The sequence below is a fragment of the Anarhichas minor genome, unplaced genomic scaffold (genome assembly GCF_050575085.1).
Source record: "Anarhichas minor isolate MPS153535 unplaced genomic scaffold, ASM5057508v1 ptg000136l, whole genome shotgun sequence".
NCBI classification, from domain to species: Eukaryota; Metazoa; Chordata; class Actinopteri; order Perciformes; family Anarhichadidae; genus Anarhichas; species Anarhichas minor.
In genome coordinates, this window is record NW_027466582.1 from 19379617 (window position 1) to 19451705 (window position 72089).

Here is a 72089-nt window from a genome sequence, read left to right on the forward strand (position 1 = left end):
TTTAGTTACATTTCACCACTGTGGACTCAAGCTGGTTCAGAGTAGATCCAGATGACTGCAGTGCAGTAACACCTTCTGACACACGTTTGTACAAACTATTGTTGGCTATGATGAATAACACGTAGCTAATGCTAGTGTTAATCTATTACATATTTAAATATTATATGATTTATCTGATGTCATCCACCAGCAGCAGAACTTCCTCCCTGCTCCACTATTTTCTATTATTTCATCTCTATTATTTATTGTAAATAAATTAGATTGTTGACGTGGGGTGAATCCAGCATTCTCAGGTTCAGGATAAATATTTAACTCTCATGTTTCTGGTGTGTCTTTGGTAGTTTATCTTTGTACCCTGGCAGCTTCTCATTTCTCATCTAGTTTGGTTTTGAGTGAGTTCAAACAGAACACAGCTGTATTAGAAGTTACAGATGTTATAATAACTGCAAACCAAAATAAAATGTCTCTGCAGAGTCACAATAAGGGTGCATTTCACCCAAAGAAATGTGTGTGTGTGTGTGTGTGTGTGTGTGTGTGTGTGTGTGTGTTCATGTTCTGCTTCTTTTCATGATAGACGCGTCTTCCTCAAAGTCCTGCTAAACACAAGGCTTGACGATAGCCCAGCACCATTAAGCCTGAGTGAAGAGAGGGGACGAGGAGGACAAACTAGGAGACCAGAGACATGTGCTTGTAGGACATCATTTAATAAACTGATAAAGAGACATTTTAGACTTATGTGAAAAATTCAAGAAAAATATTTTACTTTTATTACTTGTAAAAACCAACATTAACTTGAGAATTCCTCATCATGTCAAAATGCTTTTTCAGAGAACTTAGAAGCTCTTTCAAGCCTCATGTTGAAACAAACTATCGTTGGTCATGATGAATAATACGTTGGCTGAATCAATATGTAAAATTCATAAAAAGGGTATTTTTAGTGTATTATTTCCATTGATTTGAACCTTTAATCAGATATTTCACTACTTTATATTTTTGGCATTCTTCAGCAGTGCAAACACAAAGTGTGCTGATGGACCAGCACAGGACAAGAAGGAGAGAGAGAGAGGGAGACAGAGGGAGAAGAGAGAGAGAGCGAGAGAGGGAGAAGAGAGAGAGAGAGGCACACAGCTTGGATGCTCATGTGTTTGTGGGACAACAAACAAACAGGCTCAGAGAGATGCAGTGCTTTTCAGGACGTTTACTATGTTCTCGTCAGCAGGACAGACATTGACTTCAAGTGCTGGACTTATTTGGGTCTTTGAGACTGAGACTGGCCCGTGAGAAGGATAATGATTCAGGTTCAAGTTAACACAAGCAGTGAGACCCAAACATCACTGGCCGTGGACCAAGATAGCTTCAGGACTTATGGCAGAAAGTCAGAGGTTGAGTGTGAGAATGGAATCAAAGGTAACCAAGGTGTGTTTTATCTGTTTTGACACGGTATTTAGAAAAAAATAATTCTTAGGAATATGGCTCCTACAGGTAACGATTGCACAATGACTGAACTGCTGGAAGGTTAATGGCAAGACACATGATTCGTGGAACAAGTCATTTGTTGTGCTTGATTTGGCAAGAGTTTAGAGGTGGAGTTTGATGATATTAATTAAAGGTTATCAAGGTACCACTCTGTTTTCTGTTTTGTACTTTCTTTGGAATATGACTCATGACAGGAAAGACTTGCACAATGGGAAAGAGCATCTCTCTATATAAAGGCAGCTGACCTGCAGTGAGTACAACAGAATCCAGAGGACCAGCTGACTTCTTCCTGCCGCTCTATCACTGACTGTCAGCAGACACGTAAGTCTTCAAGAATGTCATGTTTTATGGTTGTGGAGCATAAAGTTTTCTATTAAGCAATTATATTCACTGTCAATAGTGTAAATGGTGGCAGTGTGCATGCACATTTAAAAATTAATTTATGTTAGATGTCATTATGGTGATCCATATTTCAGCACTGATATTTTAATTTGTAGTGATGATATTGGAGCTCACCTGAAGACGCACAATCATGCTGCTAACTGTTTACTCATGATGTGTCTTTCTTTAATGCAGTTACCCACCATGACCACCTACATCTCAGAACTTGATGTGTCCCAAAGTAGAGGAGATGAGCAAGTTCTCAAAGGCAAGGGCTTCAAGCAGCTCCCAGGTGATCTGAACAAAGGAACAGGTGGAAATTACATCTATCTTTGGTACAAAGAGGGGCCAAAAGCAATCACTAACCTTCAAGTTACATTCAACTTTGACATGGATACTGGATTGAGCAGTGCAGGGTACAAAAAGATCGATAAAGATCTCAATAGTGGAGCAGGAGGTAATTACGTCTACCTTTGGTCCTACCAAGTGTTGGGAACGTAGAGGAGCGTGTTTGGTTTATCAGCATCTAAGAAATTAAATTCTTGACATCAATAGAAATATTAATGTCAGTAACAATTATTAATGATTATTAATAACAACGGGGCACCACCCTGCGAACAGGGACCAATAACCAAACAATAAAACTAAGTCTCATAATTAGCGTTCACTCATAATGTCAATAGTCTGAGTACTATTACACAGTCAGAGTGAAAGTGAAGGTTTAAGTTCGAGCACAGGCCACTACATCCAGTTATTATTACACACATATGCACAAGTAATCACAGACGACTGCTCTTTAAAATATAACAGAGTTTATTAAATCAAAACAATAAATGATCAAATCAAGTACTATCAAAATCAACAAACACTATCATACAATTATATATCTAATACCTAAAGTCAAATGAATAAAGTGGGGTAAGGATATGTGTATCAATATATGCACATGTAGGTGTGTGTGTGTGTGTGCGTGTGTGTGTGTGTGTGTGTGTAAAGAAAGGGGGAGGGGGGAGCCTACTCAACAGTGATGGTGGTTAATCTCAATAGGGCGTGTGAGCCTACAGGCCAAGATGGTGAGTCTAGAGACCGGCGACCAAAATGGCGGAGAGGTGGCTGCTAGAACCACGTGGGACGGTGTACCATGTGGGTAGGGGTCAGAGATTAAGTAATCACGAGTCTGAGAGGTTCACCCAAAATCAGTAGCTCTAACTACGTGTGTGTGCGGGTTAGTAGAGAGAGAGAGAGAGAGAGAGAAAATCGAGCTCTGAGCGCGGTGCTCTGCGCAGTAGTGAGGCAGTGAGGAACAGCACGCTTTTGCGGTGATAGTTGCGGTTCTAGATCTCACTCGCAGAGCCGATTTAAAGAGGAGAGAATAAAACCAAAAACAAAATAAAAGAATCCCCAAAACAAACAGATCTTTGTCACTGCGGTGAAACGCGAGTTTGTCTCCCTATCACCCCGAAACTCGGTCGGCCAGACGAGAGTCGGCCACCGTAGTTTTAGTTTTAAAGTGATAGAATCACAAGCTCCACATCCACTAACAGCGACGGATCAAATGCGAACGGTTACAGCAGAAAATACACAATATAACGGGACTCCGTGGTCCGCGATGCTGGCGTAATAACACGTTATAACACGACCGTAACTTAACGTAACAAGATACAGGAATAACAACGACATAACGAATAGGCTAAATTAAGCTAATGCTATGCTAAGCTAAGCTAGGCCCAGATACCAGTAACTCTTACTTGTAGAAGCTTTGTTCGGTGGGGTACGTTTCCCGTGGTGGGGATCACTCGGTCCTCGAGTAGCCGCTGGCTCTCGGTGGCGCGGCCTCGGGGCTGGCTGGCGCAGACTCGGCCTCCTCGCTGCAGAGAGGGGCTTTTTAACTTCGGCTGAGGGACGAGGTTTGGGTCGTCCTTCCCGGAAATCTTCGGCGAGGAACGATTGTTACCTTCTGCCGGCGGTGTGTACACAAAAAGGGTGGGAGAACGGGGCATAGAAGTTATCCGTTCTCGCACTACAGGATCCAAAACTCAAACTAAAACACAGTCTGTTCGACCAGCGAATGTTGCATGTGACCTGATAGGATTTGATGAGGCCGCGGTTCCTCGTGGATCTTCTTGTCCCCTGGACGAGTCCGGAGTGAAGAGGCCTTGTGGACCTCCTGACACCAGCGCGTGTCCGGGGTGAAGAGAGCCTTGTGGATCTCCTTACACCAGCGGTGTCTGGACGGAAGAGAAAGAATTCTAGCTGTGCTCAGGCTTATAAACCAGGTGGCACAACCAGTGGGGGGCCCTTTCTTGGCCAATGAGGGACCAGCATCAGGTTTCTGCTGTGCTGGGAGGTGTAGTCATTCATCTTGGAGTTTTCCATCAGACGTTGTATGACAGGAAGGAGCATGGGTGCTTCTAGACTAGGGCCAGATCCCAACATCCCCCCTTTGGTCTGAAGAGCGGGGTGCTGGCCACGGTCTTTTGAGCAAACCAAGGGCTGGCACGTGCATCCATGTGGTATCACACTGTCCATGTATTCCGGGAACCTGAAGAGCTTAGACAGTCCAAGTATTCCGGGAACCAAAAGCAGTGGTTAAAACAGTCAGTGTTCAGTGTTCATAGAGTTCATGGAGTTCAGAGTTCAGAGTTCATTGGAGTTCAGAGTTCATTGGAATTCAGAGTTCATTGGTATCTGGGCTGATGACTAGGGTGGCATCTGGGCAGATGACTTTAACTACCTCTACCTACATCTACTATCATACACAATTCAAATCATAGGTGAGCAAAAACATTATTCCCAAATAATTCAATCGCTAATCATGATTTTGTGATAATCCTAGCATTGCGGTATAGTGTCAAAGAAAGTAACAACCCAAATAAAACAAAACAAAACACAAAAGAGAGAAGAGTAGAAAGAATAGAAGCAGGTGAGGGGGGAAACAGTGGTTACTGGTTCTACTCCTAGTCGGGACTGGAGTCCGTCGGCGGAGCCGTCGCAGTTTGGTTAAAAGGTGGGGTTACGAATAGGAGGGAATCCAGTCTGGTCTGTAGCTTCTGGATGTATTTGTACATAATATGTGCATTTATCTCTCTCTGATCGGTACAATTAGAGCGAGTTCTATGTCTAAGTTTTAGGATCTATCGCTATTGGAATTGCGCTGCCAAGACTATGGGCCAGAGGTACCTGTGAGGGTTGCATAACAGTAGTGGTAGCAGATTTAAGGATTTTGTTAACACGGTCGAGGGTGACCAGCTAGGCTGGGGTTTTCCGCTGTTGGCTGTTAACGGATGAGCTTTTCTCTGATGAGGTCCTGCTTTAAATCTGACTGCTACTGCGTAGGTTATGTCTTCTTTGGTCACTGCTGGTAGAGTCTCTAAAGCATGCAAAGGGTTATTTATGAGAGTGGAGCGTAAGTTTACAGTAACAATGAAAGTTTTTCAGGTCTTGTAAATGTTCTGGTTGAAGTTGGATTTGTTAGCGGTTAGTGCATGCCTACAGGGCGAGTTGAAGCATGCAGTTAAACGTTAGTAGTCAATGGTAAGCCGGATTTTCTGGTTGGTTTCAACACTGGCTAGATTGGCGAGTTGCACTCCCTGCGAAGTGCATCTCTCTAAGTTTCTGTTGTCAGAGCCCTCACCCCTCGAGCTGTTCAAGTGGCGAGGGCTCATATCACCACGTCACCGCCAGCACTCAGGGACGCGTCGCGAACGGCTTCATTCTGTAGTGTGTCGTGGCGGGCAATGGTGACATTTCCCCCGCCCCTCCCCCCTAATTAGAGATGGAGACAGGTCCCCCGCGCAAATCAAGTTCAGTTCCCTAAAGCGGGGCAGGAGCTGGAAGAAAAACCTCGTGCACTAGGCATCTTCTGTCCCCTGCGGCACTGGCGACTTGACACGCCCGGGCGATGACTCGGCTGAAAGAAGGCGGTGGCTTCGTTGAACAAACTGGAGGTGGATCACGCTGACAGAGCAGGATAAACAAGGCTTAGCTGACAAAGGATTTTCCGAACTAGGGTGCTGGAAGGGCCTCTAAGGTTGTGGTACCCTAGAGGTGTATGCGAAAGGTGGGGGGGGACACATTAGGTTCGTTTCTGACCTGGAATCGAGTAGAGCAAGTGTGTTATGGCCCCCCAGTATGACTGAAATATATATATACACAACGGGCATTGTCTTTGTGAACAAGGTCGCCCAAGAAGGTTAAAGAACAGGGGGGGGCGCGCAATTGGGAGTGGTCGTTTCAGGGAGTGTGCCGAGTTCTCTTCCCCACCCTACTAAGTAGACTTGAGCAGCAGAGGGGAAGGTCACTTGGCTTAGTCAGGTGGGCTGCGAGTCGGTGTCGGGTTTTCTGACGAGTGCGGTGGCATTACCTGATTTGGACCCTGAGACAGTCATCAATACTCGAGTAGCGAATATTTGGATCGAAGCGCTCTACGTCCTTCGTGCGGGACTCTATGTGATAGGTGCGCAGGCCCTGCGCGCGGAGAGGGCCTAAGCCGTCTGAATCGCCATAATTATTAAAATCAAGGGGAGGGTGATCTACCTCTCCCCGCGTGGGAGAGGGCGTTCGTTCTAGGCGTACACTTGACATATGCGGAATGTCTCGCTCGCCTGTGGAAGTGGGCTCGGACCCACTTAGGTCACTCAGGACCTGGGAGTACTCCCCCCTTCTCCTGTCATCAGAGAGGGAGAGTTTGAGGAGACCAGCAGCTGCATCTTGTGGTGCAGGGTTGTCTGGCTCCTGGTGAGCTTCTGCTCCTAACCTGTACGGTTTTTGACTGCCCATTTTACTTCTTTGTAAATGGCAACAGTGGTTAGAATTCCCTACTGTTAGTAAGAAAAACGGTTAGTGTTTACGGTTAATGCAGGCGCACAGTGAAATGCCTAGTTCTGTGACTTACAATTTCTACTGTTGGACGTCAATTACTGCTCTGAGGTGCACAGTGAAATGCCTAGTTCTATGACTTATAATTTCTACTGTTGCTCTGAGGTATTAACTACTGCTTTTCAACTCAAAGGTAGAAAATGCTAATGTAGTTTCAGCACTTCTGGCCTGTGACAGCTGTGTGTAACTTTTCTTTGAGGGATTAAGAAAAACAAAACAAAGTGTTGGTTTTACAAATAAACGATCAAATCTACTAAACACAGCTGACTGTTAGTTTAGGAAATGTAACGAATGATCTAACCTGGAAAGGAAAAGAAGTAACAAATTTCAGAAAGGAAATTAAAATTGAAAATTGAATTAAAATTAAGATTAAAATCAAAATTAAAACTAAATTAAAATAGGAAAATGTTTGAATATCAAAAATCAAACTATTTTGGAAAATAATATTCAGAAATTTGGATTATTCAAAAAAAAATTAATAATTAAACTTTCTAAGGAAAATTAATTATTCAAAATGATTCGAAGGTATACTATGGATTAGTGTGAATACATACTGCAATAAAACTGGAATAACGTAGCCTCACACGGGGCACCATTATGTTGGGAACGTAGAGGAGCGTGTTTGGTTTATCAGCATCTAAGAAATTAAATTCTTGACATCAATAGAAATATTAATGTCAGTAACAATTATTAATGATTATTAATAACAACGGGGCACCACCCTGCGAACAGGGACCAATAACCAAACAATAAAACTAAGTCTCATAATTAGCGTTCACTCATAATGTCAATAGTCTGAGTACTATTACACAGTCAGAGTGAAAGTGAAGGTTTAAGTTCGAGCACAGGCCACTACATCCAGTTATTATTACACACATATGCACAAGTAATCACAGACGACTGCTCTTTAAAATATAACAGAGTTTATTAAATCAAAACAATAAATGATCAAATCAAGTACTATCAAAATCAACAAACACTATCATACAATTATATATCTAATACCTAAAGTCAAATGAATAAAGTGGGGTAAGGATATGTGTATCAATATATGCACATGTAGGTGTGTGTGTGTGTGTGCGTGTGTGTGTGTGTGTGTGTGTAAAGAAAGGGGGAGGGGGGAGCCTACTCAACAGTGATGGTGGTTAATCTCAATAGGGCGTGTGAGCCTACAGGCCAAGATGGTGAGTCTAGAGACCGGCGACCAAAATGGCGGAGAGGTGGCTGCTAGAACCACGTGGGACGGTGTACCATGTGGGTAGGGGTCAGAGATTAAGTAATCACGAGTCTGAGAGGTTCACCCAAAATCAGTAGCTCTAACTACGTGTGTGTGCGGGTTAGTAGAGAGAGAGAGAGAGAGAGAGAAAATCGAGCTCTGAGCGCGGTGCTCTGCGCAGTAGTGAGGCAGTGAGGAACAGCACGCTTTTGCGGTGATAGTTGCGGTTCTAGATCTCACTCGCAGAGCCGATTTAAAGAGGAGAGAATAAAACCAAAAACAAAATAAAAGAATCCCCAAAACAAACAGATCTTTGTCACTGCGGTGAAACGCGAGTTTGTCTCCCTATCACCCCGAAACTCGGTCGGCCAGACGAGAGTCGGCCACCGTAGTTTTAGTTTTAAAGTGATAGAATCACAAGCTCCACATCCACTAACAGCGACGGATCAAATGCGAACGGTTACAGCAGAAAATACACAATATAACGGGACTCCGTGGTCCGCGATGCTGGCGTAATAACACGTTATAACACGACCGTAACTTAACGTAACAAGATACAGGAATAACAACGACATAACGAATAGGCTAAATTAAGCTAATGCTATGCTAAGCTAAGCTAGGCCCAGATACCAGTAACTCTTACTTGTAGAAGCTTTGTTCGGTGGGGTACGTTTCCCGTGGTGGGGATCACTCGGTCCTCGAGTAGCCGCTGGCTCTCGGTGGCGCGGCCTCGGGGCTGGCTGGCGCAGACTCGGCCTCCTCGCTGCAGAGAGGGGCTTTTTAACTTCGGCTGAGGGACGAGGTTTGGGTCGTCCTTCCCGGAAATCTTCGGCGAGGAACGATTGTTACCTTCTGCCGGCGGTGTGTACACAAAAAGGGTGGGAGAACGGGGCATAGAAGTTATCCGTTCTCGCACTACAGGATCCAAAACTCAAAATAAAACACAGTCTGTTCGACCAGCGAATGTTGCATGTGACCTGATAGGATTTGATGAGGCCGCGGTTCCTCGTGGATCTTCTTGTCCCCTGGACGAGTCCGGAGTGAAGAGGCCTTGTGGACCTCCTGACACCAGCGCGTGTCCGGGGTGAAGAGAGCCTTGTGGATCTCCTTACACCAGCGGTGTCTGGACGGAAGAGAAAGAATTCTAGCTGTGCTCAGGCTTATAAACCAGGTGGCACAACCAGTGGGGGGCCCTTTCTTGGCCAATGAGGGACCAGCATCAGGTTTCTGCTGTGCTGGGAGGTGTAGTCATTCATCTTGGAGTTTTCCATCAGACGTTGTATGACAGGAAGGAGCATGGGTGCTTCTAGACTAGGGCCAGATCCCAACACAAGGGTCTGGAGAGTTTGATACTCCCATAGTGGACATTGATGTCACTACAGATGCAAAAGATGAAGCTGGAAAGTTTGGCCCCTGCTGGGAGAGACTGGCCTGTAATCTGAACCGCAAGGCTGGAGGGGCCTTGATCCACATTTGGGTGAAGAGAGAGAAACAAACCTACATCTGCGACATCACTGCCACCGATTCCTACAAATCAGATGCTGGCCTGTTTGGAAACCGTTACATCCGTGTGGATGAAAATACCAAGAGGGGAACTGTAGGATCCAAGGTCTTCATCTGGTACCGTCAGACCACCGACCCCAAGCGTGCCCTCGCTGATCTGAAAGTCTCCATCAGTGACAAGGAGGCTCGTGAATATCAGCAGCAACAATACATCAAAGTGAATGTCAACCTCAACGATGGAACCGGTGGTAACCAAGTGTACCTGTGGTACAAGAAGGAGGAATCCAGCGATCCCATTAAGACCATCGCCCTGCTTCTCAACACAGCTTTGGTTAATAAGTACAGGAAGGCTGGTCTCACTGTAATCGAGAAAGATCTCAACGCAGGCAATGATGGCAACATTGAGCACCTGTGTGAGTATCAGTGAAAGCAAAAAGCCCTCTTCATGGTAGCAGAGCTGAGAATTCCCAACACTCACTGAAGTGGAAAGAAAAGTCCAGCAATGCAGTTAAATCTTTTTGGTGATGGACTCTTTCAATTTTTTTTCTCTTTTTCGATGTAAAAATGATGATTCATTATATTACAGTCACTCAATAGTATCACAAAGTATCAAAGGTTTATGGTTTAATGTTAAACTTGCTGATTAGATCAAAGAGTCCTGTTTTATTAGAGAGGACAGGATGGAATAGAAGGTGAAGGAGATCAGACTGATGTGAAAAGGCTCAATACAACAATGATGTTAAATCATTTTAATGATGGATTCTTTCACTTTTTTATCTTTTTCACTATAAAACAATGTGATTATTATATTACTGTAATACTACTGGTAATATCAGAAAGTATCAATAGGATATGATTTCTACTGTTAAACCTGATGTCAATGAAATGAATCAAACTATTTCACATTGTTTTTTAACACTGTTAATGAATGATGAATATTAAGTCTCTGTATCACTTTATTCTGCACATTTCCTGCTTTTCAATAAAGACAACTTTGCATATGAAGTGTGTTTGCTTCAGACTCTATAGAAACTTCACTTTGAGTGTTTTCATGTGTTTTCATCACCTTTCATCACCTACTCAGATCTCTGACTCTAGTCAAGTCAAAGGTGCAGCACCACAGTATATAAATACAAGTTAAAGTCCTACATTACTTATTATTGGATTATAATAATGCATGAATATGTACATTGCTTTAATGATGCAGTTTCTTACTGTATTTACTGCCATGTAGCAAGGGATCAATAAAGTCTACATCGTCCGTTATTTGTTGATTATATTTATTTTTAGTACTCTGAATCTGTAAAGTAACTAAATGTATCAAATAAGTGTAGAAGAGTAAAAAGTACAACATTAGCCTCTGAAATGTAGTAAAGTAGTACAAGAAAGTAAAGTATAGGAACCTCAACATTGTACAGAAGTACTTGACTGAATGTATTTAGTTACATTTCACCACTGTGGACTCAAGCTGCTCTATTGGACAAAGTCATTATTAGTGTTTTCTGATAACAGAGACTTCACACAATGTCAGTCATCTCATGTCAATCACTTATATTTCTGCAGAGTAAGAGTAACATTGCAAGATTTTAATTTTTTTTTAAGAATAAACAATTTGGCAGAGGTAGGGCAAATCCTTGTCTCTGATTGGCTCTCGGCATACATGTGATCACGTGACACACACACACACACACACACACACACACACACACACACATGAACTAACATTCTTCATTCCTCAGTGTCCCATGTTAGTGAACTGTCTTCTCCACAGGGAGCAGCTAACTACAGTACAGCTACTCTAACTGCAGTAACAACAGATTGATACTGGATATGCATTCATGCATCATCCTCTTCAACAGCACTCTCTCATAAATAACCATAAACTGATGCAACACCATGTATGTGATGTTTCCCCAGAAGCTGAAGCAGACTCGGTCACACTGAAGCTGCATTCTCCAGGACAATAAAGAAGTTCCTCCAGCACTTGAACTGAGATCATGAGCTAAATGATTGCTGTATGTTTTATTTATTTATATATCTGTTGTTTATTGGTTGAATAAATAGCTCTGGATAGATGACTATTTATTGTGTGATAGTCTAAATAGCATAATATTAAAGGTGCAAGATAAGGGATTGGCAGCAGATCGATTGCCTCTCAACAGATCTCAACATGAGACGGCAAGTCTGCATGAACATGGACTGAAAGCATGCAGGGCGGCCCGGCTATGTCCACAAAACAAGGAGAAGCCCGGATACCAACACACATACAGAGGGAGAGCGGCTTCATTCTCAATAGTTGTTTACTGCTCCATTAATGTTCAGAATATCATAAAGAGAACCTTTAAACAAACACTCTGCTCTTTGTTTGCTGTATTTCTTGTGTTACAATGAAAAACACAGATATAGATTATAGGCGTCTGCTGCTATATTAGTAGGGGTGGGAATCACCAGAGGTCCCGCGATACTGCGATATTATCACGATACTGCGATATTATCACGATACTGCGATGTTCTGAGTATTGCGATAACATAGGCCTATATTGCGATTTATTACTTTTTTCAACTTCAAATTATGTCCCCAAAGGAAAACTGTGTCAACATGTTTTATCTAATAAGATAAAGTTTTCAGTCTGTTCATCTCACTTCAATCATTTTTATTGCAGCAAAATAGGATTGTCAAGCAGACAGACTGACCAACAATGTCATAAATGTTGTACCTGACAAACTGAACTGTTTGTATTAGTCCAACTTAACTGAATGCAAACATGTCTATAACTTATATAAGTAGGACATAAGAGTTATATAACTCAGTATAACTTGCGATGCGTGGACGTCAAGGCAGAGAGCCAGTTATGCGCTGCACTCTCCCCATGAGCCTGGCTACTGTTGGCAGATTTAACCCCGTTGTGAGGCCAGATTGAGCGTGTGAGCGAAACACTTCACATGCAGGAATCCCGCTAACTGACCGGCAACGCCCACGTTAGAAGCGTTGTTACAACCACCAGGTTTTTGTCGGCAATCCCACATTCTTGTGCTGCATTTAGCAGGAGGTCTGTAATATTTGCCCCGGTGTGACTTACGTGTACTGCTCTAGTTTGGAGAACGTGAGACAGCAGTCGGCAGTCCTCTGTGAGATATTGTGCTGTTAAAGTCACATAGGAATCCACTGCGCTTGACGTCCACGCATCGCAAGTTAATGCAACTCTTTCTGCTGTACTCAAAGACTCCTCAACTTGAAGCTTCACTTCTCTGTAGAGCTTGGGCACGGCTGTGTCGGTGAAAAAACGCTGCGACGGCGTCATATTCATGTGTCATATCAATGTGTCACATCCATGTCCTTCTTCCCTTCCTTGTTAAAAAATCCAAAATGAGTCCAGACGTCTGATTAAAACGCGGAAGGTGCATTTCTGATTTCTTTCTCTTTGTTTTGACCAACTTCCTACCAATCACGCTGACCCGGGACCTTTGCTGACCTCACCAGAAAACAACTCAGCACCATCTAGTGGACTGAAAAAGCAATTGATTTGATTTTTCTAGTAATTATTTATTTATTTATTTTTTATAGTTTATATAATAAAAGATCGATACTTGGCGTCCGTGTACAATATCGCCACGCAAAATATCGCGATAATATGCTGTATTGAGTTTTTCCCCCACCCCTATATATTAGTCCACACATATCACATGCAGCACTTTAAAGCTACTATAAGAAGAAGAAGAATCATATAATAATAATAATCATAATAAGTGGGATAATGATGTACAAAAGGTTTAGATGCTAACATTTGGCGTTTAACCACAAGCTACATTTTATTTTTATTTAGGTTAATATCCACAGCAGGTATGTGTGAGCCTTACCTTAATGTAGTATATTTACAAGTATGAATAGTATATAAAAACAACATAAACATAAAAAATACAGCAACAATCAAACTAGTAAACTGCCGATATGACAATACTACTCATTGTCTACAGGTGGCGGTGCATTAAAAATATCATATATTACTTTCCATTTCCAAGAATTTGAGAACACTGTTGTGGGAGGAGCAATCTTAATTATTACAGTACTTCTTTTTTCAGACCTGATCCTTTTGTTTCTGATCAAACAGTTTAGTTTTGGCTCAGAAAGGCCGAGACTTGAGAAAACTCCAGGGCTTAGAGAAAGCATCAGTGAAAACTAGTGCTGCAAAATGTCAAAGTTTCTCTGTCCGTGGTTCATCCGTCATTCAGCAGGATAACAAAAATACCCTTGAAGGAGACCAGAGGGGTAGTACAGGACCACTATGGACTGTTCTGGTTTCTGGAGAGACTCTAATACATCCTGCCACATCGTCTCACATTGCCTTTGCTTCATTGTGTAGTTTGCTGCTTATACATCCATCCCCCTTCTTTTTATTCTGAAAGTACAGAAGTTAATGGGCCAAGACCTTGACCTAAGATGGACACGGATATGCAGGCAGTCAGCTGCATGGATCACAAGTTACATGATGCAAGCTTATGATAGCTTGTTGCAGAAACAAGTTATAAAACAGTTTACTTATAAGAATATAAAATACTTATAAGAATATCATATTTCCATTACCCAACAGCAAGATGCATTTGAGCATGTATGTTAACACAAAGGGTGAAGGTGTACTGAGTTCAGAGCAAAAGTACAAGTGCTTAAGCATTTACACAATATACTAAGACCGTGGCACATGAGGTAGAGAGGGTTGTCCGGTAACCGCAAGGTTGTAAGTGTCCCTGAGCAAGACACTGAACCTCTAACTGCTCCCCGGTTGCTTCTCAGGGGCAGCCCACTGCTCCCTATATACTAGGGATGGGTCAAATGCCCCTTATTAGTCACTGCAGGACTAATAAGGGATTGTTTCATCTTTAAAATATATACTAAGTAGAAATGTATCATTACAGACCTCACCCGCTGAATGTCTGTCCACAATGTTCAAAAGAATGACTGCCTTCTGGTTGTTTGCTTCCAACAACCAGTAATGTTGCAATTTAGAAATTATCATAATTATGCAAATTAATTATTGAGTTATGGTCAAAAAGGTGTGTTGTGAGGTCACAGTGACCTTTGACCTTCAGTTCATCCTTGAGGTGGAAGGTCAACATCTCACTTTGAAACAGTTGAAAACACCTTCTGAAGCATCCTAAACAATCTCTCCTGTGGAAAAAGGTTCATGCTCAACTTCAGGTGGACTCATGAAGAAGGGATGCAGGCTACCCAGAGTCAATCAACGCAGTCAATAACAATTCATATGACTTTATTATTCTTCTGTGCAAATTCAAAGGATAAGACTGGTCTCAATAAGAGACGTGTGTCCAGGGCCCTCTCAGGACCAGGATCCGGCCCTGCTGGCTCGTCTCTTACATTCATCAATAAGAAAAACATAGACGATACCGCTGACAGGGGATCAGTCCAGCAGCTAAACGACGAGTATTTTATCACGTTTAGTGTTTTTCTTACATTTCAAGTACACATTTGCATGGCGACTGAGATTCTTGTTGAGAAAACCAACCTCGCTTATTCTCACAAATACATAATCAATAATTAGCGGGCAAGATTTGTCAGCTGTTTAACGAGATGTAGAGATCCAGAGACCATCAGTGGGTGACGACCAGTGTGTTCAGGTCTTCTGATCCTGGTTCTGTTCCCAGCTTTGACCCCTCAGATGAATTCTATAGTTATATCACTAAAACAAGTAAACCGACAAACACAAGGTGCAGGGTTCATGGGTCTTACAGTCACACTCACTGTAAAAAGTGCAAACACACACACACTGGGCGACCTTTACAGTGGCTACTGTTGAAGGTGGAGAGGGAAGCTACCAATGTTGTTAGTGCATCATAGTATACTTTACCCTCTATACATGATAGCTCTACAGGCTCCTTCAGAGGGCCACTGGATGCCGGTCCTGGCATCCTTCTTCCTGTTACTAATTCATGGGGAGAGAAACCCGTACTGCTGTTTATTAATGATCTAATGCTCATTAGTACATGTGGTAATGCCTCGACCCAATTGAGGCCGGTTTCTCTGCAGGCTTTTGACAATTTGTCCTTGAGAGTTCAGTTTGCTCTCTCCACCTTCCCCTGGGACTGCGGGTGATACACTGAATCGTAAGAGTGCGTTATGTTTAACACAGCCTCTACCTTTTTTAGGTCCTTGCTTGAAAAATGTGTACCATTATCTGATCTTATCCTCATAGGGAGTCCATGCCTAGAGATATGTTGATTTACCAAATATTTTATCACTGACGCGGCGTCCTCTTTTTTAGTGGGGACTGCCTCCACCCACTTTGAGGCTATTACTAACATGAACCTGTGACCTCCAACTCGTTGTTCTTGTCCCATGTCTGTATAATCGATCATTATTTCTTGCCATGGCGCTGTAGGAACTGGATAGCTGCCCATGGTTGGTTTCACTGTTGGTTTAGCATTATGTTCATTACATATTTTGCACTGTAGTACATTAGTACGTCTCTAACCCCCTCTTTTTTCTGGAATAAGGCAGCATTGACAATGCCTGCTTTTTCAGAAACATCCAAATAGAAAGGCAATGTGTAGTCTGGCACAAAGAGTGAGACTGCTTCTGACAACGATTGTTTGAGTGAAATGAACTGTGCTTCAGCGTTAGCGGTCCAAGTCAGCTGCGCTGTGAGGTTGCGATGACCTACAGCGGCGACAAGGGCACATAGGCCTAGAAAAGAGAGCATGTCTTTTACTGTGGTAGGTTTTGAGTGGTGCAGGATTGATGTTTTATGAGCACTAGAGAGGCCAGAAGAGTTTTGAGCAACTTCTCGGCCTAAGAAGGCAACAACCTCTCTGCAGAGTTGAACCTTAGTTTTGCTTACTTTAAACCCGCATTCAGCCAATCGTGCGAGCACCTGGTGGCTTGCACTCATGCATGTCTCTGCTGACGGTGCAGCAATCAGTAAGTCGTCCACATATTGGATTAACAATACGTCCTCAGGAAGTTCAAGAGTTGACAAGTCATGTTTCAAATGTTGGTTAAACAGTCCTGGCGAGAGAACCAAGCCTTGTGGCAGTCTGGTGTAGGTGTACTGCTGTCCCTGGAAAGTAAATGCAAAAACCTCTTGTAAGGCTGGGTCAAGTGGAAGACAGAAAAACGCATTTGCGAGGTCAACGACAGTGAAATGCGAGTGAGCAGGAGACAATGATGAGAGAGCAGTGTGAGGGTTGGGCACGGACATAGAATGTGTGGTGATTATTTTGTTAATCAACCTTAAGTCATGAACCATTCTGTATTTATCAGTGTTAGGTTTTGGGACAGGGAGAATCGGTGTGTTCCACGGTGAATGGCAAGGAACCAAAACACCTGCTTTCAAAAGGCCATCAATCGTGTCTTTAATACCTGCTTCTGCTTCAGGTTTAAGAGGATATTGTCTCCTCCAAATAGGCTGCATATTCGCCTCGAGTGCAAACGAAACCGATGTGTGTGTGCAGTGGCCCACATCCGCAGGGGAGGTGGACCAAAGAGAATCAGGGAGTGTAGCAAACATGGTGTCGGTGTGTGGGTGGTTTGTTCTCTCGCGACCATGAAACCGATCCAATGTGATTTGTTGCAAAACAACTGTGTCACGTGTGTGATGCGTAATCTTCTAGCTGTTATCTGAAGGTGAAAACATGATGGCAGGGCACTGAGTAGGCTGCCAATCTGTCAACTGAGACATTCTTTTAGTCATTGGGCCCAATTGCCTGGCTTCATGCCTGGCATGCAGAGCCAGAGAGACGTGAGGAGAGCTGTCTTCTGATAATTCATACCATTTTAGCTGCTCTTCTGCAACTGTAACTGCAGCAACAACACCCTCTCTTCCCACAAACAAAAAGGTGATGCTATGTGCCAAACACCTCCTGCAAGTTCAGATTCAAAAGCCTCTGTGTACAAATCGTCAGGCTCGCGTAAGTAATTCAGGGTGACATGGAGGGGATCAGCTGGAGGAGCATATGGAGCAAGCTGTGCAATCCAGGGCTTCCAAAGCTGGAAAAGGGAGAAAATGCCTCCTTTTTCAGGTGTTTCAGGCTGTAACAGGCCCCAAAACATTTCTGCTGCAAAGGTGGGAGGCTGCTGGTCAGACTGCAGCAACATGTTCTTTGAGCTGTACATAACATGTTCATTGCAGTGGAGGATTGTACCGTCTCTCAATGTCACTTGTAGTCCAAGAGGACCACACAGGATCACAGCACCCATTGTCTGTAACATGTCTCTCCCCATTAAGTTTACAGGACATGCTGGTGAGTAGAGGTACTGCTGGCGAAAAGTCTGAGTGCCCACCTGGGTCAAGAGAGGCGATGTGAATGGTAAACGTTCGGTTTTTCCCGAGAAACCCGATACTGCTGTAGATTCAGTGGACATTGTCATTTTTGGCAAAGTCTTTGTCATCGTAGAGTATCTCGCCCCACAATCAACCATCATGTCAACAGGTGTGTGTAAAACAGTACACCTTAACATGGGGTCGCTCAACCCACTTTGTGGAGCGTTGGGGTTGCTTGGGCACCCCTAGTGGTTGCTCTGCCAGGCCTGAGTCGGCACCGGCCCTGGATGAGGCAGGCTGGACTGCTGGTGAACAGGTGGTGAGGGACCTCCCCCTCTGGGTGGGCCCAGTGTGGCACTCACGAGACCAATGGCCTGGGTCTCCACAGATGTAACACCCCTGACCTCCTGGGTCTCCTGGTCTTGGTCTTCCCCCTTGCTGCTTTGACATATATCTTCCCCTGCCTCTCCCTCTAAAGCCCTGAGATGGTCTTTGATAGCCCCTCTGAGGCTGCCGCCATTGCTGTGCTTGTGCTGGCGGCGGAGAATACTGTTGCTGTTGTGATTGTGGGAAGGGGAAAGTTTGTGGCTCAGCTTGCTGAACAGGCATTTGTTTAGCATTAGCTGATTTTTTCTTTTCATTTTGTGCTGAATCAGCATCATGGATCTGCACCTTTAAGAGACGGACTTGAAGTAGTTTAAACTCCTCCTCTGTCTCCTTTTTCCGCGCCTGAACATGGGACATCCAGGGATGTCAAAAAGCTGGTCTGATTCAACCAGGTCGTCCATTTTAGCTTTTACACTAGGATCAGCACCTCTCAGTACAGCTGCTTTAAACATCATGCGCGTACCTGGATTGTTATCAGGAGCGGTACCAGTCGTGTCGGTCCACTCGATTTCGCGGGCCACATAAAATGATGTGGCGGGCCGGATTCTGCCCGCGGGAGTAGAAGGCGACTGCCTCTAGCCGCAACCAACTTGCATACCGCCACCCACTGTACCGGAGTGTGCAGTTTCAGGGTAACCTTTTCTTCACTGTTCTGATGATACAAGAAATACAATATATATATATATATATATATATATATATATATATATATATATATATATATATATATATAAACCTAAACCTACTACCAACTAAATCTTACGGTCTAATCCCGTTTCTTTAAGAAATCGCAACAGTGTCCTGCAGCACTCTCGCCATTCTCCGTCCACTGCCAGAACTCCCTCCAACTCCACTTCCGTCCCAACTGACATATTTTTTGCCTCACGATGTACCTGTCTGAGTTGTATCTTTGACATTTCAGGATAACCTGCTCCACGTCTTCAGTAACATTACAAATAGTGCACTTATCTGAGTCCATTTTTGCCATTAAATACAGAGTTGCGTTAAGTCCTGTATGTCCGAATCTTAACCTTGATATTATGACCTCCTCTCTTCTATACTTCCCTTTGTATGTCTTCACAATTATGGATTTCTGAATGTTGTAATAATGTCTTCCTTTGTTGTCGTCGTCGTCCCACTTCTTCTGCCATAACTCCCGTCCTGCCTCTCTGCGGAAGTACTCTGCTGAGTATGAGAGCAGAAAAGGTGGGGGCTCACCATATATGGGTAGCCAGCGTTTCCTGCTTCCAGCAGCTCGCTCTGCTGTCGAGGGGCAGCAGAGGTTTGGGTTGTCAGTGTTTTCATATCCTGACCTGCGCAGCCGTCAACAATGTGAACTCAACTGTTTAATCTGTATACTGATTACATTTATACTTTTACAGTTTCACTCATTTATTATATCTTGCTTTAGTTTGCTAATGCTTCTTGTTATTGCACAATCTCCTTTTCTGCTGCAACATTGCAAATGTATTATCTTAGCTTATCATATAAGGCATTGATTAATCTCCTAAGAGCACACAGTCAAATGTGTACAGCATTGTTATCAGCCTCAGACAGCTGTAAAGGCATAAACATTATGTGGCATTTTAAGATTTACATGAATGTGTTGTGGATGTGACTGATAGAGCTGTCAAGCATTAACGCAGTGTGCTGCCCTCTACAGGCCAGCCTCGGAGGTCACGTGCGTCTCATGCTGACAGGAGCTGCTCCCATCCCTCCTACTGTCCTCACCTTGCTCAGAGCTGCAATAGGCTGTCAGGTAACACACACACACACACACACACACACACACACACAGGCCCTTGTTTCAAATGTTATCTTGATATCTATGTCTCTTTCTATCACCTGTCCTGAAAATCTGCAGTGCAACAGGTAATTTAAACAAAAAAGTAGAAATGCTCCTTCTCTGTCCCCAATAGGTTCTATGTTGCATAATCCTGTGTTTGTAGCAGCAGCAGTAGTCATGATAATACTAATAATCATGTTTTTTCTTTGTCTCAGTTCTATGAAGGTTATGGAACACAGAGTGTACTGCTGGATGCACCATGACCATGCCCGGAGACTGGAAAGCAGGTAATAAATAAGAACGACTTACTCAAGTGTTACATCTCTCAATGCTCTGAGTTATAAAGAAAAAGTTGAGTGAATGCTCTGAACTTGACCTCATGCCCGCAGGTCACGTTGCAGCTCCTCTGCCCTGTAACTCACTTAAACTGGTGGATGTGCCCGAGATGAACTACCTGGCTGTAAACGGGGAGGGAGAGGTGAAACACAAAGACAAGCAGACATCTTCACAGAAGCTCTGTCTTTTACCATAATATTACGTCACTCATACGTGTGTGTGTTGGTGTCTAGGTGTGTGTGAAGGGCCTTAACGTGTTCCAGGGCTACCTGAAGGACCCCGAGAAGACTGCGGAGGCCATCGATGCAGATGGATGGCTTCACACAGGAGACATTGGAAAATGGCTTCCTGTAGGTGAAGTAGTGCCGTTTTGACTTATGTTTGAATCAACCTCGCTTCATTCATCTCAGCTTCACAATAGCTATTTTGAGATAATATTTTCATTAAGGATGTTTTTAAAAGGGAAATATCAAAGTGCAGCTCTGTAGGAAAGAAGGCTGTTTGAAAGAAGGCTTCTTGAAAGAAGGCTTGTTCCCAGGGGACGATGCCACAGATTACAACATGGACATGTGGAATAAACTGTATGAACAGTCAAAAGAGCGCACATAGAAGGCAGAAAAAGACCACAAAGACAATCAATGCGTAGTAAAACATAAAACAAAGAAGGCTCTGGCCGATGCACAAAATAAACACCGGATTTTTGTCAGAGGACTGAATTCGTTCAACACAGCTCATGAGAATCACAAAGCTAGAAAAAAACAGGAGGCAAGAAAGAAAAAAGAGAGAGTGGAGGCAACACTGGCCCCACCTCTCCGCCTCATTTGTATCCAGTTGCAGAGTTACAGCTGCTCGACAGACCTCCGTACACACACACACCCATACAAGCTCCACAGCTCAAGTTCAGGGGGCAGGTAGAATACGAGGAAGTGTCAGGAGAAAAGGGTGAGGGTCATCCGAGACCATGACCAGGGTCAGACAGAAAGAAGCCTTTAAGGGACAGGAGAAGAAGTGATAGGTGGAAGGCAAAGAAAGATCTACAGAGACAGCTAAAACAGGTAGAACAGGAAAACGACTCAGATGCTCCACAGAGAGCAAAATCGCTGCGAGGCAAGCTCAAGGTGCTAGAACAAGACACAGACACAGAGTATGACGAGGAAGAACTCTCCTCCACCAGAGGGTCAGACAGATGACGCTTCGACCCCCGCTCATCAGTGAAACATCACTCAGTGAACATGGTAGGGGAAATGTATTCGGGTCATATACTCTCTGACAGTGATTCGTCCGATACATCAATACCGCCCTTCCCGTTGACCCCGCTGCCACCATATGACCCAGGACAGACAAGATCAGGCAGGCCTTATCAGTCCCAACCAGCTAAAAAACACAAACAAAAAGAGGTGCCTAGTTTCCACTGATTCAGAGGCCTACAGGGGTAAGACCACACTACCAACCTTGGGGAATGGCAGACATGCAGATGTTGGAGCAAAAGTTACCAGAACTAACATGTGGGGCAGTGCATGGATTAGGGCCTTTGAGGGACGCACAACAGGTTACAATTTGGCATCAGGAGATTTGAGGGCCATTTTTGCCGCGTGTATTTCTCCACGAGTGATGCATGACATTGACAGAGGGGCAGCCACTATGGGTCTCCCTGACGAGACATTGTTCGCTACATGTCGCACTATGTGGTGGCAGCAAGTAAGAGACTTGTATCTGGTCAAAATGGGGTCTACCGCTCTCCTGAAATTTCAATGTGCACCAGGAGAAACTCCTAACCAATTCTGCAGCAGAATTGTAACCGAGTGGACCGACACAACCGGTACCGCTTCTGATAATAACCCAGGCACTCGCATGATTTTTAAAGCAGCTGTACTGAGAGGGGCCAATCCTAGTGTAAAGGTTAAAATGGACGACCTGGTTGAATCAGACCAGCTTTTTGTCCCTCCCTGGTTGGCACATGTTAGACATCACATGTCCCGTGTTCAGGAGCAGACAAAGGAGACAAAGGAAGAGCTTAAGCTACTTCAAGTTGTCTCTTAAAGGCGCAGATACGAGATGTTGACTCAGCACAGAATGAAAAGAAAAAGACTGTTAATGCTAAACAACTTCCTGTTCAGGAAGCTCAGCCACAGACCACCTTTCCCCAACCACAACAGCAACACCATTATCCGCCGCCAGCACAAGCACAGCAATGGCGCCAGCCTCAGAGGGGCTACCAAAGACCATCACAGGGTTTTAGAGGGCGAGGCAGGGGGAGATATATGTCAAATCAGCAAAGGGGAGGACCAGGAGGTCAGGGATGTTACATCTGTGGAGACCCAGGCCATTGGGCCCGTGACTGTCCACAAGGCTCCTCCCAACAGCAGTTTGGTCCAGTGCCACACTGGGGACCGCCCAGAGGGGGAGGTCCACCGCCATCAGCTCACCAGCAGTCCAGCCTGCCCAATCCAGGGGTGGTGCCGACTCAGGCCTGGCAGAGCAACCACTAGGGGTGCCCAAGCAACCCCAACGCCCCACAACGAGGGTTGAGCGACCCCATGTTGAGGTGTGCTGTTTTACACACACCTGTCGATATGTTGGTCGACTGTGGGGCGAGATACTCTACGATGACAAAGACTTTGCCAAAAATGACAATGTCCACTGAATCTACAGCAGTATCGGGTTTCTTGGGAAAAACAGAACGTTTACCATTCACATCGCCTCTCTTGACCCAGGTGGGCACTCAGACTTTTCGCCAGCAGTACCTCTACTCACCAGCATGTCCTGTAAACTTAATCGGGAGAGACATGTTACAGACAATGGGTGCTGTGATCCTGTGTGGTCCTCTTGGACTACAAGTGACATTGAAAGACGGTACAATCCTCCACTGCAATGAACATGTTATGTACAGCTCAAAGAACATGTTGCTGCAGTCTGAACAGCAGCCTCCCACCTTCTCAGCAGAAATCTTTTGGGGCCTGTTACAGCCTGAAACACCTGAAAAAGGAGGCATTTTTTCCTTATTCCAACTCTGGAAGCCCTGGATTGCACAGCTTGCTCCATATGCTCCTCCAGCTGATCCCCTCCATGTCACCCTGAATTACTTACGCGAGCCTGACAATTTGTACACAGAGGCTTTTGAATCTGAACTTGCAGGAGGTGTTTGGCACATAGCATCACCTTTTTGTTTGTGGGAAGAGAGGGTGTTGTTGCTGCAGTTACAGTTGCAGAAGAGCAGCTAAAATGGTATGAATTATCAGAAGACAGCTCTCCTCACGTCTCTCTGGCTCTGCATGCCAGGCATGAAGCCAGGCAATTGGGCCCAATGACTAAAAGAATGTCTCAGTTAACGGATTGGCAGCCTACTCAGTGCCCTGCCATCATGTTTTCACCTTCAGATAACAGCTGGAAAATAACACATCACACACGTGACACAGTTGTTTTGCAACAAATCACATTGGATCGGTTTCATGGTCGCCAAAGAACAAACCACCCACACACCGACACCATGTTTGCTACACTCCCTGATTCTCTTTGGTCCACCTCCCCTGCGGATGTGGGCCACTGCACACACACATCGGTTTCGTTTGTACTCGAGGCGAATATGCAGCCTATTTGGAGGAGACAATATCCTCTTAAACCTGAAGCAGAAGCAGGAATTAAAGACACGATTGATGGCCTATTGAAAGCAGGTGTTTTGGTTCCTTGCCATTCACCGTGGAACACACCGATTCTCCCTGTCCCAAAACCTAACACTGATAAATACAGAATGGTTCATGACTTAAGGTTGATTAACAAAATAATCACCACACATTCTATGTCCGTGCCCAACCCTCACACTGCTCTCTCATCATTGTCTCCTGCTCACTCGCATTTCACTGTCGTTGACCTTGCAAATGCATTTTTCTGTCTTCCACTTGACCCAGCCTTACAAGAGGTTTTTGCATTTACTTTCCAGGGACAGCAGTACACCTACACCAGACTGCCACAAGGCTTGGTTCTCTCGCCAGGACTGTTTAACCAACATTTGAAACATGACTTGTCAACTCTAGAACTTCCTGCGGATGTATTGTTAATCCAATATGTGGACGACTTACTGATTGCTGCTCCATCAGCAGAGACATGCATGAGTGCAAGCCACCAGGTGCTCGCACGATTGGCTGAATGCGGGTTTAAAGTAAGCAAAGCTAAGGTTCAACTCTGCAGAGAGGTTGTTGCCTTCTTAGGCCGAGAAGTTGCTCAAAACTCTTCTGGCCTCTCTAGTGCTCATAAAACATCAATCCTGCACCACTCAAAACCTACCACAGTAAAAGACATGCTCTCTTTTCTAGGCCTATGTGCCCTTGTCGCCGCTGTAGGTCATCGCAACCTCACAGCGCAGCTGACTTGGACCGCTAACGCTGAAGCACAGTTCATTTCACTCAAACAATCGTTGTCAGAAGCAGTCTCACTCTCTGTGCCAGACTGCACATTGCCTTTCTATTTGGATGTTTCTGAAAAAGCAGGCATTGTCAATGCCACCTTATTCCAGAAAAAAGAGGGGGTTAGAGACGTACTAATGTACTACAGTGCAAAAAAGAGGACGCCGCATCAGTAATAAAGTATTTAATAAATCAACATATCTCTAGGCATGGACTCCCTATGAGGATAAGATCAGATAATGGTACGCATTTTTTCAAGCAAGGACCTAAAAAAGGTAGAGGCTGTGTTAAACATAACGCACTCTTACGGTTCAGTGTATCACCCGCAGTCTCAGGGGAAGGTGGAGAGAGCAAACAGAACTCTCAAGGACAAATTGTCAAAAGCCTGCAGAGAAACCGGCCTCAATTGGGTAGAGGCATTACCACATGTACTAATGAGCATTAGATCATTAATAAACAGCAGTACGGGTTTTTCTCCCCATGAATTAGTAAAAGGAAGAAGGATGCCAGGACCGGCATCCAGTGGCCCTCTGAAGGAGCCTGTCGAGCTATCAAGTATAGAGGGTAAAGTATACTATGATGCACTAACAACATTGGTAGCTTCCCTCTCTCAACAGGCGCAGAATCAGCAGAGACAGGCCAAGGACCGGCCTCCCCCAACAGTGGCCGATTTTTGGCGAAAAAATACGTGATATTGTGGTAAATCTTCTAGATATCTTATAGAAATGATATTAGTTCATGTATAATTGTGTTTGCGGTGTTTAAAATGACTGGTATGATGATCTCAGAACTTGATGTGTCCCAAAGTAGAGGAGATGAGCAAGATCTCAAAGGCAAGGGCTTCAAGCAGCTCCCAGGTGATCTGAACAAAGGAGCAGGTGGAAATTGCATCTATCTTTGGTACAAAGAGGGGCCAAAAGCAATCACTAAGCTTCAAGTTACATTCAACGATGACATGACTGCTGGATTGATCAGTGCAGGGTACAAAAAGATCTATAAAGATCTCAATGCTGGAACAGGAGGTGATAGCATCTACCTTTGGTCCTACCAAGGGTCTGGAGAGTTTGATACTCACATAGTGGACATTGATGTCACTACAGATGCAAAAGATGAAGCTGCAAAGTTTGGCTTCGGCTGGGAGAGACTGGCCTGTAATCTGAACCGCAAGGCCGGAGGGGCCTGGATCCACATCTGGGTGAAGAGAGAGAAACAAAACTACATCTGCGACATCACTGCCACTGATTCCTACGGATCAGACGCCGATCTGTTTGGAAACCGTTACATCCGTGTGGATGAAGATACTAACAGGGGAACAGGAGGATCCAAGGTCTTCATCTGGTACCGTCAGACCACCGACCCCAAGCGTGCCCTCGCTGATCTGAAAGTGTCCATCAGTCACAAGGAGTCTTTTGAATATCAGGACCAAAATTACAGTATTGTGAATGTCAACCTCAACGATGAATCTGGTGGTAGCCAAGTGTACCTGTGGTACAAGAAGGAGGAATCCAGCGATCCCATTAAGGCCATCGCCCTGCTTTGGTTGGAAACAGCTCTGGTTAATAAGTACAGGAAGGCTGGTCTCACTGTAATCGAGAAAGATCTCAACACAGGTGATTGTTGCCACACTCAGTACCTGTGTGTGTATCAGTGAAAGCAAAAAGCCCTCTTCATGGTAGCAGAGCTGAGAATTCCCAACACTCACTGAAGTGGAAAGAAAAGTCCAGCAATGCAGTTAAATCTTTTTGGTGATGGACTCTAACTTTCTTTTCTCTTTTTCGATGTAAAAATGATGATTCATTATATTACAGTCACTCAATAGTATCACAAAGTATCAAAGGTTTATGGGTTTAATGTTAAACTTGCTGATTAGATCAAAGAGTCCTGTTTTATTAGAGAGGACAGGATGGAATAGAAGGTGAAGGAGATCAGACTGATGTGAAAAGGCTCAATACAACAATGCAGTTAAATGAGTGAGTAAATGAATGGGTGAATGACGACATGTAGTGTGAAAGAGTAAAAGTACTAACATCAAACTATATATAGTACTAAAAGTAAAAGAAGACATGATACAGAAGGGCCCATTTGAGATCAATAATAATTATATTATTGAATTATAATTATTAAAGCATCAATATGTACATTGCTTTAATGTTGCAGTACTTTACTTTATATACTGCCGGGTAGCAAAGGATCAATAAAGTCTACATCATCATTAATCTGTTGATCGTATATTTTTATTACTCTGAATCTGTAAAGTAACTAAAGATATCCAATAAGTGTAGGAAAATACAATATTAGCCTCTGAAATGTAGCAGAGTAGTACAAGATGTATAAAGTACAGCAACCTCAACATTGTACAGAAGTACTTGACTCAATGTATTTAGTTACATTTCACCACTGTGGACTCAAGCTGGTTCAGAGTAGATCCAGATGACTGCAGTGCAGTAACACCTTCTGACACACGTTTGTACAAACTATTGTTGGCTATGATGAATAACACGTAGCTAATGCTAGTGTTAATCTATTACATATTTAAATATTATATGATTTATCTGATGTCATCCACCAGCAGCAGAACTTCCTCCCTGCTACACTATTTTCTATTATTTCATCTCTATTATTTATTGTAAATAAATTAGATTGTTGACGTGGGGTGAATCCAGCATTCTCAGGTTCAGGATAAATATTTAACTCTCATTTTTCTGGTGTGTCTTTGGTAGTTTATCTTTGTACCCTGGCAGCTTCTCATTTCTCATCTAGTTTGGTTTTGAGTGAGTTCAAACAGAACACAGCTGTATTAGAAGTTACAGATGTTATAATAACTGCAAACCAAATGTTAAAATGTGTCTGCAGAGTCACAATAAGGGCGCATTTCACCCAAAGAAGTGTGTGTGTGTGTGTGTGTGTGTGTGTGTGTGTTCATGTTCTGCTTCTTTTCATGATAGACGCGTCTTCCTCAAACTCCTGCTAAACACAAGGCTTGAAGATAGCCCAGCACCATTAAGCCTGAGTGAAGAGAGAGGACGAGGAGGACAAACTAGGAGACCAGAGACATGTGCTTGTAGGACATCATTTAATAAACTGATAAAGAGACATTTTAGACTTATGTGAAAAATTAAAGAAAAATATTTTACTTTTATTACTTGTAAAAACCAACATTAACTTGAGAATTCCTTATGATGTCAAAATGCTTTTTCAGAGAACTTAGAAGCTCTTTCAAGCCTCATGTTGAAACAAACTATCGTTGGTCATGATGAATAATATGTTGGCTGAATCAATATGTAAAATTAATAAAAAGGGTATTTTTAGTGTATTATTTCCATTGATTTGAACCTTTAATCAGATATTTCACTACTTTATATTTTTGGCATTCTTCAGCAGTGCAAACACAAAGTGTGCTGATGGACCAGCACAGGACAAGAAGGAGAGAGAGAGAGGGAGACAGAGGGAGAAGAGAGAGAGAGGGAGACAGAGGGAGAAGAGAGAGAGAGAGAGACAGAGGGAGAAGAGAGAGAGAGAGAGGGAGAAGAGAGAGAGAGGGAGACAGAGGGAGAAGAGAGAGAGAGAGGGAGAAGAGAGAGAGAGACAGAGGGAGAAGAGAGAGAGAGGGAGACAGAGGGAGAAGAGAGAGAGAGAGGGAGAAGAGAGAGAGAGACAGAGGGAGAAGAGAGAGAGAGGGAGACAGAGGGAGAAGAGAGAGAGAGAGAGGGAGAAGAGAGAGACAGAGGGAGAAGAGAGAGAGAGGGAGACAGAGGGAGAAGAGAGAGAGGGAGACAGAGGGAGAGAGAGAGAGGGAGACAGAGGGAGAAGAGAGAGAGGGAGACAGAGGGAGAAGAGAGAGAGAGACAGAGGGAGAAGAGAGAGAGAGACAGAGGGAGAAGAGAGAGAGAGAGAGACAGAGGGAGAAGAGAGAGAGAGGGAGACAGAGGGAGAAGAGAGAGAGAGAGACACACAGCTTGGATGCTCATGTGTTTGTGGGACAACAAACAAACACAGGCTCAGAGAGATGCAGTGCTTTTCAGGACGTTTGTTCTCGTCAGCAGGACAGACATTGACTTCAAGTGCTGGACTTATTTGGGTCTTTGAGACTGAGACTGGCCCGTGAGAAGGATAATGATTCAGGTTCAAGTTAACACAAGCAGTGAGACCCAAACATCACTGGCCGTGGACCAAGATAGCTTCAGGACTTATGGCAGAAAGTCAGAGGCTGAGTGTGGGAATGGAATTGAAGGTAACCAAGGTGTGTTTTATCTGTTGTGACACAGTATTTAGAAAATAACAATTCTTTGGAATATGGCTCCTACAGGTAATGACTGCACAATGACTTATACAGGGTATAATTGCATTACTGGCAACAGATAAGAGGCCTGAAGTAATCAAAGAAAAAGCAAATAACTGAAGGTTAGGACCAAAAGATGAGTTTCAAATTGGGATTTAAAGGCCTCAACTGCTGATGTGAGCAGAAAGGTCATTCCAGAGGAAGGGGATGTGATAGGAAAATGTTTATGAATGATTGAATGTTACGTCTCTGTATCACTTTATTCTGCACATTTCAATAAAGACAACTTTGTAAAAAGTGTAATAAATACAAGTGAAAATCCTTTACCCAGTCTTTTAACTTAAGAAGTTCCTCATGATGTAAACATGCTTTTTAAGAGAGCTCAGACTTCTTTCAAGCTGCACGTTTGAACAAACTATCATTAGTCATGATGATTAACACGTTAGCTGAATGCAAACAACAAGAATAAAGCTGATTCTGGCCCAACAAGAAAACAGTTGTTAACTTTCTCCCGTGAGAAGCAGGTGTGACTTACACAGAACTGGACCAAACACTTGATAAGAACACAAAGCGTTCTGATGGACCAGCACAGGACAAGAAGGAGAACCTATGATCTCGTCAGCAGGACAGACATTGACTTTAAGAGCTCGACTCATTAGGTTCATTGAGACTGAGACTGACCCGTCAGAAGGGTAACAGCAGCACAGAGAGGGCCCAACACTGTAGAGAGCTTTAGACAGCCGAGGTCACAGACAAGAAGTTTGAAACATGACGTTAGAAGAGAGCGTTGGTGAATAAACACTTTTGCCTTCAGACGTCTTCAAATAACTGGCTGTGTGTTTACCAGCAGCCCCGCTGAGGACGTGTCCAACAGACACAGGGTCACCCATGTGTCCCATTGTACATGGAAGGTTGGACTGGTTCATATGAACACATATCAATAAACACACAATAAACACATGAGCATTGGAGCAAGGTAGCTTTGGTGATTGTTTTGGAAAGAATTCAGAGGTTGAGTTTGATGATATTTACTGAAAGGTAATCAAGATATCAATAGTTTGATAAGATATTATATACTTTAGAATATGACTCCTCACAGATAATAACTAAACAATGAGCTATAGCATCTCTGTTGTAGAAGTACTAGTAAAAGTACTGCATTCAAAAGTGTACTTACAAGGGTGATTGTGGCTCAGTGGAGAGCAGGGTCGTCGTTCAATCAGAGAATCGGCGGTTCTTTGGAACATGACCTCTAAAGGTAATGATTGCACAATGACTGAGCTGCTGGAAGGATATAGACCACAGGTACGAGGCCTGAAGGGATCAAAGAAATCAGGCACAAATCATCAATCATAAAAACATAGTCTAAAGTGATGTGTAGTTGTTGTGCCTCCACCATTATTTTAGTCTTAATATGATGTGTGAAAAGTGTTCAAATTACCTGAAGAAAACAGGAAAAAGAATGAGACATGTAGCATGCAGTATTCTTGCTCAGGTTTTTTGGATCAATATCTGAGTGTGTTTAGGTTCCTGTGGCAAAATAAAAAGGCAACATGATGCATGCACTACCATGATTACCTTCTTTCAGTGGCATTACTAATTTACTTGGTAATCATTTGCAAAATAATGTTCAATAGTGAAAGTAAACCTATTATCGACGATCTCAATGCGATACAGTGATCATAGGCTACAACGGAGCAGGTTAGTCGTGCAGCATAAGTTACCATGGAGATCTAGCATGGTTAAAAGAAAGCCACCCTCCTGAAATTTAAAACTTCAGCTTTAGGCTCAACTTAGCTCACTACCCCATCAATCTCGCCTCATAGTTCACTCCTCTGGAAGAAGAAAGACTACAGAAACACACAAGAGGCAAAACTCAAGCGCACCATTCACACAGATAGGAGAAAGGAAACAAACAAGGAGGGAGATCCAAACATCACCAAGATGGCTCTAAATCTTGTTGTGGCAGAAAGTCAGAGGTTGAGTGTGAGAATGGAATCAAAGGTAACCAAGGTGTGTTTTATCTGTTTTGACACGGTATTTAGAAAAAAACAATTCTTAGGAATATGGCTCCTACAGGTAACGATTGCACAATGACTGAACTGCTGGAAGGTTAATGGCAAGACACATGATCCGTGGAACAAGTCATTTGTTGTGCTTGATTTGGCAAGAGTTTAGAGGTGGAGTTTGATGATATTAATTAAAGGTTATCAAGGTACCACTCTGTTTTCTGTTTTGTACTTTCTTTGGAATATGACTCATGACAGGAAAGACTTGCACAATGGGAAAGAGCATCTCTCTATATAAAGGGAGCTGACCTGCAGTGAGTACAACAGAATCCAGAGGACCAGCTGACTTCTTCCTGCCGCTCTATCACTGACTGTCAGCAGACACGTAAGTCTTCAAGAATGTCATGTTTTATGGTTGTGGAACATAAAGTTTTCTATTAATCAATTATATTCACTGTGATTAGTGTAAATGGTGACAGTATGCATGCACATTTAAAAATTAATTTATGTTAGATGTCATTATGGTGATCCATATTTCAGCACTGATATTTTAATTTGTAGTGATGATATTGGAGCTCACCTGAAGACGCACAGTCATGCTGCTAACTGTTTACTCATGATGTGTCTTTCTTTAATGCAGTTACCCACCATGCCCACCTACATCTCAGAACTTGATGTGTCCCAAAGTAGAGGAGATGAGCAAGTTCTCAAAGGCAAGGGCTTCAAGCAGCTCCCAGGTGATCTGAACAAAGGAACAGGTGGAAATTACATCTATCTTTGGTACAAAGAGGGGCCAAAAGCAATCACTAAGCTTCAAGTTACATTCAACTTTGACATGGATACTGGATTGATCAGTGCAGGGTACAAAAAGATCGATAAAGATCTCAATAGTGGAGCAGGAGGTAATTACGTCTACCTTTGGTCCTACCAAGGGTCTGGAGAGTTTGATACTCCCATAGTGGACATTGATGTCACTACAGATGCAAAAGATGAAGCTGGAAAGTTTGGCCCCTGCTGGGAGAGACTGGCCTGTAATCTGAACCGCGAGGCCGGAGGGGCCTTGATCCACATTTGGGTGAAGAGAGAGAAACAAACCTACATCTGCGACATCACTGCCACCGATTCCTACGGATCAGACGCCGACCTGTTTGGAAACCATTACATCCGTGTGGATGAAAATACCAAGAGGGGAACTGGAGGATCCAAGGTCTTCATCTGGTACCGTCAGACCACCGACCCCAAGCGTGCCCTCACTGATCTGAAAGTCTCCATCAGTGACAAGGAGTCTCGTGAATATCAGCAGCAACAATACATCAAAGTGAATGTCAACCTCAACGATGGAACCGGTGGTAACCAAGTGTACCTGTGGTACAAGAAGGAGGAATCCAGCGATCCCATTAAGGCCATCGCCCTGCTTCTCAACACAGCTTTGGTTAATAAGTACAGGAAGGCTGGTCTCACTGTAATCGAGAAAGATCTCAACGCAGGCAATGATGGCAACATTGAGCACCTGTGTGTGTATCAGTGAAAGCAAAAAGCCCTCTTCATGGTAGCAGAGCTGAGAATTCCCAACACTCACTGAAGTGGAAAAAAAAGTCCAGCAATGCAGTTAAATCTTTTTGGTGATGGACTCTTTCACTTTTTTTTCTCTTTTTCGATGTAAAAATGATGATTCATTATATTACAGTCACTCAATAGTATCACAAAGTATCAAAGGTTTATGGGTTTAATGTTAAACTTGCTGATTAGATCAAAGAGTCCTGTTTTATTAGAGAGGACAGGATGGAATAGAAGGTGAAGGAGATCAGACTGATGTGAAAAGGCTCAATACAACAATGCAGTTAAATCATTTTAATGATGGATTCTTTCACTTTTTTATCTTTTTCACTATAAAACAATGTGATTATCATATTACTGTAATACTACTGGTAATATCAGAAAGTATCAATAGTATATGATTTCTACTGTTAAACCTGATGTCAATGAAATGAATCAAACTATTTCACATTGTTTTTTAACAGTTAATGAATGATGAATATTAAGTCTCTGTATCACTTTATTCTGCACATTTCCTGCTTTTCAATAAAGACAACTTTGCATATGAAGTGTGTTTGCTTCAGACTCTATAGAAACTTCACTTTGAGTGTTTTCATGTGTTTTCATCACCTTTCATCACCTACTCAGATCTCTGACTCCAGTCAAGTCAAAGGTGCAGCACCACAGTATATAAATACAAGTTAAAGTCCTACATTACTTATTATTGGATTATAATAACGCATCAATATGTACATTGCTTTAATGATGCAGTTTCTTACTGTATTTACTGCCATGTAGCAAGGGATCAATAAAGTCTACATCGTCCGTTATTTGTTGATTATATTTATTTTTAGTACTCTGAATCTGTAAAGTAACTGAATATCAAATAAGTGTCGAAGAGTAAAAAGTACAATATTAGCCTCTGAAATGTAGTAAAGTAGTACAAGAAAGTAAAGTATAGGAACCTCAACATTGTACAGAAGTACTTGACTGAATGTATTTAGTTACATTTCACCACTGTGGACTCAAGCTGCTCTATTGGACAAAGTCATTATTAGTGTTTTCTGATAACAGAGACTTCACACAATGTCAGTCATGTCATGTCAATCACTTATATTTCTGCAGAGTAAGAGTAACATTGCAAGATTTAAATTTTTTTTTAAGAATAAACAATTTGGCAGAGGTAGGGCAAATCCTTGTCTCTGATTGGCTCTCGGCATACATGTGATCACGTGACACACACACACACACACTAACATTCTTCATTCCTCAGTGTCCCATGTTAGTGAACTGTCTTCTCCACAGGGAGCAGCTAACTACAGTACAGCTACTCTAACTGCAGTAACAACAGATTGATACTGGATATGCATTCATGCATCATCCTCTTCAACAGCACTCTCTCATAAATAACCATAAACTGATGCAACACCATGTATGTGATGTTTCCCCAGAAGCTGAAGCAGACTCGGTCACACTGAAGCTGCATTCTCCAGGACAATAAAGAAGTTCCTCCAGCACTTGAACTGAGATCATGAGCTAAATGATTGCTGTATGTTTTATTTATTTATATATCTGTTGTTTATTGGTTGAATAAATAGCTCTGGATAGATGACTATTTATTGTGTGATAGTCTAAATAGCATAATATTAAAGGTGCAAGATAAGGGATTGGCAGCAGATCGATTGCCTCTCAACAGATCTCAACATGACGACGGCAAGTCTGCATGAACATGGACTGAAAGCATGCAGGGCGGCCCGGCTATGTCCACAAAACAAGGAGAAGCCCGGATACCAACACACATACAGAGGGAGAGCGGCTTCATTCTCAATAGTTGTTTACTGCTCCATTAATGTTCAGAATATCATAAAGAGAACCTTTAAACAAACACTCTGCTCTTTGTTTGCTGTATTTCTTGTGTTACAATGAAAAACACAGATATAGATTATAGGCGTCTGCTGCTATATTAGTGCACACATATCACATGCAGCACTTTAAAGCTAATATAAGAAGAAGAAGAAGAATCATATAATAATAATAATAATCATAATAAGTGGGATAATGATTTACAAAAGGTTTAGATGCTAACATTTGGCGTTTAACCACAAGCTACATTTTATTTTTATTTAGGTTAATATCCACAGCAGGTATGTGTGAGCCTTACCTTAATGTAGTATATTTACAAGTATGAATAGTATATAAAAACAACATAAACATAAAAAATACAGCAACAATCAAACTAGTAAACTGCCGATATGACAATACTACTCATTGTCTACAGGTGGCGGTGCATTAAAAATATCATATATTACTTTCCATTTCCAAGAATTTGAGAACACTGTTGTGGGAGGAGCAATCTTAATTATTACAGTATTTCTTTTTTCAGACCTGATCCTTTTGTTTCTGATCAAACAGTTTAGTTTTGGCTCAGAAAGGCCGAGACTTGAGAAAACTCCAGGGCTTAGAGAAAGCATCAGTGAAAACTAGTGCTGCAAAATGTCAAAGTTTCTCTGTCCGTGGTTCATCCGTCATTCAGCAGGATAACAAAAATACCCTTGAAGGAGACCAGAGGGGTAGTACAGGACCACTATGGACTGTTCTGGTTTCTGGAGAGACTCTAATACATCCTGCCACATCGTCTCACATTGCCTTTGCTTCATTGTGTAGTTTGCTGCTTATACATCCATCCCCCTTCTTTTTATTCTGAAAGCACAGAAGTTAATGGGCCAAGACCTTGACCTAAGATGGACACGGATATGCAGGCAGTCAGCTGCATGGATCACAAGTTACATGATGCAAGCTTATGATAGCTTGTTGCAGAAACAAGTTATAAAACAGTTTACTTATAAGAATATAAAATACTTATAAGAATATCATATTTCCATTACCCAACAGCAAGATACATTTGAGCATGTATGTTAACACAAAGGGTGAAGGTGTACTGAGTTCAGAGCAAAAGTACAAGTGCTTAAGCATTTACACAATATACTAAGACCGTGGCACATGAGGTAGAGAGGGTTGTCCGGTAACCGCAAGGTTGGGAGTTCGATCCTCAGTTATGACAAGTGTCCCTGAGCAAGACACTGAACCTCTAACTGCTCCCCGGGTGCTTCTCAGGGGCAGCCCACTGCTCCCTATATACTAGGGATGGGTCAAATGGCCCTTATTAGTCACTGCAGGACTAATAAGGGATTTTTAATCTTTAAAATATATACTAAGTAGAAATGTATCATTACAGACCTTCAGTTCATCTTTGAGGTGGAAGGTCAACATCTCACTTTGAAACAGTTGAAAACACCTTCTGAAGCATCCTAAACAATCTCTCCTGTGGAGAGACTTCAGGTGGACGTATGAAGAAGGGATGCAGGCTACCCAGAGTCAATCAACGCAGTCAATAACAATTCATATGACTTTATTATTATTCTGTGCAAATTCAAAGGATAAGACTGGTCTCAATAAGAGACGTGTGTCCAGGGCCCTCTCAGGACCAGGATCCGGCCCTGCTGTCTCGTCTCTTACGTTCATCAATAAGAAAAACACAGACGATACCGCTGACAGGGGATCAGTCCAGCAGCTAAACAGCAACGACGAGTATTTTAAATCACGTTTAGTGTTTTTCTTACATTTCAAGTATAAATTTGCATGGCGACTGAGATTCTTGTTGAGAAAACCAACCTCGCTTATTCTCACAAATACATAATCAATAATTAGCGGGCAAGATTTGTCAGCTGTTTAACGAGATGTAGAGATCCAGAGACCATCAGTGGGTGACGACCAGTGTGTTCAGGTCTTCTGATCCTGGTTCTGTTCCCAGCTTTGACCCCTCAGATGAATTCTATAGTTATATCACTAAAACAAGTAAACCGACAAACACAAGTTACAGGGTTCATGGGTCTTACAGTCACACTGACTGTAAAAAGTGCGCACACACACACACACACACACACACACACACACACACACACACACACACACACACACACACACACACACACACACACACACACACACACACACACTCCACCTGATAGAGCTGTTAATAATTCAAACGGTGCTCTCTCTCCCAGGTATCACCTCCCATGTGAGCGTGCCTTAGCACATCCGCTTTCTCCACTGCATGTTCAAAGTGGATAGTGATCGTGCTAGAACAGGGAGGGAGGGAGTGCTGCAGGTGTGCATCTACTGCACACCTGCAGACTACAGGTGTGTGTTGTATTGTTATCAGGGGTTCAGTGCTGTGCTGCAGTAATAGTCTCTCTCTGTCACTGGTATTTATTTTCACTTGATCTGGGTCTCAGTCAGAGACTTGTTGTGAAATAGGCAGTGACGTTGGGTTCCGTGACTTTGCACCACTAGACGCTCACTAGAACTCATTCGATGTGTAGAAATGAGCTGAGTTGGCGACCCGAAAGTCGCAGCATTGTGGTGATGTAGAGCTACAGCTGTGGGCAGAGAGTGTTCTGATTAGAATCACTGACTCCACCTTTCAAAGGGCTACTGGTAGTTCCTGACTGAGAACTTGATGCTGTGCTTGTGGAGGCGGTCAAGGAGACTGGTTTTATGGGATGCAGCTCCTGGAGTGTACACCCCTCCTCTGTCAATCACAACAGAGAGAGAATGAGGGATGATGCTTGAAGAGAGGAGGAAGGCAGATATAGATGAGACAGAAGGTTTTCACCAAATCTCCCCGTTTATGAAGAGAAAACGGACTAAACTGACCTCCTGGGCAGAGAGTGCAGCTCATTCAGCAAGGTTACGGCTGCTTGTACCAGAGCAGAGACTGTAGCGACATAACCAGGCTCTGTAAACCAGAACAAAAACACAAACAAGATAAAAACAGCTCCTGAAATAGTCAACGTTCATTTTTTTTTACTATTTCTTTTGTTTATTAGCGGTTTTCAAATGACAACAAAGACCAAAGTGAATTGAAGTGTTTAATCTAGATTTAAGTAAATGACTCTGACAGGAGTTTAGCCCACAAAACTGCTGTCCAGGATAATTGAAATGCTCGCTTGCGCTTCAGATCATCAACTTTGTCTTTTCTCGCGAGTGCCCGATCGCTACTGAGCATGAGCAACTCTCAACAGAGACGAGAAGGAAGCGTGACGGCTCTCTCCTTAGCTACTTCCATCATCAGCTCTGGAAAAACAACATGTGTTTGATTCTTTTTACCAGATCGAACAAGGGAATTGCTAGATGTACCATCAACCCCGCTTACACCGTCCTGCTGCTCTTAATACTCCCTCGGGCACCAAATGTGGATGAATCCACCGCAGGATGTAGTCCCCAACAAATGCACGATTTACTCCTGTTTGTGTAAGATTCTCTAAAAACGACACGGAGCCTTTTGATACAGAACACCAGCCTGATCCTTTAACTGCTAACTGCTAAAGCTGAATGGGCCTTTTTCACAGCACTACTTGTACTACTACACAGCAGGAGAAGCACAGGTGTTACTCACAACCCCTGATGAAATAATCATGAATTGTATAATGATATATGTTTCCATTAAACACAACTAGAAGCCTATGTGTACTGTACTTTACCTGCTCCTATGACCTGAGTGCAGATCTTTGCGTTGGGTCGGCCCTGCGTGGGATCTGAACCCTCTGAGCAGCCCTCCCCAAAAAGTGTCACGCTGAAACACGTGTCTTCTATCTGAGGGAAGAGAAAGAACCGAATGAGCGGACAAATCCATGAAACTACTGCACAACAAAGTGAGCAGCTAAACACAGTGTAGGAAAGAGACATCTGGTATATCTTCTTATATTAGGGTGTTTTTGTATCCCTCCTAGTAGCTCATAGTTGACCACTCACATTTAATTTGACACGACATTAAAGCACCTAAAAAACAAGATTTTCTCAAAAACATTTCTCTGTCATCCCACTTTGATGCTCTAAATCCATACTTACCCCGACCAATCAGGGACAGAAACACAAATAACCAAAACTGTTGCTAATTCTGTTGGACCCCATCACTCAATATGAGAACATGGTTAAGAAAATAGGTTTTCAGGGCCTCTAACAACACAAACTTAATGTTGCTGGCTTTCCTTTCACTTGGTTACTGCGGCCGATGTTTAGCAGCCATTTCACAGGCTTTCAATTCATCTCAGAGTCCCACAATGATACAAAGAGCACTAGTACAGTATTTATGTCACCTGCTCCAAGGTTGGACCAGATTTGGTGAACAAGCCAAAGGAGAAGAGTGATGGGAACTTTAGGAAAGACAAAGAACAAATATATCAATCATATCAATATATCAATACATATACTGTATATGTAAATGTCACAAAATGGTGCTTACAGCAGAATGATATGCTAAGTCTGTAAGGACCATTTACTGACTCCATTGACTCTCCATGACTTGCAGTGCTGACAAATGAAGCATTAAAACTGTATAATTCATGTTGGTTAGAGACATTTCTACACTCACAAGCATCAAGTAGTACAACAGTAGTACAACAGAAGTACAACAGTAGTACAACAGTAGTATAACAGTTGCTGCATTTAACGTGAGTAGCTTTGGGTAAGCCTTTCAGCTAAATACCCTCACCTAACTGTGACATTCATCAGCGTTTAAATGCCTGGAATAATCCTAAAGCTGGAGTTTGGGAAATGTTTAACTTTAACTACCACCACTGAAATAAATAATATTAAATAATAATAAAACACAGCGCGAGTCCTTGTGTTGATTTTATCTTACTGGCGACCGGTGTTCCTCCTCGTAGAGGAAACTGTCACGATCAGACTTTTCCTTCTGTGTTCTGTGTGTGTCTTTGTATAGCTCCACCCTCCTCACTCTACCTGTCAGCCACTCCCTCAGCACCAGTCTAACTCCCTTCACCTGCCTCTGATCACTAATCAAGCACTCCCTCATCAGCACAACTCTCCTCACCTGTTCTAGCCACTATTTAAACCCCTGCCTCTCAGTCACTCACTGCCAGATCATTGCCATGTCTACCCGCCCGTTTGGCTTGTCCTGTTCCCCACGTCTGCCTGCCCTGCCTCGTCCTGCCGGATTTCCCCCCTTCGTCTCTATTCTCGTCCGTGAATTCCTTGTGTGTTCTTGTAAGTGTCGTGTGTTCATTAAATTCCCACTTCACTCTACTTCTGGTCTGCGTTTGAGTCCTCCATCATGCCCCGTGACAGAAATGCTGGGTTCTCTACTGAGGGGTCAGAACCCATGAATGGGATGGCCTACTGCTCCATCTCTCTGCTGAAAAACACAAACCCCCTGGACGAACACACACACACCAAATTACAAAAGGAGGAAGCACAGTGGTCAACGCTCACCATTTACTCACTTTAGTGTATTCCAGCTCATTTTATCCATTGATACTACTATTGTGACGTGAGCATGCTGGGGATGGCTTTGCTCACCTTTAAAAACAGGACTGGCACTGCAGCCAAGTCAGTTAAAAGACTGAATTAATTAATTACTTAATCTAGTTACTACTAAAGAAAATGAATATATAAGCATCAGGTTTTAAAAGTGAGTGTCTAGTGTTGTACACCTTTATATATTGAGAATACTAGAATGTTTAACTTTTTACCGACTTCATTGAGTAAACCAGTTACAGGCTCTATGGTTCTCAATGGCTGACTGAGCCTTCTGTTTTTACCTTTGAACTGCTTCTGTGTGTAGAGAACACCCAGGTCGGCCGGTACGGAGTCGAAGCCACAGCTGCCGATCACATCCACTCCCCTGTCCAACGCCTTAGTGTGGTGCTCGAGCTGCATGCGCTCTAGGAACTATAGAGGATGGATACACACACGTACACACCAAAACTAAATGCACCTGAACCGCCACGCACAGAGAAGTCGATATAGTCCGTCTACTTAAAGATGAGTTATAACCGAGCTATAATACAAAGTAACACAGTGAATCAACACCTAAAAAACACAGTGGACATTTATTTTCCTACCTGAGGCTCCCCACAGATGTCTATGTAGTGAGCTCCATTTGCTATGCAGGCTTTGACCACTGGTTGGCCATAAAACCTGTACTGAAAGGACAAAGAGCATAGAGAGAATAGTTTCTACACAAACCACAATATTTCAGTGTTGTCGGTTCGAATCCAATTCACAAACGTGTGTCAAATGTCATCTGAAAGTCTCCTTCGCCCCCCTCCCTGAGACAAAGTGTGGATAACATACTTACAGGGCCCACACAGTTGAGAATCACCACGCCTTGTTGGCACATGATGGCCAGCGATTCCTCGACAGACACATCAGCAACAATGATTTCAACGTCCGTCCTCAGCTCTGGCATAGCTGTCAGAGGAGAGGAGATATTTCTGTAAATGAACAGTGGATAACTACACAGAGCCCTCACCTCATTTGTGGTACTCTATGTGTTCATGTCAGACTTTAACTGCAACACCACATATACAATACAGGAAGTCTGTGAAGCATTATTGAGCCACCTTTATTTCATGGTCATTAAAAGCAAAGCTGAAAATATCAGATATCTTTAATATATGAATGTAATTATTTCTAAATGCTTATTGCTGCATATCAGCTGTCTCAGTGCTCTGGTATTACGTTGAGAGGGGCGCGTGACCTGTCCTCAAATACAGTGAACTACTGTGACTACAGCATAAACTAGAAAAATCTCCCTTTCTCATTGTAAAGTGACTTTGCTGGACTGGGTCAACTGTGAGCTGCACCGCTCAATAACCAACTGTCCATCCAGAAAGCTCGTTAGCTGTTTCGGGGCAAAACAAGACATTTTATTTAGGGCTCAGGTTCAAAATTGTTCATTTCTAGCTAAAGTTACATAACCACAAGAACACAGACCACAACAACTACTCGGACTGCTGCTTCCTCGGTCAGTCGGAGACTAAAGTATCCTGCGCCAGTGAAACGCAGTCTAGACATTTGACAGCAAACGCTGGTGTGTCAGTCAGCTGACGTTACGTTACAGTAGTATATTATATATGAAGCTACAAAGAAGACATTTAGCTTTCTATTTATCATTCCTACTTTTAAGATGTACCTAGTATCTTATATAATAATTCATATGTGGAATAATGTTGTAGCGGGATGCGACCTGTCTATGCTGTTTTACCAGCCACTAGCTCCCTGGGTCGGCTTAGTGGTCGTACAGTCTAGTGTTTGAAAGTATATTTTTTACTTACATTCTATACTGCCTGGGGAAGCTCCAGCTTCAAGATTACTTTACGACAGATAGATTTCTGCATAAAACGTAACCCTGAATAACCCGCGTTAGAATCCTATGTATCTCCGTTATGTGCTACGTTATGTGAAGCAGCGGGATGACAGGTTAAGCTTTATGAAGTCCTTTCACTATGGGATAAGATATGCCGAATCATTTAATGGGGCCTATCTCGTTACCATAGTTATTGTATACAAGACCGGTGGATCTACCATACGCAAATAGCAACCTGGTTGTGATCACTTACTTGTTATGTCGTTTAGTCTGAAGTCTCCGAGTCACTCTCTGCAGGGACGTCGGTGAGTAGGGCCACCCGGAGCGTTCTGCGCCTTGTTATGCCGTGAACCAAGCACTTAAAAGTACTTTTAAAACAGGACTTCCCTCTTATTTGGATTTCCAACCTCGTATTACAGAGGTTGTTGGTTTTATTTTATGAAAGTAAGATACAGGTTATGGTACAAAGATTAATAAATCACATTACAATCGGTGAAACTGGCTATACAATGTTGTGTGAAATAAATGGATAGTTTAGACTCCTGCCGGAGGTAACCCTCTAGACCAGGGGTGTCAAACTCATCTTCACTCTGGGCCACATCAGCATCATGGTTTCCCTCAAAGGGCCGGTTGTAACTGTAAGACTGTATAACTGTAACTACTCCTAACATATTGTTAAATAACTCTCTCTGCATTTGATTATTGTTTATTCAAGTGTAAAAATATTGTACATGCAGTTATATAAATGTAAAATGATATTTAAGCACATTTCTGTTATTATAACATAAATCATTTTAATTTAGGGTTAACAAACCCACATTACTCTATCAAAGATCAAACTATTAAAGAAAATAACAAAGACAAATATCATCAAACACAAGTTATTACATTAACTTTGTTCAAAGCTATTTGTGTCACCTCTCTGCATCACTAATGTCCCCGTCGTCGTCCCGCGCATGGCAGCTACATCCAAGAGCTCCTCACTGAGATCAGGACTTATAAACACTGATAGATGCTCTGTGTCCGTGCTGTCTGTGCTTTCATCAACAGCTAATGAAGAAGACGAGTACCTGCTCGTCTCTTAGCTAGCTGTGTTGTTAGATTGCTGCTAGTTCCTGAACTCGGTCTGCGATGGTGTTTCTTCACAAACTGACATTTGTAAAAGTCTGTCTGATCAGAGCTCACCTGCTCACACACCTTTAGCAGCACTGGTTCAGGGGTCGGCAACCTTTACTGTCCAAAGAGCCATTTTGCTCTATTTTCCACCAAATAAAATTGGTCTGGAGCCGCAAAAGCTATTTGATATCACAGTTTATAAAGTTTTGTATATAGTTATATTATATATACAAAAACTATAGTTTGTTGTATTTATGAAATTATAGAACAAGAATAAAGACAATTCTCGACATTTTATTGCTATTTTACCTGATATAACAATATCACACTCTTATGAAGAGGAGAGTTTGCTGCAGCAGCTGAGAAATCATCTCCAGCGTGACACTTTTCAGCAAATGCTGTTTGTTCTGGAAGTGACATTCAACATTACATTGTTTGCACATATCAAGCATACAGGTAAGCCAGCATCGTTGGCAGTGAAAGCAAATGAATACGTCCACGCAGAATTAAACTCTCTGTTTTCCTCCGTGACCGTTTACCGAGGGCGGGGGTCTGCAAATCATGATTAGCCACCTGCAGGGAAAGGCGCTTGACATGCGTAATAGGATCTGATGCACATTTTAGATGACTAAATATTAAAACATGTTTATTTAAGGTCAGGTATTACTGACCTTGTTGTCTTTACTAGCAGCTGTTGTCCAGTTAAAGTCTGCATAATTACGGAGGAAGCAGCTGTTATTGGAGCGATTAGCGGCGTTATCAGACCTACGGAGCGGCCGTCTGAAGTCACGTTCGCGGCTTTGAGCAACCAATCCACTTCCTGTTTACACCGGCACCCACCCGCATGCCCAGTGTACGTGAATAGTCACGTGATATTCGATTTCAGGCGTTTGAGTCTGGACGGAGATCATGTAGAACAGAGGTCTCCAACCTTTTTTGCACCACGGACCGGTTTCATGTAAGACGATATTTTCACGGACCGGCCTTCAAGGTGTGGCGGAAAAACACGACGAAATAAAATGATACGATGAAAACAAATATAAAATGCATAAATAAATACAACTCACAATAAGGCTGAATCAGTGGGAGCCCTGAGCTCGTTTCTCTGCAACGAGACGGTCCCATCTGTGGGTAATGGGAGACAATGACACCCGACGTCATTGTCGTCACTGCAGAACATCCCGCTTCACAGAGAGGATGTGTGAAATGGAAGCAGGGCTTTCAGTGCTTTAGTGGTGATCTCAGGATATTCAGCCTTGATTTTAATCCAAACACCAGCAGAGTTGTTGCCTCAAACATACATTTAAGGCCACCGTCATTTACAATCTCCAGCAGCTGATCTTCCTCTGTCACCACATATTCTGCAGAGCGGGTTTGGCGCGTCAGAATTACTCCTGATATTTAATCAGACTCCTGATATTGTCTGTTAAATGAAGCTTTCTTTTTCTTGGAAGTTGAAGCTCTTCTTCTGTCTCCTTTCCTCTTTGCAAAGAAGCTCTCCAACAGTTATTTACTCATTTTCGCTAGTTTGCGGGCTTAATTTTTGAGGTAACATAACACGTGACCGAGACAAGCATCTTGACATGTGTCAAGATGCACAGGTGGATGAAATTGCGAGAGAATCCGGTCATTTTTCAAAATAAAACTTCATTCAGACTCTGATAATCAATAAAACGAAAATAATATAATATTTATTATTTCTGTGCGGCCCGGTACCAAATGATCCACGGCCACGGACCACTGATTTAGAAAACGATGCTGAAACGCCGTGTGGAATTATATTGGAGATCGTTTAACAAAATCGTATTAGTGTGGATGTAGACTCAGGGAGCCAACATGCGGCTCCCGACCCCTGCACTGGGCTGTAGCTTCTGTAAATATATTCTGCTGTGATTGCAGTCTGCCTTTTAATTCTTGGACAATTTGATGTTTTTCTTGGAGGCTAAATTTAGCTCCGTGTTGGTGTCAAAATGCCGACGTGAATTGTATCCTTCATCACCGACACGCCTCATAACACAGAAGACAGACCCGTTTTTCTCCTTGAAGCACAGACATGTATTCGCTTTCCCATCTTAAATTACATTTTCTTCCCTCTGCATCAATTTTTCTCTTCGTGGACATTTTGGGATTATTTGTCGATCTTTTTCGACTCAATCACTTGTTGGAAAAACGCTTTAAGGGCTGTTCCCTCTCCTGTCCACCTGTTGTGATAGTTTTAATGTCGGTACACAGACAACATGCTATATCATAATTTCAACTTTCTATCTCATAATTTCGACCATGGGGATACTTTTATTTCCAAGTCTAACTTTTAATTTTTTTTTCTTTTGCTGGCGGATTCGCGGGCCACATAAAATGATGTGGCGGGCCGGATTCTGCCCGCGGGAGTAGAAGGCGACTGCCTCTAGCCGCAACCAACTTGCATACCGCCACCCACTGTACCGGAGTGTGCAGTTTCAGGGTAACCTTTTCTTCACTGTTCTGATGATACAAGAAATACAATATATATATATATATATATATATATATATATATACCTAAACCTACTACCAACTAAATCTTACGGTCTAATCCCGTTTCTTTAAGAAATCGCAACAGTGTCCTGCAGCACTCTCGCCATTCTCCGTCCACTGCCAGAACTCCCTCCAACTCCACTTCCGTCCCAACTGACATATTTTTTGCCTCACGATGTACCTGTCTGAGTTGTATCTTTGACATTTCAGGATAACCTGCTCCACGTCTTCAGTAACATTACAAATAGTGCACTTATCTGAGTCCATTTTTGCCATTAAATACAGAGTTGCGTTAAGTCCTGTATGTCCGAATCTTAACCTTGATATTATGACCTCCTCTCTTCTATACTTCCCTTTGTATGTCTTCACAATTATGGATTTCTGAATGTTGTAATAATGTCTTCCTTTGTTGTCGTCGTCCCACTTCTTCTGCCATAACTCCCGTCCTGCCTCTCTGCGGAAGTACTCTGCTGAGTATGAGAGCAGAAAAGGTGGGGGCTCACCATATATGGGTAGCCAGCGTTTCCTGCTTCCAGCAGCTCGCTCTGCTGTCGAGGGGCAGCAGAGGTTTGGGTTGTCAGTGTTTTCATATCCTGACCTGCGCAGCCGTCAACAATGTGAACTCAACTGTTTAATCTGTATACTGATTACATTTAGACTTTTACAGTTTCACTCATTTATTATATCTTGCTTTAGTTTGCTAATGCTTCTTGTTATTGCACAATCTCCTTTCCTGCTGCAACATTGCAAATGTATTATCTTAGCTTATCATATAAGGCATTGATTAATCTCCTAAGAGCACACAGTCAAATGTGTACAGCATTGTTATCAGCCTCAGACAGCTGTAAAGGCATAAACATTATGTGGCATTTTAAGATTTACATGAATGTGTTGTGGATGTGACTGTTAGAGCTGTCAAGCATTAACGCAGTGTGCTGCCCTCTACAGGCCAGCCTCGGAGGTCACGTGCGTCTCATGCTGACAGGAGCTGCTCCCATCCCTCCTACTGTCCTCACCTTGCTCAGAGCTGCAATAGGCTGTCAGGTAACACACACACACACACACACACACACACACACACACACACACACACACACACAGGCCCTTGTTTCAAATGTTATCTTGATATCTATGTCTCTTTCTATCACCTGTCCTGAAAATCTGCAGTGCAACAGGTAATTTAAACAAAAAAGTAGAAATGCTCCTTCTCTGTCCCCAATAGGTTCTACGTTGCATAATCCTGTGTTTGTAGCAGCAGTAGTAGTCATGATAATACTAATAATCATGTGTTTTTTCTTTGTCTCAGTTCTATGAAGGTTATGGACACACAGAGTGTACTGCTGGATGCACCATGACCATGCCCGGAGACTGGAAAGCAGGTAATAAATAAGAACGACTTACTCAAGTGTTACATCTCTCAACGCTCTGAGTTATAAAGAAAAAGTTGAGTGAATGCTCTGAACTTGACCTCATGCCCGCAGGTCACGTTGCAGCTCCTCTGCCCTGTAACTCACTTAAACTGGTGGATGTGCCCGAGATGAAGTACCTGGCTGTAAACGGGGAGGGAGAGGTGAAACACAAAGACAAGCAGACATCTTCACAGAAGCTCTGTCTTTTACCATAATATTACGTCACTCATACGTGTGTGTGTTGGTTTCTAGGTGTGTGTGAAGGGCCTTAACGTGTTCCAGGGCTACCTGAAGGACCCCGAGAAGACTGCGGAGGCCATCGATGCAGATGGATGGCTTCACACAGGAGACATTGGAAAATGGCTTCCTGTAGGTGAAGTAGTGCCGTTTTGACTTATGTTTGAATCAACCTCGCTTCATTCATCTCAGCTTCACAATAGCTATTTTGAGATAATATTTTCATTAAGGATGTTTTTAAAAGGGAAATATCAAAGTGCAGCTCTGTAGGAAAGAAGGCTGTTTGAAAGAAGGCTTCTTGAAAGAAGGCTTGTTCCCAGGGGACGATGCCACAGATTACAACATGGACATGTGGAATAAACTGTATGAACAGTCAAAAGAGCGCACATAGAAGGCAGAAAAAGACCACAAAGACAATCAATGCGTAGTAAAACATAAAACAAAGAAGGCTCTGGCCGATGCACAAAATAAACACCGGATTTTTGTCAGAGGACTGAATTCGTTCAACACAGCTCATGAGAATCACAAAGCTAGAAAAAAACAGGAGGCAAGAAAGAAAAAAGAGGGAGTGGAGGCAACACTGGCCCCACCTCTCCGCCTCATTTGTATCCAGTTGCAGAGTTACAGCTGCTCGACAGACCTCCGTACACACACACACCCATACAAGCTCCACAGCTCAAGTTCAGGGGGCAGGTAGAATACGAGGAAGTGTCAGGAGAAAAGGGTGAGGGTCATCCGAGACCATGACCAGGGTCAGACAGAAAGAAGCCTTTAAGGGACAGGAGAAGAAGTGATAGGTGGAAGGCAAAGAAAGATCTACAGAGACAGCTAAAACAGGTAGAACAGGAAAACGACTCAGACGCTCCACAGAGAGCAAAATCGCTGCGAGGCAAGCTCAAGGTGCTAGAACAAGACACAGACACAGAGTATGACGAGGAAGAACTCTCCTCCACCAGAGGGTCAGACAGATGACGCTTCGACCCCCGCTCATCAGTGAAACGTCACTCAGTGAACATGGTAGGGGAAATGTATTCGGGTCATATACTCTCTGACAGTGATTCGTCCGATACATCAATACCGCCCTTCCCGTTGACCCCGCTGCCACCATATGACCCAGGACAGACAAGATCAGGCAGGCCTTATCAGTCCCAACCAGCTAAAAAACACAAACAAAAAGAGGTGCCTAGTTTCCACTGATTCAGAGGCCTACAGGGGTAAGACCACACTACCAACCTTGGGGAATGGCAGACATGCAGATGTTGGAGCAAAAGTTACCAGAACTAACATGTGGGGCAGTGCATGGATTAGGGCCTTTGAGGGCCGCACAACAGGTTACAATTTGGCATTAGGAGATTTGAGGGCCATTTTTGCCGCGTGTATTTCTCCACGAGTGATGCATGACATTGACAGAGGGGCAGCCACTATGGCTCTCCCTGACGAGACATTGTTCGCTACATGTCGCACTATGTGGTGGCAGCAAGTAAGAGACTTGTATCTGGTCAAAATGGGGTCTACCGCTCTCCTGAAATTTCAATGTGCACCAGGAGAAACTCCTAACCAATTCTGCAGCAGAATTGTAACCGAGTGGACCGACACAACCGGTACCGCTTCTGATAATAACCCAGGCACTCGCATGATTTTTAAAGCAGCTGTACTGAGAGGGGCCAATCCTAGTGTAAAGGTTAAAATGGACGACCTGGTTGAATCAGACCAGCTTTTTGTCCCTCCCTGGTTGGCACATGTTAGACATCACATGTCCCGTGTTCAGGAGCAGACAAAGGAGACAAAGGAAGAGCTTAAGCTACTTCAAGTTGTCTCTTAAAGGCGCAGATACGAGATGTTGACTCAGCACAGAATGAAAAGAAAAAGACTGTTAATGCTAAACAACTTCCTGTTCAGGAAGCTCAGCCACAGACCACCTTTCCCCAACCACAACAGCAACACCATTATCCGCCGCCAGCACAAGCACAGCAATGGCGCCAGCCTCAGAGGGGCTACCAAAGACCATCACAGGGTTTTAGAGGGCGAGGCAGGGGGAGATATATGTCAAATCAGCAAAGGGGAGGACCAGGAGGTCAGGGATGTTACATCTGTGGAGACCCAGGCCATTGGGCCCGTGACTGTCCACAAGGCTCCTCCCAACAGCAGTTTGGTCCAGTGCCACACTGGGGACCGCCCAGAGGGGGAGGTCCACCGCCATCAGCTCACCAGCAGTCCAGCCTGCCCAATCCAGGGGTGGTGCCGACTCAGGCCTGGCAGAGCAACCACTAGGGGTGCCCAAGCAACCCCAACGCCCCACAACGAGGGTTGAGCGACCCCATGTTGAGGTGTGCTGTTTTACATACACCTGTCGATATGTTGGTCGACTGTGGGGCGAGATACTCTACGATGACAAAGACTTTGCCAAAAATGACAATGTCCACTGAATCTACAGCAGTATCGGGTTTCTCGGGAAAAACAGAACGTTTACCATTCACATCGCCTCTCTTGACCCAGGTGGGCACTCAGACTTTTCGCCAGCAGTACCTCTACTCACCAGCATGTCCTGTAAACTTAATCGGGAGAGACATGTTACAGACAATGGGTGCTGTGATCCTGTGTGGTCCTCTTGGACTACAAGTGACATTGAAAGACGGTACAATCCTCCACTGCAATGAACATGTTATGTACAGCTCAAAGAACATGTTGCTGCAGTCTGAACAGCAGCCTCCCACCTTCTCAGCAGAAATCTTTTGGGGCCTGTTACAGCCTGAAACACCTGAAAAAGGAGGCATTTTTTCCTTATTCCAACTCTGGAAGCCCTGGATTGCACAGCTTGCTCCATATGCTCCTCCAGCTGATCCCCTCCATGTCACCCTGAATTACTTACGCGAGCCTGACAATTTGTACACAGAGGCTTTTGAATCTGAACTTGCAAGAGGTGTTTGGCACATAGCATCACCTTTTTGTTTGTGGGAAGAGAGGGTGTTGTTGCTGCAGTTACAGTTGCAGAAGAGCAGCTAAAATGGTATGAATTATCAGAAGACAGCTCTCCTCACATCTCTCTGGCTCTGCATGCCAGGCATGAAGCCAGGCAATTGGGCCCAATGACTAAAAGAATGTCTCAGTTAACGGATTGGCAGCCTACTCAGTGCCCTGCCATCATGTTTTCACCTTCAGATAACAGCTGGAAAATAACACATCACACACGTGACACAGTTGTTTTGCAACAAATCACATTGGATCGGTTTCATGGTCGCCAAAGAACAAACCACCCACACACCGACACCATGTTTGCTACACTCCCTGATTCTCTTTGGTCCACCTCCCCTGCGGATGTGGGCCACTGCACACACACATCGGTTTCGTTTGTACTCGAGGCGAATATGCAGCCTATTTGGAGGAGACAATATCCTCTTAAACCTGAAGCAGAAGCAGGAATTAAAGACACGATTGATGGCCTATTGAAAGCAGGTGTTTTGGTTCCTTGCCATTCACCGTGGAACACACCGATTCTCCCTGTCCCAAAACCTAACACTGATAAATACAGAATGGTTCATGACTTAAGGTTGATTAACAAAATAATCACCACACATTCTATGTCCGTGCCCAACCCTCACACTGCTCTCTCATCATTGTCTCCTGCTCACTCGCATTTCACTGTCGTTGATCTCGCAAATCCGTTTTTCTGTCTTCCACTTGACCCAGCCTTACAAGAGGTTTTTGCATTTACTTTCCAGGGACAGCAGTACACCTACACCAGACTGCCACAAGGCTTGGTTCTCTCGCCAGGACTGTTTAACCAACATTTGAAACATGACTTGTCAACTCTAGAACTTCCTGCGGATGTATTGTTAATCCAATATGTGGACGACTTACTGATTGCTGCTCCATCAGATTGCTGCACGATTGGCTGAATGCCGATTGGCTGAATGCGGGTTTAAAGTAAGCAAAACTAAGGTTCAACTCTGCAGACAGGTTGTTGCCTTCTTAGGCCGAGAAGTTGCTCAAAACTCTTCTGGCCTCTCTAGTGCTCATAAAACATCAATCCTGCACCACTCAAAACCTACCACAGTAAAAGACATGCTCTCTTTTCTAGGCCTATGTGCCCTTGTCGCCGCTGTAGGTCATCGCAACCTCACAGCGCAGCTGACTTGGACCGCTAACGCTGAAGCACAGTTCATTTCACTCAAACAATCGTTGTCAGAAGCAGTCTCACTCTCTGTGCCAGACTGCACATTGCCTTTCTATTTGGATGTTTCTGAAAAAGCAGGCATTGTCAATGCCACCTTATTCCAGAAAAAAGAGGGGGGTAGAGACATACTAATGTACTACAGTGCAAAAAAGAGGACGCCGCATCAGTAATAAAGTATTTAATAAATCAACATATCTCTAGGCATGGACTCCCTATGAGGATAAGATCGGATAATGGTACGCATTTTTTCAAGCAAGGACCTAAAAAAGGTAGAGGCTGTGTTAAACATAACACACTCTTACGGTTCAGTGTATCACCCGCAGTCTCAGGGGAAGGTGGAGAGAGCAAACAGAACTCTCAAGGACAAATTGTCAAAAGCCTGCAGAGAAACCGGCCTCAATTGGGTAGAGGCATTACCACATGTACTAATGAGCATTAGATCATTAATAAACAGCAGTACGGGTTTTTCTCCCCATGAATTAGTAAAAGGAAGAAGGATGCCAGGACCGGCATCCAGTGGCCCTCTGAAGGAGCCTGTCGAGCTATCATGTATAGAGGGTAAAGTATACTATGATGCACTAACAACATTGGTAGCTTCCCTCTCTCAACAGGCGCAGAATCAGCAGAGACAGGCCAAGGACCGGCCTCCCCCAACAGTGGCCGATTTTTGGCGAAAAAATACGTGATATTGTGGTAAATCTTCTAGATATCTTATAGAAATGATATTAGTTCATGTATAATTGTGTTTGCGGTGTTTAAAATGACTGGTATGATGATCTCAGAACTTGATGTGTCCCAAAGTAGAGGAGATGAGCAAGATCTCAAAGGCAAGGGCTTCAAGCAGCTCCCAGGTGATCTGAACAAAGGAGCAGGTGGAAATTGCATCTATCTTTGGTACAAAGAGGGGCCAAAAGCAATCACTAAGCTTCAAGTTACATTCAACGATGACATGACTGCTGGATTGATCAGTGCAGGGTACAAAAAGATCTATAAAGATCTCAATGCTGGAACAGGAGGTGATAGCATCTACCTTTGGTCCTACCAAGGGTCTGGAGAGTATGATACTCCCATAGTGGACATTGATGTCACTACAGATGCAAAAGATGAAGCTGCAAAGTTTGGCTTCGGCTGGGAGAGACTGGCCTGTGATCTGAACCGCGGGGCCGGAGGGGCCTGGATCCACATCTGGGTGAAGAGAGAGAAACAAAACTACATCTGCGACATCACTGCCACTGATTCCTACGGATCAGACGCCGATCTGTTTGGAAACCGTTACATCCGTGTGGATGAAGATACTAACAGGGGAACAGGAGGATCCAAGGTCTTCATCTGGTACCGTCAGACCACCGACCCCAAGCGTGCCCTCGCTGATCTGAAAGTGTCCATCAGTCACAAGGAGTCTTTTGAATATCAGGACCAAAATTACAGTATTGTGAATGTCAACCTCAACGATGAATCTGGTGGTAGCCAAGTGTACCTGTGGTACAAGAAGGAGGAATCCAGCGATCCCATTAAGGCCATCGCCCTGCTTTGGTTGGAAACAGCTCTGGTTAATAAGTACAGGAAGGCTGGTCTCACTGTAATCGAGAAAGATCTCAACGCAGGTGATTGTTGCCACACTCAGTACCTGTGTGTGTATCAGTGAAAGCAAAAAGCCCTCTTCATGGTAGCAGAGCTGAGAATTCCCAACACTCACTGAAGTGGAAAGAAAAGTCCAGCAATGCAGTTAAATCTTTTTGGTGATGGACTCTAACTTTCTTTTCTCTTTTTCGATGTAAAAATGATGATTCATTATATTACAGTCACTCAATAGTATCACAACGTATCAAAGGTTTATGGGTTTAATGTTAACCTTGCTGATTAGATCAAAGAGTCCTGTTTTATTAGAGAGGACAGGATGGAATAGAAGGTGAAGGAGATCAGACTGATGTGAAAAGGCTCAATACAACAATGCAGTTAAATGAGTGAGTAAATGAATGGGTGAATGACGACATGTAGTGTGAAAGAGTAAAAGTACTAACATCAAACTATATATAGTACTAAAAGTAAAAGAAGACATGATACAGAAGGGCCCATTTGAGATCAATAATAATTATATTATTGAATTATAATTATTAAAGCACCAATATGTACATTGCTTTAATGTTGCAGTACTTTACTTTATATACTGCCGGGTAGCAAAGGATCAATAAAGTCTACATCATCATTAATCTGTTGATCGTATATTTTTATTACTCTGAATCTGTAAAGTAACTAAAGATATCCAATAAGTGTAGGAAAATACAATATTAGCCTCTGAAATGTAGCAGAGTAGTACAAGATGTATAAAGTACAGCAACCTCAACATTGTACAGAAGTACTTGACTCAATGTATTTAGTTACATTTCACCACTGTGGACTCAAGCTGGTTCAGAGTAGATCCAGATGACTGCAGTGCAGTAACACCTTCTGACACACGTTTGTACAAACTATTGTTGGCTATGATGAATAACACGTAGCTAATGCTAGTGTTAATCTATTACATATTTAAATATTATATGATTTATCTGATGTCATCCACCAGCAGCAGAACTTCCTCCCTGCTCCACTATTTTCTATTATTTCATCTCTATTATTTATTGTAAATCAATTAGATTGTTGACGTGGGGTGAATCCAGCATTCTCATGTTCAGGATAAATATTTAACTCTCATGTTTCTGGTGTGTCTTTGGTAGTTTATCTTTGTACCCTGGCAGCTTCTCATTTCTCATCTAGTTTGGTTTTGAGTGAGTTCAAACAGAACACAGCTGTATTAGAAGTTACAGATGTTATAATAACTGCAAACCAAATGTTAAAATGTGTCTGCAGAGTCACAATAAGGGTGCATTTCACCCAAAGAAGTGTGTGTGTGTGTGTGTGTGTGTGTGTGTGTGTGTGTGTGTGTTCATGTTCTGCTTCTTTTCATGATAGACGCGTCTTCCTCAAAGTCCTGCTAAACACAAGGCTTGAAGATAGCCCAGCACCATTAAGCCTGAGTGAAGAGAGGGGACGAGGAGGACAAACTAGGAGACCAGAGACATGTGCTTGTAGGACATCATTTAATAAACTGATAAAGAGACATTTTAGACTTATGTGAAAAATTAAAGAAAAATATTTTACTTTTATTACTTGTAAAAACCAACATTAACTTGAGAATTCCTCATCATGTCAAAATGCTTTTTCAGAGAACTTAGAAGCTCTTTCAAGCCTCATGTTGAAACAAACTATCGTTGGTCATGATGAATAATACGTTGGCTGAATCAATATGTAAAATTCATAAAAAGGGTATTTTTAGTGTATTATTTCCATTGATTTGAACCTTTAATCAGATATTTCACTACTTTATATTTTTGGCATTCTTCAGCAGTGCAAACACAAAGTGTGCTGATGGACCAGCACAGGACAAGAAGGAGAGAGAGAGAGGGAGACAGAGAGAGAGAGGGAGAAGAGAGAGAGAGAGAGGGAGAAGAGAGAGAGAGACAGAGGGAGAAGAGAGAGAGAGGGAGACAGAGGGAGAAGAGAGAGAGGGAGACAGAGGGAGAAGAGAGAGAGAGAGAGAGAGGGAGAAGAGAGAGAGAGACAGAGGGAGAAGAGAGAGAGAGGGAGACAGAGGGAGAAGAGAGAGAGGGAGACAGAGGGAGAAGAGAGAGAGAGACAGAGGGAGAAGAGAGAGAGAGGGAGACAGAGGGAGAAGAGAGAGAGAGAGAGGCACACAGCTTGGATGCTCATGTGTTTGTGGGACAACAAACAAACACAGGCTCAGAGAGATGCAGTGCTTTTCAGGACGTTTGTTCTCGTCAGCAGGACAGACATTGACTTCAAGTGCTGGACTTATTTGGGTCTTTGAGACTGAGACTGGCCCGTGAGAAGGATAATGATTCAGGTTCAAGTTAACACAAGCAGTGAGACCCAAACATCATGGCCGTGGACCAAGATAGCTTCAGGACTTATGGCAGAAAGTCAGAGGCTGAGTGTGGGAATGGAATTGAAGGTAACCAAGGTGTGTTTTATCTGTTGTGACACAGTATTTAGAAAATAACAATTCTTTGGAATATGGCTCCTACAGGTAATGACTGCACAATGACTTATACAGGGTATAATTGCATTACTGGCAACAGATAAGAGGCCTGAAGTAATCAAAGAAAAAGCAAATAACTGAAGGTTAGGACCAAAAGATGAGTTTCAAATTGGGATTTAAAGGCCTCAACTGCTGATGTGAGCAGAAAGGTCATTCCAGAGGAAGGGGATGTGATAGGAAGATGTTTATGAATGATTGAATGTTACGTCTCTGTATCACTTTATTCTGCACATTTCAATAAAGACAACTTTGTAAAAAGTGTAATAAATACAAGTGAAAATCCTTTACCCAGTCTTTTAACTTAAGAAGTTCCTCATGATGTAAACATGCTTTTTAAGAGAGCTCAGACTTCTTTCAAGCTGCATGTTTGAACAAACTATCATTAGTCATGATGATTAACACGTTAGCTGAATGCAAACAACAAGAATAAAGCTGATTCTGGCCCGACAAGAAAACAGTTGTTAACTTTCTCCCGTGAGAAGCAGGTGTGACTTACACAGAACTGGACCAAACACTTGATAAGAACACAAAGCGTTCTGATGGACCAGCACAGGACAAGAAGGAGAACCTATGATCTCGTCAGCAGGACAGACATTGACTTTAAGAGCTCGACTCATTAGGTTCATTGAGACTGAGAATGACCCGTCAGAAGGGTAACAGCAGCACAGAGAGGGCCCAACACTGTAGAGAGCTTTAGACAGCCGAGGTCACAGATAAGAAGTTTGAAACATGACGTCAGAAGAGAGCGTTGGTGAATAAACACTTTTGCCTTCAGACGTCTTCAAATAACTGGCTGTGTGTTTACCAGCAGCCCCGCTGAGGACGTGTCCAACAGACAGACACAGGGTCACCCATGTGTCCCATTGTACATGGAAGGTTGGACTGGTTCATATGAACACATATCAATAAACACACAATAAACACATGAGCATTGGAGCAAGGTAGCTTTGGTGATTGTTTTGGAAAGAATTCAGAGGTTGAGTTTGATGATATTTACTGAAAGGTAATCAAGATATCAATAGTTTGATAAGATATTATATACTTTAGAATATGACTCCTCACAGATAATAATTAAACAATCAGCTATAGCATCTCTGTTGTAGAAGTACTAGTAAAAGTACTGCATTCAAAAGTGTACTTACAAGGGTGATTGTGGCTCAGTGGAGAGCAGGGTCGTCGTTCAATCAGAGAATCGGCGGTTCTTTGGAACATGACCTCTAAAGGTAATGATTGCACAATGACTGAGCTGCTGGAAGGATATAGACCACAGGTACGAGGCCTGAAGGGATCAAAGAAATCAGGCACAAATCATCAATCATAAAAACATAGTCTAAAGTGATGTGTAGTTGTTGTGCCTCCACCATTATTTTAGTCTCAATATGATGTGTGAAAAGTGTTCAAATTACCTGAAGAAAACAGGAAAAAGAATGAGACATGCAGCATGCAGTATTCTTGCTCAGGTTTTTGGATCAATATCTGAGTGTGTTTAGGTTCCTGTGGCAAAATAAAAAGGCAACATGATGCATGCACTACCATGATTACCTTCTTTCAGTGGCATTACTAATTTACTTGGTAATCATTTGCAAAATAATGTTCAATAGTGAAAGTAAACCTATTATCGACGATCTCAATGCGATACAGTGATCATAGGCTACAACGGAGCAGGTTAGTCGTGCAGCATAAGTTACCATGGAGATCTAGCATGGTTAAAAGAAAGCCACCCTCCTGAAATTTAAAACTTCAGCTTTAGGCTCAACTTAGCTCACTACCCCATCAATCTCGCCTCATAGTTCACTCCTCTGGAAGAAGAAAGACTACAGAAACACACAAGAGGCAAAACTCAAGCGCACCATTCACACAGATAGGAGAAAGGAAACAAACAAGGAGGGAGATCCAAACATCACCAAGATGGCTCTAAATCTTGTTGTGGCAGAAAGTCAGAGGTTGAGTGTGAGAATGGAATCAAAGGTAACCAAGGTGTGTTTTATCTGTTTTGACACGGTATTTAGAAAAAAACAATTCTTAGGAATATGGCTCCTACAGGTAACGATTGCACAATGACTGAACTGCTGGAAGGTTAATGGCAAGACACATGATCCGTGGAACAAGTCATTTGTTGTGCTTGATTTGGCAAGAGTTTAGAGGTGGAGTTTGATGATATTAATTAAAGGTTATCAAGGTACCACTCTGTTTTCTGTTTTGTACTTTCTTTGGAATATGACTCATGACAGGAAAGACTTGCACAATGGGAAAGAGCATCTCTCTATATAAAGGGAGCTGACCTGCAGTGAGTACAACAGAATCCAGAGGACCAGCTGACTTCTTCCTGCCGCTCTATCACTGACTGTCAGCAGACACGTAAGTCTTCAAGAATGTCATGTTTTATGGTTGTGGAACATAAAGTTTTCTATTAATCAATTATATTCACTGTGAATAGTGTAAATGGTGGCAGTGTGCATGCACATTTAAAAATTAATTTATGTTAGATGTCATTATGGTGATCCATATTTCAGCACTGATATTTTAATTTGTAGTGATGATATTGGAGCTCACCTGAAGACGCACAGTCATGCTGCTAACTGTTTACTCATGATGTGTCTTTCTTTAATGCAGTTACCCACCATGACCACCTACATCTCAGAACTTGATGTATCCGAAAGTAGAGGAGATGAGCAAGTTCTCAAAGGCAAGGGCTTCAAGCAGCTCCCAGGTGATCTGAACAAAGGAACAGGTGGAAATTACATCTATCTTTGGTACAAAGAGGGGCCAAAAGCAATCACTAACCTTCAAGTTACATTCAACTTTGACATGGATACTGGATTGACCAATGCAGGGTACAAAAAGATCGATAAAGATCTCAATAGTGGAGCAGGAGGTAATTACGTCTACCTTTGGTCCTACCAAGGGTCTGGAGAGTTTGATACTCCCATAGTGGACATTGATGTCACTACAGATGCAAAAGATGAAGCTGGAAAGTTTGGCCCCTGCTGGGAGAGACTGGCCTGTAATCTGAACCGCAAGGCCGGAGGGGCCTTGATCCACATTTGGGTGAAGAGAGAGAAACAAACCTACATCTGCGACATCACTGCCACCGATTCCTACAAATCAGATGCTGGCCTGTTTGGAAACCGTTACATCCGTGTGGATGAAAATACCAAGAGGGGAACTGGAGGATCCAAGGTCTTCATCTGGTACCGTCAGACCACCGACCCCAAGCGTGCCCTCACTGATCTGAAAGTCTCCATCAGTGACAAGGAGGCTCGTGAATATCAGCAGCAACAATACATCAAAGTGAATGTCAACCTCAACGATGGAACCGGTGGTAACCAAGTGTACCTGTGGTACAAGAAGGAGGAATCCAGCGATCCCATTAAGGCCATCGCCCTGCTTCTCAACACAGCTTTGGTTAATAAGTACAGGAAGGCTGGTCTCACTGTAATCGAGAAAGATCTCAACGCAGGCAATGATGGCAACATTGAGCACCTGTGTGTGTATCAGTGAAAGCAAAAAGCCCTCTTCATGGTAGCAGAGCTGAGAATTCACAACACTCACTGAAAGAAAAGTCCAGCAATGCAGTTAAATCTTTTTGGTGATGGACTCTTTCAATTTTTTTTCTCTTTTTCGATGTAAAAATGATGATTCATTATATTACAGTCACTCAATAGTATCACAAAGTATCAAAGGTTTATGGGTTTAATGTTAAACTTGCTGATTAGATCAAAGAGTCCTGTTTTATTAGAGAGGACAGGATGGAATAGAAGGTGAAGGAGATCAGACTGATGTGAAAAGGCTCAATACAACAATGCAGTTAAATCATTTTAATGATGGATTCTTTCACTTTTTTATCTTTTTCACTATAAAACAATGTGATTATCATATTACTGTAATACTACTGGTAATATCAGAAAGTATCAATAGTATATGATTTCTACTGTTAAACCTGATGTCAATGAAATGAATCAAACTATTTCACATTGTTTTTTAACACTGTTAATGAATGATGAATATTAAGTCTCTGTATCACTTTATTCTGCACATTTCCTGCTTTTCAATAAAGACAACTTTGCATATGAAGTGTGTTTGCTTCAGACTCTATAGAAACTTCACTTTGAGTGTTTTCATGTGTTTTCATCACCTTTCATCACCTACTCAGATCTCTGACTCTAGTCAAGTCAAAGGTGCAGCACCACAGTATATAAATACAAGTTAAAGTCCTACATTACTTATTATTGGATTATAATAATGCATGAATATGTACATTGCTTTAATGATGCAGTTTCTTACTGTATTTACTGCCATGTAGCAAGGGATCAATAAAGTCTACATCGTCCGTTATTTGTTGATTATATTTATTTTTAGTACTCTGAATCTGTAAAGTAACTGAATATCAAATAAGTGTCGAAGAGTAAAAAGTACAATATTAGCCTCTGAAATGTAGTAAAGTAGTACAAGAAAGTAAAGTATAGGAACCTCAACATTGTACAGAAGTACTTGACTGAATGTATTTAGTTACATTTCACCACTGTGGACTCAAGCTGCTCTATTGGACAAAGTCATTATTAGTGTTTTCTGTTAACAGAGACTTCACACAATGTCAGTCATGTCATGTCAATCACTTATATTTCTGCAGAGTAAGAGTAACATTGCAAGATTTACATTTTTTTTTAAGAATAAACAATTTGGCAGAGGTAGGGCAAATCCTTGTCTCAGATTGGCTCTCGGCATACATGTGATCACGTGACACACACACACACACACACACACACACACACACACACACACACACACACACACACATGAACTAACATTCTTCATTCCTCAGTGTCCCATGTTAGTGAACTGTCTTCTCCACAGGGAGCAGCTAACTACAGTACAGCTACTCTAACTGCAGTAACAACAGATTGATACTGGATATGCATTCATGCATCATCCTCTTCAACAGCACTCTCTCATAAATAACCATAAACTGATGCAACACCATGTATGTGATGTTTCCCCAGAAGCTGAAGCAGACTCGGTCACACTGAAGCTGCATTCTCCAGGACAATAAAGAAGTTCCTCCAGCACTTGAACTGAGATCATGAGCTAAATGATTGCTGTATGTTTTATTTATTTATATATCTGTTGTTTATTGGTTGAGTAAATAGCTCTGGATAGATGTCTATTTATTGTGTGATAGTCTAAATAGCATAATATTAAAGGTGCAAGATAAGGGATTGGCAGCAGATCGATTGCCTCTCAACAGATCTCAACATGGCGACGGCAAGTCTGCATGAACATGGACTGAAAGCATGCAGGGTGGCCCGGCTATGTCCACAAAACAAGGAGAAGCCCGGATACCAACACACATACAGAGGGAGAGCGGCTTCATTCTCAATAGTTGTTTACTGCTCCATTAATGTTCAGAATATCATAAAGACAACCTTTAAACAAACACTCTGCTCTTTGTTTGCTGTATTTCTTGTGTTACAATGAAAAACACAGATATAGATTATAGGCGTCTGCTGCTATATTAGTGCACACATATCACATGCAGCACTTTAAAGCTATTATAATAATAATCATAATAAGTGGGATAATGATTTACAAAAGGTTTAGATGCTAACATTTGGCGCTTTTTAATTAAGGTTTTCAATATCCACAGTAGGTATGTGTGACCCTTACCATAATGCAGTTTATTTACAAGTATTAAAAGTATATAAAAACATAGACATAAAAAAATACAGCAACAATCAAAAAGAATAAACTGCAGTTATAACAATACTGCTCATTGTCTACAGGTGGCGGTATATTAAAATATCAGATATTACTTTCCATTTCCAACAATTTGAGAACACTGGTGGAATAATCTTAATTATTACAGCATGCAATGACGCAGCGCCGTTACCTATGCAGCGAACAGTATTTGAGATGTGATGAAGTTACCAAGGAAAACACACGGTTATTGTATATATTTATTGTAGGACTGAATGCTGGGAGCCATGTGCACAGCTGGGACACAAACTTATTGGTTCTCCCTGCAAACAAACAAATAGACAGCAGTCAGTGACTGATTGAACAGGCCAGATTGTAATACTGTCTAATTAGTAGTGATGTGACCTTTAGCGTCGAGGCTTCGAAGCTTGTGTCGAGTAATCCGGGAAGATTTTTATGAAGCGCGTATCGAGGCTCGTGTCGATGACGTATGTGGTGACGTTCGAAGCCTCGCGAACCAGCCGTACAACGTGACTGATTCAGGAAATGGTTCACGGGTTTGGGGTGCGATTCTAAATAAAAGGGTCAGCGAAACGCAATGGATCCCCGGTCACATTTTGTGTACTTAGGACTTTATTGCGCGTTTGTTTACAAACTACTCAAGCTTCTTTTTTCTGCGATGGAACCAGCAAGAAAGAGGAGATTTTCCTCTGTCTGGGAACATTTTGAGCTGATCTCTCATAATAAGCTCAGCACTGTGGAAAAGTTGATATTTTTAAATAAAAATGAATGAAATGTTTTACGTGTTACATGTTGTCCCTAGTAACCTAAGCACAGTCACAAACCACGTTACACAAGCACATTAGGCCGTGGCTCTACTTGGGGAGGGAAAGGCTGGCAAAACCATTCTTCAAAATCCATTGTCAAAGGTTCCATTGCAATGTTGTGCTATGCAGAAGATTTCCATTGTGATCTTCCCCGACCTTCCCGAGCGTCCAAGCTGGCTTTCTATTGTGCGTCCAATCGCGAGGCTCGCTTTCCATTGTGAAGAGAGAATGGTTTGAAGCGGGGGAGCTGGATGGACCAATCACGTCTGCACCTCCAGTCACGTTCTCGCAGGACCTCAAGTCCAAGTCTCGCAGCCACGTCCAGATCGCGAAGCAGAAAGATATCGGACCTGTTGACTACAACATATACTACAACTTTTCAAAAGTAAGTTATTCTTCCACCCGTAAAAAAACGTTATATTTACGTCACACACAAGGTCATATTTATCTAATTTCTCGTTCGTAAATGCGCGCTCGGCATTAGCGAGCGAGCGAGCGAGCTACCGCTAGCGATCGCCAACTAGCGACAACGTAACTACATGTAATAACTGGTGGTCTTTTTTTCTCGTCCCGTCCGATATCACATTACGTTACACGGTAAATACGGTCGGCTCGGCGTCCGATGTCACATTACATTACACGGCAAATACAGTCGGCTCGGCGTCCGGTGTCACATAACGTTACACGGTAAATACGTTCGGCATTAGCGAACGAGCTAACGTTAACGGGTATGTATGAATACTACTGTAATGCGCCGAGTGGAAACACGCAAACGTTATTGTTGATATTGAAAGATTAATACATACAGATGTATTATAGATATAGTGTAATTACACAGTATACATGTAAATAATGTGTCTACATATATATGTATTGATTTGATTACATGTATTAATACTATGTATAAATAACTGAAAACATGTCTCACAAAACATCAGTCTAAATTGCTAAACTAAGAGTTGCTGTGTTACTGTACTAAGTATGCACATCAATGTCATGGTTATGTAGATTTAGCAATTGTTATTATTACCCTGTCTGTATATATAATATGTTAATTATTTATACTTAGTTACTGTGGATTTTGCACTTTGTACTTTTTTACTTAGTTGATATTCTTACTGTTTATTACTTATTTACTTATGTATATTACTTATTGCTCTTGGTTTTTTGCTCTGTATCTTGTGTGCACTATCCACTTTGCTGCTGTGATCCTGTGAATCTTCCCACTGCGAGACTAATAAAGGATTATCTTATCTTATCTTATTTCCATGTTATCTTTAGATGAGCACAAAACCAAAGAGCCACAAGTCCATGACCGATGGAGAGTGGCTAGCAAGGCTGAGGGCATTTGCCAGCTCTAGCTACGGGGTGAGATAAAAGGCCGAAGGAGGAACGCATATCCTCAGCAGGTGGGACAGCCGACGGAGTAACCACCGTGTTAGGTGCGAAAGACTTCCCCGCATAGAAACGGGGCAGGAGCCGCTCACGCTACAGCCTTCTCTGCTGGCCTAAACAGAATCACAAAGTTATAGCTATTTTATCATTTAATAATTTTTCACAAATACACTACATGTATTATAATTATTTTTCCCATTATCTTATTTTCTCATTGCACAGCTACTGTCTTCCTCAGTTGCTCTGCTTCCAGTGCAGCTTGTTTTAAGTAGAGCTTTTATCCAATAAGATTTCACCTCTGTGTCTCTAGGTAAGAAGAGAGGCCCCAGGCCTGCAGACTCACAAGTGAATCCATGTGCAGTTTAAGTGAATGGGGATGATATTGTTGATTGTCATATTCTTCAACCAATCAGATCTTTAGTTTGACATGTTGGGCGTATTCTTTGACGTATCAGAGCCTGCGAGCCGGCCTATAATGACGTCAGCATTACGTGCAGCTCAGTGTCCATGGGTACATCCCAAGTCTCTTAATTCTCATTTCCTCGTTCCTCTCTCCTCGCATGGTTTCCTCCATGCATCCCTGGTGGGAGGGACTAAGACGCAAGGAAAGGACCCAAGTGAGGGAAACGGGGATGCAATTAAGAGACTTGGGATGTACCCCATGCAGCTCTCCCGCGAGGTGCAGAGTGTGCTGTGATTGGTCAGTGGGCGATCACGTGACTATCGTGAAACGAAACTTAACAGCAGAGGCTGTCGGGTAGTGAATCACATCACGTGATGCAGCTCAGCCAATCAAATATGGGCATTCTGACTGAGTGATATGTACACACACCATGACACAGGGGACTGAGACGAGGAAAGACACTGCAGAGCAGCACGTTCAATGTTCAGGTTGTGAAAGTAAAATAGTAAATCAGTCTCTTTGGGCCGCGACTTGTTATTAAGGAGTGATGGTGGGTCCCACAGCGGACCAGCTGAGAACCACTGTCCTACATGAGTGCAGAAAACATTATATTTTCCCTGAATATGAGCTTCTGCTTTTCCAAACGCTCTAGTACTTTTCAAACGTATTGTAAGTCTCGTACCGTGTCCATAGATATGTACATTTACTACATAGTTACAGCCTTAGAAACTAATAATAGCTGTGGCGCCATCATGTGGTTATAAGGCGGTATTTCAGCTGCAGGACAACAGTGAAGGCCCAGGTATAAAATGCACGGCCCGGCACTGCTTTAGGGGGTACATTGGGATTGTGCCTAAGAGATTTGGGATGTATATTACTTTGACTAGCGCTTTCACATCTCTCCGCGCAGAATATCTCTGCTCGTGCGAGCAAAATTGCTGCCTGCGAGGAGAAAACCATGCTTTGAGCGTGAGGGGCGTCCCCGAGCACGCGACTAATATCACTACTCTTCTGCTAGCTCTCGGTAGTTTTTCTTTTTGACACTAAGTGGGCGGACTCAGTCAGCATTGTATAACTAAATTTAATTGGTTACAATCCTCGTCTTTGGATTGGCCGGATATCACTCTGAAACAGAAGCTAAATGGCGGTATAGAGGTGGTTTTCAGATTGTAGCTACTACATCTCAGAGGTAAATAATGTACTTTTATATCCACTACATAGGTAAATAATGTACTTTCATATCCACTACATAGGTAAATAATATACTTTTATATCCACTACATCTCAGAGGTAAATAATGTACTGCACTGACAACATACGGTGATCTTATAGAATATGATGCATTGCTGTAGATTAAACTAACCAACAGTATATAAAGGACAGAGAACGATAAAGGAGAAAAAACATGCAGCATACACGTTAATGCAGTAATATATATCCTAAAACATCGGATATAACAGTAAAACACTGACAGGGTACATTTTACTGCACGGGTACTTTTACTTTCGGTACTTAAAGTACATTTTGCTGATAACAACATACTTGACTAAGGTTTTGAATGCAGGTATTTTACTCGTAGTGGATTGTTTCATCAATATGGTATTAGTACGTTTACTGCAGTGAAGGATCTCGATAATTTTATAACTAATTACTTGTTTGGAAACTGACTTAGCAAACAGTTAATATACAAACAGTGGTTCCTAATCTTGGCTCCAGATCCTTGACAGGGTCAATTGTTGCTCATAGTATATACAACTACATTGTATCTGTTAACTTCTGTAAACACAACAGTATGATTAAATATGATCACATCATATTTAATCAATTAAGATCAAAGAGTTTCTTTGAGCTGTTGTCACAAGAGGTTTGACTATCAAACACATTGTAATAGAACGATGAGTGAATTCAAATCAATCTGAGCAACTTGACTCCAGTTTATTTACAAGAGAAACACATTTTTAATTATTGTATTTCAAAACACTAATATCATAATTTGTATTTCATCATGTATTCCTCTACAGTCTAAAAAGTTTACAAAACCTGTCAGACAAATGTAGAACATCCTGAGATGTAGTGGAGTAGTGTTTAGTGGCGGATTGAAAACCACCTCTTTTACCGTCTGTGTCAGAGTGACATCCGGCCAATCCAAAGACGAGGATTGTAACCAATTAAATGTAGTTACTGTCAAAACGAAAAACTACTCGCGAGCGAGCGAGCAGGTTAAAGTTTCGCGAGCAGAAGAGCAGTGACAGTAGTTGCGCGCTATTGGACGCCCCTCGCGCTCAAAGCATGGTTTTCTCCTCGCAGGTTGCAATTTTGCTCGCGTGAATAGATATTCTGCAGCTTTTTGATTTGACCGATGAGATTAGGTAATACTCCTAAACTGACATTGTTATTGATACAACGGGAACAATGGAAAATGAATTATACTTCGTGCACGGACCCAACACGTACACGGAGCCTCCGGCCCGTACTGTTGTCACCATAGTTCTGTGTTAGACTGCAGCAGTGTGTCTCAAGGCAAAATGGTCGGTGATTCCGTGGTGTACATTGACATCTTGTGGCGAAGCTGAGGTACTACATAATTGTGGCCAACAGGAGCATGCGCGTGACAGTCAAACAAGCAAAATATCTTGATCATTAATTGGAACCGATTCGGTGACGTGTAATCTCCCACCAAGCAGCAGTTCAAATAAGGAGAAGCCCGAGAAAAGAAAACACAATGGCAAATGTTCCTTCACATTTATTTTGTCTAACCTTGTGGACACAACTGAACATAAATATAGAAACATATAGCCTTAAGGTGGATTGCATAATGCAATATCCACAGAGACAATACAGAAGTAACATTCATCACTTTGCAAACAATTGGGAGTTCAGAAGGAGATATATATAAAAAAATTGTGTTGAAATCAGTAAAAACATCTATAAAAAAAGGGAACATGCTAATTAGATTAAATTTAGTCCTTTTTCAAAACAATGTAGTGTTGACAGCCGTGTTTTTCTGTTGTGTTTCTTGTGCCAGACAGGACACACAGCTGTTGGTCCACAAAGCTCTGCCTTTGAACAAAAAACAATACAAAGACAGCGTCACCCATGTCCACTGGACAATACCACTCTCCCAATGCAGATACTAGAAGGCTCAGGTAAGTGTAGATAAACATGAGCGACATAAAAGAATATACTTCATCTTCATTCTTTCTGTACTTTCGCTGGTTTTTGAACGTGACCTGGTGAGACACACAATCCTCTCTCTGCGTTGTGTTTCTGCTATCAGGATGTAGCTGTTAGCACACTGCAGGAGGAGACTGGAAGTGATCATAAATCCATACACTCAAGGGTGAACATGAACACACGAGGACAGTGCCTGAGTTTGATGACTGTATTTTCATCCTGATAATCATTATGACTACACATGTATCGACTGATAACACTTATCAGTCGATAGACCTGATATTTCCATACCAAGAGCCACACTCCCCCTGAATGTACACAGAGAGCATCATTCATGCAGTCTGTTGTGGGATGCTGTGCTTAATGGGGCACTTTGTACATTTACCAGTATTATACACACTACAATCTTTCTCTTTGAGTTGGTCGTATATATGGATGACAAGAGGAATGTTAAGAGTAACCACTTGTATTGAGGTAAACACGCACGTTGTGAAACTATCCTTTTCAGTGAAGGGATCATAAAAGGCTCCTTTGGAATCAGGGGTTTTCAAAATAACATAAATCTTTGTTGTTGTGCTGTGTAATGTGTCCGACAAAGGTGTACAGACCCACAATATATTCATTTAACGGAGATGGGTCAATCAAGGAAAAGACAGCGGTAACATGAATTTTAAAAATAAAATCATCTTTTGGCCGATTAATCGTTCCAAAGAAATAAATAAAAAACACACGTACAATCCTAATGAATCCAAAGAGAGAACAAGAAAGCCTGACGAAGAAAAGACAAAGCTAGCTACAGACGTAAGAGAAACACTTACACACAGATGAGCTTCTTCTTCTGTTAAAATAGAAATAACGTTGAGAGCCCTCTTGTGTCTCTTGTGTAAATATCCCCACAAACAGTAGTGAACGGGAGGTTTAAAACTCTGATCCTGCAACATGCACGTTTGCGACAGTTTTTCCTGTTTGTGTTCCATTGAGCACCGGTTAGTTATACGTAAATCTGAGGCAGATGGCTCAAAGTGGTAAGTCTTAGTGGGCCAAAGGATCCAAGCTCCAGTCAGATTAATGCATGTAGATCCCACGCCTGTAGAGGTGGATATTGAGGTGGAAGTGTCCTCTCTATTTCACACTGTCCATTGCACAGCACAGGTGTTCTGAAACGTCCCAATCTGGAATGCAGATGAAAGGGGGTCTTACGTCCGGAGGGGCAGCCAGTGGGCGAGCCCTTCAAAGAACCTCCGCACGTTCATGACGTAGAAGTCGACGTTGTGAGCGAAGTCGGTGCAAATGTTGGAGTAAGTGTCCACCAGCGTGCAGTAGAGGGCCGTCCCGCCGATGCTGATCACCACGGTAACCAGACACAGCAGCAGCAGGATCAGGCAGGAATCTCCACCCATCTCCTCTGTGAGCGAGAAATGGACACATGTGATGTGCTTTTAACTGCACTTTTTATATGGTGGCTTTTTTCTCAATAAACTAGAACGTGGCTTGAGCTTTTCTGGAAAAACAAATGCACTGTATGTACATTGCACTTCTTAGTTTGAACACTAGAGGTCCCTGCTAGTTTGAACAACTACTTGACCTACATTGATTACTAGATGAAAACATTTACATGAGTTGATTAGCTAAACATGGTGGGACCGGAAAAGACAGAAGATAGCGAGTGAGTGCCGACATTTTTGTTTTGTTTTACAGAAGTGAAGGGGAAGTGTGATTGCTTCATTTGCAAGGAATCTGTTGCAGTGATTAAAGAGTATTATGTTAGAAGACATCCGTCACACACTTTACACACTGGCACATGGGCTTTTTTGGTAGACAGATTTTTCTGCCAGTGTAACTGGGTAAAAAGTGCATTGCATTTACTGTTGTTTAGCCTGTGACTCCTTTCACTTTTCTGTATGGGCCCACAATCTAACAAAGTCAGGCCACCCCTGAGTTAAACCATACCTTGCTCAATGCCTTCCTCTGGCTCACTGAAGCGAACTTTGCGTTTGGAGTTCTGTTTAATGACAATGTCGCTCGGAGGAGGCAATCCATCAAGCGATGCTCTCCTCCTCTTCAGAATGGAGACCAGACCATCACTGGAGGAGCTCTGAGGGAGACACGGAAAGCAGAGAATTGACCATGAATGTCTTCTTCTTGTTTTCAGGAAGTTTTTAGGTGTCACTTTACCCAGAACCTGTTTAGCAGACAGGTACTAGTATAGGATGGTGTATGTTAAAGGGGACATATCATGAAAAACTCACTTCTTCAGTGCTTGTGCACATACATTCAGGTATCTGGAGTATCTACGGACTCACAAACTATGAAATACAACAACCCAGTCCGTTTTTTGTGGGATTATAAAACGTGATTTAATTTGGCTGCCCTTCCTATGTCACACGCAGGCTCATTAGAATGGTTTTAAGTAAAATCACCAAATTGAATACAGGAAATACATCACCAAACATAATCAGTGGCAGGGAGTGAGCAGGCTCCACCAGCAGACTAATGTGAAACCTACTGTGTGTTTTGGACAAGTCAACAGACGACCAGCAGCATTTTAGATGAACTGGAGCTGAGCCAAAACTGAGCTTGGCTGAGGCAAGTAAACACAGAGCTGCAGAAGCACAGGTGCACCAACCAAGCACAAATAATGTGTTTCAGAGGGAAATCATGATTGGGCAAGCTCAACATTCAGACGGAGCAAAGTTACAGGGATATATTTGTGACTTTACTGACTGATAATTAAACTGCAGTTACACTGTACAGTCAACAGAGGTCAGTAATGAGATTCATTCCTAACCCTAAGGAGAACCTTTTGACCTGATCATAGTCTCTAAACAAACCGCAGAGCAGAGACCATAACACACAGCACGGTCATATGCTGACCGCTGAAGTGGGGTCATTTCTCAAGCTGTCAGCCTCATCCGCTGCCATAATTTATAGGTCAATTACTTCCTGAGGCCAGTGGGTCGATCACATTCAGTCGTCTGCACAGAGGCATGTTAGTATATCATGTTTGACTTTAAATATTCTGGTGCTCAAGTCAAGTCCTGTTCAAATCAGGACTTTCTGCGTTACCACTGTGGATATTGTGATGTTACAGAGCAGAAAGAGCTCTCTCCTCGAGACCAACATTTCACATTCATTGTCTATGGGGCAGATTGGGTGTGATGGGATTTCTGGCTTTAGGATGTAACCACTTGAACTGGCTCCTCAGTAACATTCAGGGATGATTTTATTTATTTATTTATTTTATTTTATTTAATCAATACCACTACAAGCTGCAACTCATGTCAAATTCTGTCAAAATTAAGTTAAATTCAAGAGAGGTTGGTCATAAAATTATAGTTTCTTTGAATTTTCTTGCTATATTGGCCAACTGCCATTCATTTATTCCAGCACTGGGCTTTGCCGTTACTGATTTTCTGAACAAGTTGTCTTGTGACACAAATTGTGTCTCAGAGTGAGTGCAAAAGAGAAAGTTTTTGGGTAAAAACAAACAAAACCCTCATAAAGAAGTCCCACCCATGCCCCACCCAGTCGATCCTCCACTGGATTACATAACAGCCGTGATCCTGACCCCATCAATGCTCAGCCTTCAGCCTATACTGCTTGTTTGGAGTGGCTCAGATTTCATCTCCACCTCTCGGAAGAACCAGGCCCCCTTTAGCTCAGTGTTCGAGCCAGAGCATGATTTCTTGGCTCAGGCTCAGTAATCTAGCACATTTGGCGGAGTAAACATCCCCAAGTGTCTGACCACACCAGCGAACATGGGTGGAGGTTTTTGGACATAGAGACCGTGGCGATGATCTCACCAGGGCACCGCAGAGATCGTTCACAGAAGTGTCCTAGCAAAGACAAAGAGCCGTGGCTCAGAGAAAAGAACTCATAGTAATGCAGTCTTACTTTCTGCAGGCAGACAGTATACACAGGAGAGATCAGAGAGAGGAAGGAAGGAAGGAAGGATAGATGCATGGATGGTGAATAAATTAAAGAAGGCAGGATGGAAAATTGAGAAAGGTCAAGAGAGGGATTCAGGCCAGGAAAAGATATTTATACCCCTCCTGCTCTTTCTTATACATTCATCTCATATCCAGATCATGTTTTGTGACAATCTGTTCGATCCTACTAAAATGCACCTCCTCCAGTAACAATTATCAGAGGTAAAGGCAGATAAAGTGTTTTCCTACCCCCTCTGCGTGGGACAGCTTGGCCAGGTCCTTGTCTGAAGCCTGGGGTACTCCTGTGGGCCACTCCACCTTTACTTCCTCCTCTGGTGTCTCCTCACACGGCTCCTCCTCCTCTTCTACTTCCTGTCCTTCCTCACATGTCTCCTCTTCTTCTTCTTCTTCTTCTTCTCTTTCCTCCTCACCTCCCTCCTGTTGGCCTGACTGTGGTGCGGGAAGCTCTGGGTTCACGCTTTGCTCTTGTTCTTCATCCTGGCCTGTTGTTTCAGCCTTGTTAACTGGCATGCGGGAGAAACACAGGAGATTGGTTATTGATTATGGATTATTACTTAAGCCTTACTATATGTGAACTTAACAGTGTATTGATACAGAGGGTCTGTGTAGCTTAATGTGTCCATGAGTGGATTAGAAGGTCAGGGCACTAACTCTACCAGGCTTAAAGGAGGTCATTTTGAAGTAATGTAAGTTGGAATAGTTTATAAGTGACAAGCTTCGACATGTGTACATTAATACGTTGACCCCTTCTCAATCAGATGTTAAAAACTGGGAAATGTGAATAACCTTTAAAAATGTCTGTTACACCTGCAATCAATAAAGAAATTAATACAAAAAAGACATGTTTGTGTTACCCATTCTACGGCTGCAGTCAAATAGTCGTTTTTGCTTAGGAAGGTTCTTACTGAGTGGATGACCCGGAAGTATGTGCGTGGCAGCCTTTGTAAGAGCTGGTCGACTTCTCTAAATGCAAAGGAGAGGTGCTTCAATGATTCCTTTCTTATATCCTTTAGCATCGGAAGCATTGGATCATCCTTTATCAAAGGTAAGGAGATGATCATCGCAAATTGAATTGTGATTACTTTGGTGATCCTTTGACTTTTCACAAAGTGCTATCATCAAGTCAAAATGTTCATTTGTGCAGAGCTTTGGTTTATGACCAAAAACCTGCAAAGCTAATGACATTCCCATCAGGCTGCCTTCATGTCCAGTGCTAATGAGCAAATGTTAGCATGCTAACACGCTAAAGTAAGATGCTGAATATTGTATATATTGTACCTGTTCAACATTAGTATTTTAGCATTGTCATTGTGAGCATGTTAGCATGCTAACAAGCTAAAGTGAGAAGGTGAACATGGTAGATTGTAGACCTGTTTAGCATCAGTATGTTAGCATTGTCACTGTGAGCATGTTAGACTGAAGTTAGCATTGAGCTCAAAGCAGCACTTGGTGCTGTAAAAACAATAATA

General features: G+C 42.7%; 3 protein-coding genes and 1 pseudogene across 3 annotated transcripts in view; 2 read left to right on the forward strand and 2 right to left on the reverse strand.

Annotated features, from left to right (window-relative positions):
• Positions 1-19305: 19305 nt before the first annotated feature.
• LOC142942427 (long-chain-fatty-acid--CoA ligase 1-like) lies at positions 19306-20610 on the forward strand (annotated as a pseudogene).
• Positions 20611-36951: 16341 nt separating this feature from the next.
• LOC142942428 (saccharopine dehydrogenase-like oxidoreductase) lies at positions 36952-40732 on the reverse strand. The gene is made up of 7 exons (XM_076084731.1): positions 40622-40732; positions 40386-40466; positions 40039-40212; positions 38619-38675; positions 38004-38115; positions 37177-37258; positions 36952-37051 (listed from the first exon to the last, which is right to left on the reverse strand). The coding sequence occupies exons 1-7, from the start codon at positions 40730-40732 to the stop codon at positions 36952-36954; spliced, it is 717 nt and encodes a 238-aa protein (XP_075940846.1).
• A 5005-nt stretch (positions 40733-45737) lies between these two features.
• LOC142942429 (long-chain-fatty-acid--CoA ligase 1-like) lies at positions 45738-47063 on the forward strand. Its single transcript, XM_076084733.1, has 5 exons — positions 45738-45828; positions 46172-46305; positions 46568-46640; positions 46743-46831; positions 46923-47063. The coding sequence occupies exons 1-5, from the start codon at positions 45738-45740 to the stop codon at positions 47061-47063; spliced, it is 528 nt and encodes a 175-aa protein (XP_075940848.1).
• Positions 47064-67866: 20803 nt separating this feature from the next.
• cnstb (consortin, connexin sorting protein b) overlaps positions 67867-72089 on the reverse strand; it is a 4324-nt gene continuing 101 nt past the window's right edge. Inside the window, exons 2-4 of the mRNA XM_076084734.1 lie at positions 70849-71123; positions 68621-68765; positions 67867-68075 (exon numbers count right to left, since the gene is read on the reverse strand). Coding sequence (XP_075940849.1) covers positions 67867-68075; positions 68621-68765; positions 70849-71123 — 629 coding nt within the window. The remainder of the gene's footprint in view (positions 68076-68620; positions 68766-70848; positions 71124-72089) is intronic.

What these genes read in the sequence shown, in the direction of transcription:
- LOC142942428 (XM_076084731.1), bottom strand. Translation starts at nt 40,732, where the DNA reads ATGCCAGAGCTGAGGACGGACGTTGAAATCATTGTTGCTGATGTGTCT. An exon ending in TTCTCAACTGTGTGGGCCCT is followed by an intron (nt 40,467 to 40,621) that starts GTAAGTATGTTA and finishes TTGTCCTTTCAG; the next exon opens with TACAGGTTTTATGGCCAACC. An exon ending in ACATCTGTGGGGAGCCTCAG is followed by an intron (nt 40,213 to 40,385) that starts GTAGGAAAATAA and finishes CATCCTCTATAG; the next exon opens with TTCCTAGAGCGCATGCAGCT.
- LOC142942429 (XM_076084733.1), top strand. Translation starts at nt 45,738, where the DNA reads ATGAGAGCAGAAAAGGTGGGGGCTCACCATATATGGGTAGCCAGCGTT. An exon ending in GCTGTCGAGGGGCAGCAGAG is followed by an intron (nt 45,829 to 46,171) that starts GTTTGGGTTGTC and finishes TGTGACTGTTAG; the next exon opens with AGCTGTCAAGCATTAACGCA. An exon ending in CTGTAAACGGGGAGGGAGAG is followed by an intron (nt 46,832 to 46,922) that starts GTGAAACACAAA and finishes GTTGGTTTCTAG; the next exon opens with GTGTGTGTGAAGGGCCTTAA.